At 37.5% G+C, this 52,074-nt stretch overlaps 1 protein-coding gene across 6 annotated transcripts; it reads left to right on the top strand.

The window, feature by feature from the left end:
* The first annotated feature begins 3,129 nt into the window (after window positions 1-3,129).
* LOC130880574 (cytochrome P450 2C25-like) lies at window positions 3,130-35,927 on the top strand. Of its 6 annotated transcripts, none has more exons than XM_057779681.1 (9): window positions 3,130-3,297; window positions 4,355-4,517; window positions 4,976-5,125; window positions 13,224-13,384; window positions 17,504-17,676; window positions 22,004-22,140; window positions 31,292-31,479; window positions 34,582-34,723; window positions 35,666-35,927. In XM_057779681.1, exons 1-9 carry the CDS (start codon window positions 3,130-3,132, stop codon window positions 35,845-35,847), a joined length of 1,464 nt encoding a protein of 487 aa, XP_057635664.1. In that variant the 3' UTR covers window positions 35,848-35,927. The 6 variants fall into 6 exon arrangements, with proteins under 6 accessions (XP_057635664.1, XP_057635663.1, XP_057635665.1 ...); XM_057779680.1 differs by having other exon boundaries at window positions 17,504-17,680; window positions 21,999-22,140; XM_057779682.1 differs by having other exon boundaries at window positions 4,976-5,129; window positions 13,255-13,384; window positions 17,504-17,680; window positions 21,999-22,140.
* The last annotated feature ends 16,147 nt before the right edge of the window (window positions 35,928-52,074 follow it).

Below are 52,074 nucleotides of genomic sequence, written 5' to 3'. Positions count from 1 at the left end.
CAGGGAGGTTGCTCGGGTTGGTCATGTAATATATGTCATTACCTATGTGGCTTAGGGGAAGTGAGCTGGAGACTTTGTGGTCCTCCTGATCATCAGAGGTCAGGCTCAAACCCCTCTGGTGACCTTAGTTCTTCTCAGAGTAGGGGGGCTCACTATAGGCCTTCCTGTGTTCACAGGAGCCATACACACTATTTAGATGCCCTGTCCCCGCTGCTGAGCACCTGCTGGCTCATTTAAAATTATCATCTGGAATGAGAAAGCCAGTTTTTCTTCTTATTTTCTAATCTAGTTGCATAATTAAGAATCACTGTGATTTTTTGTTTATATTTCCATACATTTGCCCTAGGAAAATTTTCTGCTGTTCAATTGATAAAATAATAATAATGAGTCCAGGTTTGTTTAATAAATGTTTTTATGTTTTAAGAAAAAAATAAGAATTTCATGTGGTGAAGAGGCTAGAATGTTACAAGTCTAGAACTAAATGACTGGAGGTCATCTCTGCTTCCTTTGTAGAAATTTTTCTCCCAAATCTTTATGTGATTATGAGGTAATCTTTTTGAATGTACATATATATATCCTGACTTTTACCAACTAAAATACTAAGAATTTTAGAAGACATCTGAGGCCTGTACCTGAGTTTTCTCCATATTTTATAATCACCTCACCTAATGCTTCCATTTGTAAATTTGACTAAGGCCTCCATTTATGGTGTTCTTTGAAATTGTTCCATGTTGGAACAAGATATTGGCAGAAAACATTATTACAGTTTTTTTTAGCCATAGTCCATCATACTTTGCTCCAGATTAAACTATTTCTTTTTATTCTTTTGAGTGAGAACTACTTTTTCAGACATGAAGAGAGACTGTTTCAGAAGAGAAAGATGACTGGAAGTCAGAATGAGGAGGAAACAACATGGTAAAGAACGGGTGCTTATAATGTCACAGTCATGACATACTTGAAAAATGACTTATAAAATATATCCAGTTGTGTGATGAATATGCATTAGTATTTTTTTATAAAAATGCATAAATATTTTTAAAAATTATGTGATGTTTCAGTGCTATTTCATTTGTATTTTGATAAATAAAGCTTCCTGAGGATCAGAGAGTAAAACAGCACTAATGGCCAGCCTTGTAGATCTAGCAGTGGTGACTCATACCGTTGATCCCAGTAGTCACATTATTTTGGTATAGAAATCTGGCAGTAGTCTTGTCCACCATTGATCTCAGCCCTAGAAAGAAGTATAAGATGGGAGGAGACATCTCTCAGATTCTGAGAAACCTGAAGGCAGGATCACCATTTTATACTGAGGAAGACGTAAGAGTCAGTGGCTGGTCGTTTTGCTTTTCTTATCTTTAGGTTGAACCCCTATATCTGTCTCTGAGTATTTATTAACTATGTTACATGATGTTGATAAAAAAACAGATAGACAAGCTGACAAACAAAATGTAATGAAAGGTCAATAAAATATTTTCCCAAGAGTCAGTTCATCTTTGCTTGAGTTACAGTAATTGGTTATACTTCATGTATCACCAACAACTCTTTTCTTAAAAAGCAAATAAAAATGTAGATCTGTTGAAAACAGAGGCCCATCTCTCTTTAAGAATTCATATATTTTTATATTCAATAAAAGTAAAAGTTTCTCCAAAGCATTGTGCTGACTTCCAAATGTGCCAGAACAAGTATCACGCTGGGCATGAAAAGAACTCTTCTAAGACTGTTTTAATCAAATCTATTCTTTGGGATTTTAGAGCAATATGATTTGGGCAACTAATTACTGCTTACTTCATTGTAAATAATGAGCATAACCATGAATTTGGGTTATTAAAGTTTATATTAGCTACCTTTGAAGCCATTTTTGTAATCTTTGAGCAAGATTACAAAACTTGATCAGACTTTTCTGACTTCTGTGTAAAAACAATGATGATATAATAATTAACTAGATTCATGTTTACTGGGAATGTTAGTGATTATGATCAGTATAGTGCCATAGTCCACAGTCAAGAAAGTATGATGACTATAATTAAACTAAATGCTTTTGTATAGGGAAGGGGACAAAAATACAGGAAGTGTGGGTTAAGTTAGAAATGCTCCCCTTAGGTTCACAGTTGAATACTTGAATACTTGATGGGGAGTTTTAGGTCATATAAAATATTGTTACTGTCTAGAAACTATTTTGCTTATATAGTTTTATATCTGCATTGGTGGTATGGGGAGAATTCCCATACCTTCCCATAAGAAAATATGGTAAAACCAGAGGAGCAACTAAGTCCACTCGATAGTTTGATTTCTAAATTCTTCCAACTCTGAGCTGTGTGACACTAGTAGTACTTTATTTCCCATTACCTTGAGGGGAAAAAAAAGATCATTCGTGGTTAGACTACACAACACTGAAAAACAAACAACTTTCTCCAGCTAAAAAGCTTAATATATATCTTCTGATTCAAGATGTGTGTTTAATAACTGTGTTTTGTTATCTTAGTTTTATAAATGACCAAAGAGTAAACTGAGGAGCTACAGCCTTATATTGCTTAATAAAATATGTCCAAATGTTTAATATAGGAAAGAAATATTTTAAAGATACATGACCATGGTGGTGCACAAATATATTTCTAGCCATTGAAAAAATATAGCAAAAGAAATGTCATTTTGAGGGCAACCTAAGCTACACAGAAAGACTGTGTTGACAAATAAATATATTTCATAGAATATGCAAATTATCCATAATGTTAAATTCCTACCTGGTACTAACCTGAGAATGTAAATGTTGAGGTGTTTTCTTCCATTTCAAAATTCATTTATTTTTTTCAAAAATAGCTATTCATTATAAATGTTTTTTAAATTTTTATTAGCACTATGAGGACAGCAATCTGTACTGTTAACCGGAAATTCAAAAGGATACCCTGTAAAGAAGGACAAGGGTAACAAACATATTATTTTTATTTCTATCAGAAAAACAAAGTCTACGAGAGAGAGAGAGAGAGACAGAGAGAGAGACAGAGAGAGAGATTAAAGGTTATCGGAAAGACCAGTCAGTGATGTTCCAAAGAAGGACATGTTGATTCACCCTGTAGTGTTATAAAAGCTCCATGCTGGCTGAGCACAGCTGTGCCAGGCAGAAGGATCTCCATGGATGCTGTTGTGGCCCTGGTGCTCAGCCTCTGCTGTCTCCTTCTCCTCTCACTCTGGAGACAGAGCTCTGAGAGAGCGAAGCTCCCTCCTGGCCCCACTCCTCTCCCAGTTCTTGGCAACTTCCTGCAAATAGATGTGAAGGACATCAGCCAATGCTTGACCAATGTAAGTATTCTTTGTGCTCCTCCAGCACCTTGACAAGGAAGATAAACTGAAAGTTGCTTTAGATGAAAATCTAATATTTGAGGCAATATTGCTATAAATAATCAAAAAGTCAAAATTCTTGCAAAGCATTGTGCACCTTATTACTTTTATAGCTGGCCAAGTATGTCTAATCTTGTTCCTCAATAGAATCATTCATGGTCACTTACAAATTTACCTTTCAAAAGTAAGTGGGTCTTACATTGCTGCTTTATTGCTGCATCATTTTGTCTATTCCATTGGTCCACTTGCCTCGTTTTTGTGAATAGCAGACAGTTTCTATTACATAGCTCTATATTATAATTTGGTATCGGTTATTGCTATATCTCAAACAGCATTTTTACTCCTTAGAAGTGCCTTGTCTATTCTTGACCCTTTTAGGTACCATATGATGTCCTCTGCTTTTTTCTAAACCTGTAAATATGGCATCAGATATCTGATGTATAGCATTAAATCTATAAATATAGTAGTTGAGTTTAGTAGTATATGTGTTTTGTTTCTTGGTTTCTGTTTCTTCTCTGGTCTTCTGACTGCAGTGGCCTGTGGTTAAGGAAATGGTCTCCACACCTGTAGGCTGGACTTCTGTACGTCATAGTGGAATGGTCTCTGTTCAAACGGTGTTTCTGCCTGAGTTGGGAAACTGGAACATTGTGGGAAAGATGGGAGGCTTGATGGTGGTTAGGGTGGGCAGGCACTGAGACAGAGGGGGCAGTCAGCAGGCATGTGTGTGTCCTATATGGAGTTCTGGTGGTCAGCGTCCTGCTGAATGTTTTGGAATGGAAATTCATTGTAATTATTGTGTAATAAGTTGTTATATGTTTCACTGTAGGTGATCAATAACTGATATTCACCCTAATATGATATAAATAGGCTTCACAACCATTTGAAAATGAGCTTTGCCTAACTAAAAATGTTAAAATACAGTGAGTGATATTATCAGTATGAATGAGGTTGACTCCATGGAGATTAAAATGACTTTTTTTTTTTTGCTAGCATTTCCATTTTTCTTTCTTGTTTTCAGTTCTCCAAAATCTATGGCCCTGTGTTCACTCTGTACTTGGGCATGCAGCCCACTGTGGTGTTACATGGGTATGAAGCAGTGAAGGAGGCTCTGATTGATCATGGGGAGGAGTTTGCTGGTAGAGGAAGCTTCCCAATATTTGAAAAAATTAGTAAGGGCCTTGGTAAGTAACTATGCATGTTCATATGAGGGGTGCAGTGTTTCTGTTGAAAGTGAAGACTGAAAGGAGGGGAGGGACTTCTTCCTTAGGTACAGGTTGGACCTCTCTGTGGTTTCCACCCATCAGATCTCTCTTTTATTCCTAGAATATTTTTCTAGTGCTTTATCATTTTTTAATTTTATTTTTTTAAAACTATCTTTTCTTGTTTTACATACCAATCCCAGTTCCCACTTCTCCCTTCCTCCTGCTCCCTCCACCTTCCCCTACATCACAACCTCCATCCACTCCTCAGAGTTTGAAGGTTTCCCATGGGGAGTCAATAAGTCTAGCACATTGCTTTGAGGCAGGACCTAGACCCTCTCCACTATATGTAGGCTGAGCACGGTATCCCTTTAAAGAGAATATATTTCTGAAAGCCAGTGCAAGCAGTAGGGAGAGACCCTGTTTTTCCATTTCTTTAGGCATTGTTTTTAGCAATGGAAACAGATGGAAAGAGATAAGGCGCTTCACTCTCACAACTCTGCGGAATTTGGGCATGGGCAAAAGGAACCTTGAGGACCGTGTTCAAGAGGAAGCACAGTGCCTTGTGGAGGAACTGAGGAAAACCAATGGTAAGTGCAGATTTAAGCATTTGCATCTTAGTCAAGGTGTGTGTGTGTTTGTGTGATGTTGATAACACCCATTCTAAATTTTCTTTTTAAATCAGAAACAATGAATATAGGTTTCATGATAATTTTGTTTTGAGTTGAACAATTGTGCATTTCCATCATTACAAGTGTATTTTGTCTTTGTGGATCATTTCACCACACAATAATTGCGATCTATAATAGTGGCAGAGCCCAATCAGAGGATATTTGTTTTCATTTTCTTGGATTACAGAGGTTTAAAAAAATTAACTAAGCAGTACAGGGATTCTTCTAGGCCAATGTTACAGTCCTAGGTAATAATGATATAATTTACACTTGTCATTTCTTAGCCTACTGTAATAGAATTTTTATCAATTATTTTTTCTACTATAGCATGATCTTAAAATTGTATTGTCTTTTTAAAAAAACTGTTTGCTACATTGAGAATTTTATGCAATGTGTTTTCATCATTTTCACCCACCCACTCTACTGCGATACACCCCAGTTTTCTATCTACCCTACTTGGTATTGTCTCTTTACTTACTATTCACCTGACATGATTCAGGCTTTACATATAAGATTTTTTGTAAGAAAAAATTTATAAAGAAGGAGACAATACCTATACTCCTCAATTATTTTGTAAAATAGAAAATGATGAAACACTTCTAAAACTCTTTGTACAAGGTTGGTATCTTTGTTGGGTGAGGTTGGCCACTTATTCTGCCACCTTTTTCTTCCTAGAAGGAAAGCAGTCTTCCTGGCCACCTGGCTAACTTACACCTGAAATAATCCCACAGAAACCATAATATTTAAATCACTGCTTAGCCCATTAGCTTTAGCTTCTTATTGACTAACTCTTCCATCCTAATTTATTCCATCTCACTTAATCTGTGTATCACCATGTGGCAGTGGCTTACCAGCAAAGTTTTGGCATGTCTGATTCTAGCAGTGGCTCTATGGCATCCCTTCAACTATGCCCTTATTTCTTCCAGCATACAGTCTAGGTTTTCCTGACTAGTTCTGTTTTTCCCTTGCCATAGGCTCAAAGCAATTCTTTATTCTTTAATCAATAAGAGCAACACACAGACTGAAGGACCTCCCACAACACTTCCCCTTTTTTGTTTAAATAAAAAGGAAGGTTTTAACATAGTAAAATTATATATAACAAAACAAGTATCAAGTAAGAATTACAGTTACAATTTTAATATCTACTTTATCTTTTGTCATAACTTAGAAAAACTATAACTATCACTCCAAATTCTTCAACTCCATCAAAGACTACAGAAGAATATGATATTACCTAAGTAAGCAAAAAGTGCATTGTAAAAAACTTCCAAATCTCTAGAAATAACAGAGATATCTTGCTGTCTGGACAGTCACCCAAACTTCTTCTGTACCATTGGGGCATCCATTTTCAGCCTACAGGCTCATAGTATCCAGCAAACTTTTCCATGAAGCAGGAAATTTCAAAGACAGTTGTGCCTATATTAGCAGTTTGCCAGTCACTTTTATTTTTGTATCCTGTAGAATGTCTAGTAGAGAATTTAATGAAGCAGGAACACTGATGTACCATCTCATCTTTAGCAAGTTCAGCATGTATTTCTCTGCTGGTCCTGTATTTCCAGTTTGACAGTCCAGGTGAGAGCAGTTTCTTGCCCAAATGGCTAGCAAACTCCATAAGAATTCTCTTTGATGCCCATCTTCCTCTTGAAGTAGCTTGTACTGTCAGGAGCAGATGTCTCTCTGTCATGAGAAGTACTAAACTTCTTAAGATATTTTAAATGCCATATTCTAAAGTCTTTGAAAGGTTTGGAGAATATCTGCCTATCTGAAATACATCTCTGTATATCTAGAAAATCTAACCAACATGACTACAATCTTGACTATTATTGATGACTCTCTCTTTGCCTATATTTTTAAATTATATATTACATTTTTAAATGAACTGCACAAACACAATAACTTAATCAATAGCAGGGATCTACATATAACGTATAGCAAAATTTACCTTATATTTGTATCAATTAATTAAAACCCATAGCAAAGCAAATTATTCATCTGTATAGCATATCCCCATTTAAATGTAAACAAATAACTATAAAAATTATTTGGGAATATGGGCATAGTTATCTCCATACTGATTTCTGCTGATTGGGGACACTGTTAATCAGGTCTTTAATGGTGTATCCTGTGTGCTAGGTTCATCTCAGTCAGCAGTTGGGTGAAGTAATTTTTTGAGGGTGTTCACAGCGACCTTTCTGGGAATAGGGCTCTATTAAACTGTATTAGCCTAGAGTGAATTCACAAGTTCTCATCCTCTGTGGAGACAAAAGAGGAACCCCTTTTCCAAAACACCATATCCTTGAACCCAAATTTGGAAGTCATGATACGTTTATAATAGACATGCTGGTTTTGCTTAGCAGCCCCTACAATGAAATGTCTCTCTGTACTTAGCTCATTCACAGTCAAAAAATTTAAAGATAACACAATAATATACATAATGCAGACCATCTGTGAATTTTCCATTTTCACATGGCTTATTTTTCTTTCTATGACTATCTTTACTCTGTCTCTTTAAAGACTTTACCATTGTTTTTAAACAATAACTTTATTTTATGGCACTCTATACTTTTTTTCCTCTCTCCCAAACCTACTTACATGTCTCCAAAACTATGACTCATCTGGATTTGTCTTTATTGCATATCTGTAATTTTTTTCTTTCCAGGACTGCTTTTTAAAATGCTAAGTACTTATAATTTAAGCTGTGCCATTACTAGGGTATATATGGTAATCACTGCTTGCCCTACCCAGTCCAGCTGGTGGAGCTGCTCACTGTTTTCCTTCCAAGAGTCACACACTGCCCCACTTCCAGGCACATAGCTGGTCCAAGTTGCCATTAAGTTTCCAAGTTGCAGCTGTTGGCTCACAAACCCCATTCAAATGCTCTGTAGCTGAATCTCCTGCCTGAGAGAGTCAGAGTTCACATTGGAGCATGACCCAGAAAGCAGGGATTTCAAGATGGCATGGATTTTTTTCTTCTGCTACAGCTGAATCAGAAAAACCTCTCTTAAGGGACTGTGGCAAGCCACCAGCTGAAAGACAAATGCTGCTAAACTTTGTTATTTTGTGTCTAGAATTTCTTTTCAAGCCCTCTCAGGTTTTATATGGATTTAGTCCACCACGTTAGCGTGCCCATTTGTAGGTATCAGGTAAAAATGGATGCTTAAAAGAAATCCCACACTAGCTAGGATTGAGACTATTAGAGAATTATTTATTCAGGGGTAGACTCACAAGTCCCAAATTATCTGCTGGAGTGGAAAAGAGCAACCGAATTCCATAGTCAGAAAAGAGGCTGGACCCTTGCTTTACATCAGCATAAATAGTATAAAAGACCATGATCAAGTGGGTGGTTAACTTAAAGGCTACTGGCTGTAGGATTTCTTACATCAGTATTTTAATAATATCAAAACAAAACAACTTTATCATTTCCTTTTACATGGCACTTTCTGTTTTGAATTACATTCTATCTAAACAAATGACAGAACAAATCTGAAAGATGCACAAAGAGAAAACAAGAAAATTATTTATTAATCAAATTATGTCTTAAACTAAACATGAACTGCTTTTGCTAACCTGCTGATTCTGTCTTTAATTCTGACAATCATTTCTGTCCATGTACACCTTTTGTTTTGTGTGTGTTTGTAGAAAATGAATCACTTTTTTTTGCTACTGCTATAAATGCTACTTACCTCAGAAGTTCCTGACCTGAAAACATAAGATTAACTATTTGATTTCTAAGGACTTAAAGTTATTTTTCCAAACAAAACAAAGACTGAAAATCAATTTAATCTGTGAATGAAATGTATACACATGAGAAAAGTTCTTTTATCCTTCACGGTTTTTGACTTAAATAAATCATTCCCTGATACTATACAATATAATCATGTTTTCATACAGTGTAGGAGCATCTTTTTTCTATGTGTTGTTTTCATTGAGTGAATAAAGAAAACTGCCTTGGCCATTTGATAGGGCAAAACTTAGATAGGCGGGAAAAAGAGAACCGGATGCTGGGAGGAAGGAGGCAGGCAGAGAGCCACCCGCCATGAAACTGCCAGGCCAGACATGTTAAATCTTTCCCAGTAAGCCACAAGATCATGGTGATACACAGGTTTAATAGAAATGGGTTGAATCAAGATTTGAGAGTCAGCCAATAAGAGGCTATAACTAATGTGCCAGGCAGTGTTTTAATTAATATAATTTGTGTGTGGTTATTTCGGGGGCAGCCAGGAGCTGGGCTGTGAGAACACAGACTGCTGTCACTGCTCCTTCATTGCAACATCATACCCTGGCACATGCACAGTAATATTAAGGAATTTCCTGTTATTCAAATGTATAATAATTTATTAAGAATACTATTTTTATGGGATACTTATTTGAGGTCTATAGATTTAAATTTTAGATCAAATTGAATGTAAAGTGTAACATGATGGGGCCTGCTTGTTGGGGTTTCTGTCCCGCCCGGTACCCCACAGCCGGCAAGCCCCAAAGAAAATCACACAGAGGACCCCATAAGATTATAAACTGATTGGCCCATTAGGTCAACCTTCTTATTAGCTCTTGTAACTTATATTAACCCATTATTCTTATCTATGTTAGCCACATAGCTCAGTACCTTTCTCAGCAGGACAGGTCACATCCTGCTTCCTTGGTGGTCTGCGCAGGACTGGGAGGAATCAACTTCCTTCTTCCCAGAATTCTGTTCTCCTTGCATCACCTCTACTTCCTGTCTGGTTTTCTCACCCATACTTCCTGCCTGTCCAATCAGTGTTTATTTAAAACATGATAGACAGAATACAGACATTCTCCCATACCACTTCTCCCTCTTAAAAAAAAAGGCAAATATCCATAGTCCATTTTTTGGGAATGTCAATGTAGTTTTCCAGACTACTTCCTGCTGGTTGAGGGTGCTGATAATATTATGGGGACCTAAAGTAAATTTAGAGTTATGATCACGTCCTGACGGAAGTATCCTGTGAGTATTGATCATCTCAGACAGTAGTCTTGAATCTGTTCTGAATGTAGAACTCAGACATCTGGGCCATCTGTTCCTGCCGGAGATTTCTCAGATGGCCTTCCTTGATCAAAGCTGAATTTCTTAACTCTGAATAAATCCAGAGCCTCTCATTTTCTGTGGAAAGAAAAAGCAAAATCTCTTCTCCAAAGTAACATACCTTTTGACTTCAATTTTGAAGTCAAGGTATTTTCAAAATACCTATCTTGGATTAATTCAGCAGCATTTATAAGCATATACCTTTTTGTAGCTGTTGTTCCTTCCTCAGCATTCATACAATTTAAAGAGAGCATAATAGTATACAGTTTATATACTGTATTTAATGTACAGTATCAAGATTCTCTGTATATTTTCCATTTTTGTGCAGCTTTATTTTAACCTCTATTTCTTTTATTTTTACTTTTAACTTTTGGCTTTTTGAGACAGGTTCTCTGTGTATCTTTGTCCTGGAATTCCCACTGTTAACCAGGCTATCCTTGAATTCACAGAGATCTGTCTGTCTCTGCTTCCTACCAGTGTGTGCCATCACAACCAGCTACTTTCTCTCTCTCTCTCTCTCTCTCTCTCTCTCTCTCTCTCTCTCTCTCTCTCTCTATTTCCTTCTTTTTTTTTACTTTGAGAACTTTAATCTTTGGCATGTATATATTTTTAGCACACTGTAAACTACTTAGAGGTTTTCTTCCTCTTTGAATCACTCTTTACTGTATATCTCTCTTTTTCTGACCATGTGGTTCTCTATTTGCTAAGGAATATGGAGAAGATTAAAATGATGGCTTTGACTACTAGATCCAGCCCATTCTTTAGCTTTATGAAATTACCCCCTCATGATGGAGGTACTAGATATAGCCATGTTTTTTGCCACAACGCTATGGAATTTTTAAGGTCTTTGCCAGGAAGCAAGCTGCAACAGTGTGCCCATAAAACAACACTCAAAAGTTGGGACCACTTGCTTAAAGAATCAGAGTTTTCCCTGGCAGGATGGCCCAGAAAACTGGCATTTAAAAACAGCGCAGGTTTTTTCCTGCTACGGCTGAAATCTGAAATGTTTTACTCTAGTCTTTCCCAAGCCTTTCCAGGCTATCTGTAGATCCAGTTATCCACATGGGGGCCATTCTGTAACATGAAGAGGCCTGCTTATTGGGGTTTTCTGTCCTGCCCAATACTCACATCTGTTTAACCCCAAAAAAAATCACAGCAAGGTCTCCATAAGTTATAAAACTGATTGGCCCATTAGCTCGGGCTTCTTATTTGCTCTTATGACTTATATTAACCCATTATTCTGATATATTTTTTCCATATGGCTTGGTACCTTTTTCAGCTGGCAGGTCCCATCATGCTTCCTTGGTGGTCTATGCAGAACTGGGAGTAATCAACTTCCTCTTTCCCAGAATACTCCTGTTCTCCTTGCATCACCTCTACTTCCTGTCTGGATTTACTGCCTATACTTCCTGCCTGGCCAATCAGTCTTTATTTAAAACATGATTGACAGAATACAGACAATTCTCCCACACCAGTAAAGTGTATTTATCATTTTTCCAAGTCAATTCACTATAGAAAAGACATCAGAAGAAACTGTTCTGAGAGCTGAAGAGACAGTTTATCACTTGAGTGAAAATTCTTCTTCAAAGAAGCAGCAATGGGTTTCAAGTGCCAGTGTAAGGCAGCTCCATGAGATCTGACATGCTCTCCTAGACTCCACAGACATAACACACACACACACACATGTACAGACATACACACACCTGTGAATTCATGCACACAAATAAAAATAAGTATAAAAAAGAAATTTCATTATGATTTTTCAAATTTTAAGCATTATATCAATTAGCAATTTAATAATGATGATTTTGTGAAATGTTTAGAAATCTAGAAACTACAGTGTTTCTCAAATATGATGTGTAGAGTTTGAACATAATCATAATTTACATCTTTTTAAAAATAAACATTATTGTTGCTAATGCTGTATATTGTGTGTGTTTCATATAGGTATTGCATAGGAATGAAACATGTTTTTCGAACACACCTTCCTACCATCACCTTTCTGGTCACCCCATTCCCACTTTTTTTTATTGTATCCTCCCCTAGGACTCTTTGTTTTAATTAAAAAGATTGTTTATTTTTATTTTATGTATATAAATGTTTGCCTGCATATACGTGTGTGTACCACTTGTGTATTTGGTGACACAGAAGTAAGAAAATTGTATCCTATTCCCCTGAAACTGGGGTTATAGAAAGTTATGAGCCACTGGAAGGCTGCTCAGAACTGAACTTTGGTCCTCTAAAACAGCAGAAATTACTTTGAATGCACAGCTCTCTATCTAGCACTGACCTTGTTATACTTTGTGTCTTCTTTTCAAGTACTACGTTTACTTCCTCTGGAGAAAATGCATTGTTTTGATTGTTGAAATGAGGAAAGGGAAGTTTCTATTACTGTCCTCATATTGTTTTCCCTCTTGGAATTTAACTGTAATAAGAAAGTTCATTTTATTTAGTAATGCAAACAAATCCACATGGAAGTGACTGTTCTTGAATTTACACATTATTCTCAAGAATTCTCCCCACAGTTTTTCTTCTAATACCAGAGCTCATCTGCAGTGAGGTTCTTCCTTCCTTGGATCAGTACTTGCTTCTTTGGTTTACTCATTGTGGCAGCAGATATTTCAGGTGTACACTCTTCTATTTGCATTTTAGTGATATAGGGTCATTAGGTATTCCAGTAAGAAACAATTCTATTCCAAATACTAAAAATTTCAGGTTTGTAAAATCTTTTGTTTTCTTTCAAGTACTAGATAGTTTAATTGCTATATCTGATATGGTCTGTTCTTCTTCAACTATCTTACCAAATTTAAGATTAAAGTGATACATTGATTCTACATATTATGACGTCTTAGATGTTAGGAAAATTATAGATAGAATATGGTTTACAAATTCTAATGACTCTTTGCCTGTTAACAAAACCAAAACTTCCTCTTTGTCCAATTTAATGTTATTTTTTTCCAATTGTTTCTTCAGGTTCACCCTGTGATCCTACATTCATCTTGAGCTGTGCTCCCTGCAATGTTATCTGCTTTACTGTTTTCCAGAATCGTTTTGATTATAAAGATCAGAATTTTCTTAACTTGATGGAAAAATTAAATGACAATGTCAGGATTCTGAGCTCCCCCTGGATGCAGGTGAAGTCAAGATCTTTTCCTCCTGCAAACATATTTTTGGTCTTTCATTCTCAAACATCAAATTTAATATGTACCGAGAAGTGAGGTGACTAGGTAACACAGTTTTGAATAACGTATTATGGAAAGAATATCTGGAAGGCAGGTCTAAATTCTTTGTTATACAAATAGCAAAACTAGATGACAGTTTCCAGATTGGTTCAAGACTGCTAGTTTCGTATCTCTTGGTTTTCCACTTGATATCCAGAGAATTCTTTATATAAAGTATTGCATTCACATCTGTAAGTGTGGCCAGTTGTTCACAGGACATTCTTCTATGCATAATTCTTATCTTTTTGACTATTAAACACATTTTATCATATTACTAGCCAGGAATATTTTAGTTTAGAAGGAATAGTCCCTTAAAGGCAAAAGAATATTTATGGCAATGAAATCTGCCAAGAAACACTGAGTAGTTTCAGTGGTTTGATATGTCTGCTGGAATCCTATTTAACAAATAGACATGTAGAAATGAAAGGATGAGTGGTTTGACGCTGTGTGGCCCACAGCCCACATACATCTCAGAGTTGTCCTAGACTGAACTGGCATCTCCTGAACTCTCCACAAGAATGGCTGTGATACAGGCTGCCCAGTAAATCAAGGCACCGGGCAATCAGGCACTACTATGGTGAGCAAATGTATGGTGTGGTATGGGAGAGACAGAAAGAACAGCTCATGTACTGTGGAGAAAGGCACATCTGAAGAGGTGAAACAGTGAGGAGTGGGCTGAGGTTGGTGACTTGGTTGCTAACCAGGGCTAAACTTGGTGTTCGCTGGAGCATGGCTACTGCCAGGGTTCATGTCTGGGTACATGGATTTGCTGCAGCCTTGATCTGTGTTGATGTGCACAGCTCCTGAAACTACGTTAGGCCAAGAAGAAAGGGCTGTACAGGGTTGATGGTGTCACTCACTGTCTGAAATCCTAGGGAGAATGGGTCCTGTTTTTCCTCGTGCCAGCACAGTGTATCAGGTCCTATTGATAGGGGCATGGGTGAGCCAGGCCTAAAAAGTTGAGCTTGGAGGATCTGCCCCTCATCTGCCCTGTGGTAGCATGGATTGGGGAGAGATGCTGCCCACTGACTCTGGCAGATGGGAGAGCTGTACAGGACGTCATAAGATCCAAAGAGTTTTCTTTGTCCCCGCCAACTGCAGAACTCAAGAGAGTTGAGCCAATATGTTGCTTGATCAATACAGTAGAGATGACATTGTTTACAGGGGTATAGGTAAGTCATCCCTGAAGTTCTGAGTGTGGGAGAGCTGGCCTCACTACTCATCTGACTGGGGGTGGTATGGTTGGAGGAGAGATGTCTCCTTTATCATTATCCTCTCACTGTTGGAGGCACATGAGTGAGCTGACCCTCCCCCTTACATGCTGTAGCACTCATTGAAGCAGGCCCTGCTTCTGTCCTGGGCAGCACTGTTGAGTGAACCCTGTTTACAGCAGCACAGGTGAGCTGGCCTTGAGGTTGTGAGAGTGGAATAGCTGGCCACACCCAATAATTTGCCATGTGGTGGTAAGGTCTAAGGAAAGATGTTCTCCTCCCCTTGCCACTGCTACCTGTGGTGTATGAGGGAGCTGATCCTCCTCCTTACCAGCTTCAGTGCCTTAGAAAGCTGTTCCTGTACCTCCATAGGTAGTAAAGCAGAGTTGACTCTATTGAACCTATCGATTGGGGTGCAGGACTGCAGGTGAACCAACCTAAATAATGTGGATATGTGAGATCTGGTCCCTCCCCTCATCTTCTTATGATGGTATGGGTGTAGGAAAGATTGCTTACCCTCCCTTGTAAACTGTGGCAGGTTGCAGGGATGATCCTAATCTCATAATATTAGGAGAGTTATCCCTGTGCTTTATCAACTGCAGCTCTTGGAAGAGTGGCCCCTGCACGTAGCCTGGGTAACACAGTTGATCTTCCCTGATGATGTAGGTATGTGAGAACCAACTCTGAGGGTATGAAAGCAGTTCCTTATTATAAAGAGTGATGATGGAGGAGGGTCATTTGTCTATGTATTACTTTCATTGGTTAATAAAGAAACTGCCTTGGCTTTTGATATAACAGCAGCTTAGATAGGCGGAGTAGACAGAACAGAATGCTGGGAGAAAGAAGGCAGTGAGCCAGCCATCATGGAGCCAGCTGCCAGGTCAGACATGCTGAATCTTTCCCAGTAAGCCACCACCTCGTGTAGTAATATGAGCAGCGGGGCTGCCCCGGCACCCAGTCGCCCACGTGGCTAGCTTATGCCCTGAAATAATTATACAGAAACTGTATTTTTTTAAGCACTGCCTGACCCATTAGTTTTAGCCTCTTATTAGCTAGCTCTTATATCCCGATCAACCCATCTTTAATAATCTGTGTAGCACCAGTCTTACCGGGAAAGATTTAAAATGTCTGACCTGGTGGCTGGCTGCATAGCGTCTGCCTCTGAGAGGAGCTGCCCTGCATCTGAGCTCACTTCCTCTTCCTCCCAGCATTCTATTTTGTTTACTCCACCCACCTAAAGGCTGGCCAATCAAATGGGCCAAGGCAGTTTCTTTATTAATTAACCAATGAAAGCAACAGATTAATACAAGACCCACCTCCATCAACCTCGTGGTGCTACACAGATTATTAGAAATGGGTTAGTCAAGATGTGAGAGTTAGCCAGTAAGTGGTTAGAGATAATGGGCCAGGCAGTGTTTAAAAGAATACAATTTGTGTGTTGTTATTTCGGGTATAAAGCTAGCCATGCGGGAGCTGGGCGGGAACACAGCCCACAACTTCTACAGAGCGAACTAGCCAGAACTATGTCAGAGAGTTCATCATTGTGAGTAGAGGGGGAGAGTTGAATAACTGTCCAACAGTGCAAATACTTAGGCTCAGATCTAGGGTTATGAGTAGATGCACCTCAACATTTACCCCACTTGTGAACTGTTGAAGCATGTGGAGGAGCTGGTCCTGCAGAACCAGGGCTTCAAGGTCTTCATGGTGCAGAGTAGTGACAGGATATCTAAGACTCCCAGTAAGGGCCCAGTATTGATAGTGTAGCAGAAACAGAGACCCTGATGCAGTCAATGACTCTTCACAATGAACGCTTGCCAAACAATGATAAATGGATAAAAGGGTGTACTGCCTGATTCACTTTGTCACACTACAGCTTCCATGATAAAACTTTTCTCTTTTCTTTTTACTCTTAAATTTTATTCTATTTTATTTTTGGGGGGGGAGGAGCTTAAGGACTGTGGGTGAATGCGTGGTGATATGAAGTTGAATGGGATGGAGATGCATGGTGTGAAGGACACAAAAGTAAATAAGAAGCAAGTAAAGAAAGAATACCTGTTATCATAGAGGAACCCCTAAAGGCTATGCCACACTTTTGCTTTCAAAGTCTTTGGAGTTCCACCCACTTCTAATGATTTATTCCACGTCATAGTCTAGTTTATAAGAGTTAAATATGCATTGCTACATTATGATATAAATCAAGTTGCCCAACTCTTTCCACTACAGCCATCAACTAAGAAGTGTAAACGACAATGATTTGCATCATGTCATACTTCAGACTTGTAGAGAATAAATGGTTTAAGCCATCAGTCAGTTTTCACAAATAATCATTATATTAAAGAAGAATTCATGAATATTGAAACTTGATCATGATCTTTCATCAATCGGGCAGGAATTCCCTCTCACCCCAGTTCTTTCTATTACCACAGAGAATTGCTATATGTATGAAATAAAACAACTCTTCCTTTTGTTGATCGCTATTTTTCCTTCATTTCTGAATCTATAAATCCATGTTGGTCTTGCTATATATTATGGATATATGTATTTCCTCATTTAAAAAGTTCTTTGGCAAGGCCTGGAGGAATGGGTCAGTGGTGAAGATTGTGTGCTGATCTTCCAAAGGACCTAAGTCCAATTTTCAACACTCATGTTAGATGGTCCAAAACCACTAGCTTCAGGTGATCTGATATTTTTGGCCTCCAATGTACCCACACATACATGGCACACACATGTATGTAAGCATGCATACCATATACACACCACATACATGACTAAAAGTAAAACAATTCATCTCAACAAAATATTTCTCTCTCTGATTTTGTAGGTCTGCAATAATTTCCCTTCACTAATTGACTATTGTCCAGGAAGTCATCACACAGCATTAAAAAATATTGAGTATATCAGAAATTACCTTTTGGAAAGAATAAAAGAGCATCAGGAATCATTGAATGTTGCAAACCCTCGGGACTTCATTGATTATTACCTGATTAAACAAAAGCAGGTAAAATATTAATATAAATTTATTTTATTGTCTGAGTGTGTTGTGGTTTGTTGAACACTGAAATGTTTGTCAGAGACGGTTTATGTCATTATCATTTGAAAAACACTTTTAGTTTTATTATGTGTTGGGATGCACAATATGGATACTGATAATATAAAGGGAATTTGTTAACTATAACACATTGTCTCTGTTCTTTAAAAATTGTAGCTGAGAACAGCAATATAAAGGGCAGGTAAGATGGGAAAAATTCTAATCAAGTAGAAAATAACCAACTATCATGGCAGTGTGAATAGTGGCACCATAAATGTGCATGTTATGTGGTTAGAATTTCTGCATGTCTAGTGAGTTAAAATAAATTTGGTCATGTTGTTATTTTAAAAGGATAAATAGAGTAGTTAGTTTCAGAAGAACTGAGTGATATACGAGAGGTATGTGGTGGGAAGAGAAGATGTATGGAAGAATGAAGCTTTGAGTACAGTTCAAGTTAATTTTCACAAAAGGGATTAAGGATTGGTATCTATTACGTATTCTGACAGCATGAACTGCATTGACATTGTGTAGTTTATTGAGAAGATAATTTTCCATTGAATTTTCTTGAAACTCAGAAAAATAAAGTTGAGTCTAGATTATTGGGTTTGGTTGTGGGCATTGATTCTACTCCACTGGTCTTATGTGTAGTAATACTTAACAACCTGGCATCTGAGTGACCCGATGTTGTTGGGTTTTTTGCCAGACTATTTTTCTATTTTTTTACCTTTTATCTGACTTTTAGAGATAGGGTTTCTCTGTGTAACAGTCCTGGCTGTCCTGGAACTTTATTTGTAGGCCAGGCTGACCTCAAACTCACTGAGATCAGCCTGTCTCTGCTTCCCAAATGCTGAGATTAAAAGCATGCACCATCGTTGCCTGGCTAGTTTGCAAGACATAGCTCACAGCATTAATCCACTGAGTGTAAAGTGGTATCTCATGACTGTAAACATGTTTCACTTACATTATGTTGGTACCATATGTGGTTACAAAGTACTGCAACTTCTGGCTCCTTTTCGTTGGAAAGTAATCCCTTACCATGATAAAACACACTACACCACTACTGATCACTCCTTTCCCTTCAGACCATCTTTAGCAGTTGGTAGTGTGGTTTCTGTATGTCCAGACTTGCCTACAATGAATGGATCATCTAAACAGACTCAGTATATGTGGCATCCAATTTCTGTTTTCTTGCATTTGCATGAAATCTTGGACATTTGTCTAAGTTCATCTTGTTTCAGTACTTCCTCCTTTTTTGTAGCAAACTTCATTTTCATGCATTAATAGCACAATGCACTTATTCTTCATTGACGGATATTTGTGTTATTTCTGCCTGAGGCTTCTCTAAGCTCTCTCTATATTAACATACGTTGACATCATTTCCTTTGACTATATCTCCAGGACTGAGATTTCTGAGTCTAATGATAATAGCTTTATGGTTTTCTTTTTTGAGAAACTGCTTAAAAATTCACATTAATATGGTATTTCATATCTATGAGATCCCCTATTTTCCAAATAGCTGACAGAAGTTGTAATTTTAAAACTTAACAATAATTAACAACAAATATTAACAATAATTCAGTAAGTATGAAGTAATACTTCAAGACTGATTAGATTTGTATCTCCTTCACAAACATTGAAAATGGACATCTCTTAATGTGCTGTTTTGCCTTTTCGTGTCTTCAGAGAATTTTTAATTCTAATATTTTTGCCCATTGGACTGTTTGCTGTGTGGAGCTATGGAATTATATATGTATCTACATGGAAGCCTGTCCACATAAATAACATGGAAACAAAGTTCCATTCTGTAGGTTGTCATTTGTACATTCTCAGTTATGTCCTGAATGCATTAGCATTTTGTTGTGGATGATGTCTGGTTTATCTGGGTTTTGATATTATGTTCTGTAATTTTGAGTACAAATCATAAGAAATGAGGCTCATCCTTGGTCCATGTTTTTTTTTTCCACTTCTAGCATCCTTCTTTCATGTAGGTATTCTGTTGTTCTGTCATCATCTGATAAAGACTCTTCCTTTAGACTTCCTTTAGTCTTGGAACTCAGTTTTAAAATATTGGCTGTAGGTGTTTAGGTTAACTCTTTGCTATCAATGCTTTATTGGTATTGATATTGATTTGTGTGTCAATACTTCATTGCTTTCAATACTGTAGTTCTGCAATAACATTTTTAAATAATTATTTTTTGTTTGATACATTTGTTTTACTTTTTGCAAAATTTTTATTAATTCTTTGAGAATTTCAGGAGATGTAATTTGAACATATTCCTCAACTTTCATTGCCCTCCTCACCATCCTCTTAACTCTTGTTACCAAACTTTGTGATTTCTTTTTTTCACTTTTTCAGCATTAAGTCCAATGTCTGTTGTTCATCTAGCCTCAGGCCTGTCATGCAATCAAGCAACAAGGAGCCATATTATTGTAGGAAATTGATTCCCCCTTGCCAGGAACTAGTCAGCTAGAATTGGGGTTTCATATTTTCTACCCCTACTTTGTGTTGTCTTTTTATTCGATGGAGTCTACACAGTTTTGGGGCAGGCTGTCACAGTCATTGTAAGTTCTCATGTTCATTTGGTTTTTTTTTGTGTGTGTGTCCAAAAACACTAATTCCTTGATGTTACTGATCACACAAGTTTCTTATATTTCCCCCGCTCTTCCACAAAGATCCTTAAACTTTCTGGGGAGGAGTATATTATGATTTAGGGGTGATCAGGACACAATGCTTCATTCTCTGTACGTTGAACAGTTGGATGTCTCTGTATTGATTTACATCTTCTACAAGGAGAAGTTTGTCTAATCAAAAATGTCAGATTTCTGTTCTATGAATACAGTAGTAAGTCATTAGCTATCATTTTAACACTTTTCCCACTAGTATATTAGAGTAATAGATCCCACCAATTCTTAGACACATAACAGTGACAGATATGGGTCTTATGTAACAAGGTGGGTCTTGGTGTGGGACAATTCTGTATTCTGTCAATTATGCTTTAAATAAACACTGATTGGCCAGTAGCCAGGCAGAAAGTATAGGTTGGACAACCAGACACTAAGTAGAGGTGGGACAATGAGAACAAGAGAATTGTGAGAAGCAGAAAGCCCATTCCTCCCAGTCCTGCCCAGACACTGAAGAAGGAGGATGTGACCTGCCCTGCCAAAAAAGGTTCCAAGCCATGTGGCTAACATAGATAAGATTAATGGGCTAACATTTGTTATAGGAGCTAATATGAAGCCTGAACTAATGGGCCAATCAGTTTATAACATATGTAGACCTCTGTGTGATTTTCTTTGGGGATAAACGGTTGTGGAAACTGGGCAGGACAGAAACCTCAGGCAACAGAACGGCATCCACATGGACAACTGCATCCACATAAAACCTGAGAGAGCTTCGCAATCTGAGCTTATATCCAAAGAATATCAGCGTATGAAAAGACACCTATACATTTGTGTTTGTTTCCTGCTGTGTTTCTCAAAATAGCTGAGATAATCAGTCTAGAACTCTTCAATGGATTGATTTGTAGGAATTGTGGGAAACACATGCAAGGATATGTTACTTTTTAAATATAAAAGAAAATTTAGTTATTAATGCATTAAGACAGAATAGGCTTATTTACCTCAAGGACAAAGAATCTTATACAGACTCATCTTTGTTTAATAGCAAATGCTCAGAGCTAGAGTCAAATGTCTTCCACTGTTCTTTATCATATCAGGAACCCAGTTCTTCAATTTTATGTATGAATCTGTATATCCCAAGATTAGATCTATCTCATATTCTTCATCTTATGGTTTTGAGAGGACAGAATACATAATGAATAAAATGTTTCATTTATGTTTTTAAGGCATTTAAGTACAAAACTGTATACATTTAAGTTCAGATAATTACATCATTGCAAAATTTAGTCTAGTTGGGAATTTAGGGTAAAATTGAAATTCATGAAAATCTGTGCCACAGTCTTTGAAATTATTTGTGAATTTCTTCTCTACTCTACATTCAAGTATCTTTTTTGGCAACAAAATAAAATAAATTTTTGTTGAAGTCTTATTATTAAAAATCTTGTACATAAATAAAACATTATGCCAAATTAACTAGACCCAAACATCTATACAACCTAATAAACTTCCATACAGTTAGAATAACCATTGCGAATGAATGTTATGGAGTTTTACTTTAAAATTTATACTTTCTGTAATAAATATATAAATTTGCATGAAACTGTAGAGTCATTTTAATCAGATGTGCTGATAAAGAATTTATCAGATTATTCCATCAAATTACTCTTAGGCAAGCCACAATCAACAATCAGAATTTACACTTGAAAATCTGGCAACGACTGTACTTGACCTGTTTGCTGCTGGGACAGAGACAACAAGCACAACACTGAGATATGCTTTACTGCTCCTGCTGAAGCACCCTGATGTCACAGGTGAGGACACAGGTGGTGACCCACAGTGTTTCTATAAGATGCTGGAAAGACTCTGCTAGTGCCCTGTGTGTTGTTTTTGTTACTGATGTCTCAGTCCTTCACATTCACTGTAATAAACAACATGACTAAGAAAAAAAAAACTTTAAGAAAAACAATCAAATTCTGGTCAGTGTCTGAGATTTCTGGAGGGTTAACTGAAATAGGCATGACCAGTATATATTGTCCTGTGGATACATGTCCTTTCATTCTCAAGTTATGTTTTTAGGTCAACTAAAACCTTTTAGTTTCCTTCCCTCATTCTGATGAATCTAACTTTGCGATGGAGAAAAGAAAACGACCTCACTTGAAGCCTAAGTAAAAGACCTAGACTTTATTGAGTCTGGTTGGGATAAAGTGCCTTCTGAGAAGATTCCGAAATATTTAGATTCTCTAGAAAGATTTTTGAATGATGTGGTAAATGTAGATTAAGAAATTTTGTCAATTCAGAAGTCCATTTTCTTAAACTATTGTTGAACAATGATCTTTTCAACTGTACTAATAGTGTTTTCTTTGGCATTGTATTTTAAAACAGATTCAGTGATTCAGCACATACAAAACATACTCTGCCTTCTGTGCCCAATCCATGATAAAAGCACAACCATGTATCATATTTTTTGGATAGGAAAAGATAACAACAAGCAGCCAAGGAGACTTAACCAAATTACTGAAACATTATTATGAGGGATAAGAAAAATGTAGAACAGGAAAGATGATGTTGAAACATTAATGTTAGATGAACATGCATTTAAGTAAGACACACAAGCTGTGACTCTGTATCTACAGACCTGTAAAGATTCTGGTTCCAAAGCAATAGCAACTTAAGAAGAGAAAAATGTTGTCTATAGGACATTGGACTTGCTGAGGTTCCCTTCCTGTTCCCCTTTAGCATGTCACAGCTCTCCAGGAAAATAAAATTCTTACAAGAAACTAAGGATAAGAAGCTCTTTACCTGATACATTGATGACTGGCAGGGAATGAGCAATGCATAGGAGTGAAAGCAGAGGCTGGCAGCATTTGAGTCCCAAAATTATAGACCTCAGGGCTCCTTCTCTGCCTTGCCCCATGTATGTGAGCAGTGGGGTCCCTCATCCAGACAAAAGGAATAAATCAATGCCCCTTATTTTACCAATATAATAGAAAATATTTTCCATATATTTACACAATAGGTTGTAAGTACCTATCTAAACACCCATGGTGTTTTCAGGACTGAGTAGAAGCATGGAACCCTTCAGGGAAATATTTGAGTCACACATAAACTTTTCTCATTGAGACTACACCAGAATTCTTCTCAAGATCAGCTGGATTCTTATGTGTTTAGAAAATAAAAGGCAGAAGGGTTAACCATTAGTTTTGTTAAATTTTCCATTTCTTCATGAAATATGAGAGATCATATTTTATCCTATTATCTGAAGTAAAGTAACAGGAAGTCATGGGAAACAGGAGTCTGAATAGCACTTGTCAGAGGGTAAGAGTATCATAGAAGTTGTTGGGTACCACCTCGGGGAATTCAGTATTTACCATGTGGGTGATGTAGGTTTGAACATAAAAAGGGAATGAAAGAGAAACAACTGTAGTGTAATGCTCCTGTTAATTGAGAATATATTCTCAGCATTTCAAATTATCTACTTAAATTTCTAATATAATTATAACTTAAAAATGTAAAATTATGAACAAATAAAGTGTATTTATTTATAAAAAGGCTGCTAATAATGCAAAATAATCATATTTTTATGATAATTAATAATATTTATGTAATTGAAATTAAGCTAACATTGAATATTGGTATCACAAAGCATTGTAATCCAAACTGCTAGTTTTTTCCTTTTAGTGAAAATGATTTTTCTAACATAATATATCATGATTATGGTTTCTTCTCCCTCTACTCCTTCCTGAAATTTCCCACCTTTTCTCACATGCAGATATCCTTATTTTCTGCTTCTCATTCGAAAACAAGCAGCTTTCTAGAGAATAATATATAAAATAATTGAATATAATAGATATAATATGACACAACAAAAATAACACATTAGAATTAGACAAAAGAAAGGGAAAGAACACAAGAGAAGGCATAGGAAACATAAACCCTTTCTTTTGCACATCAAAGAATCCTATAATAAAGTAAACCGGAAGCCATTATGTAATGCAAAGGACCTATTGCATACCTGTGCAGACCCTCTTAATGTTGCCTTGGTCTCCACAAGTTCATATATCCTTTGATTATTTTTATTTTAGAGAGATTTGTATTCTCAATACCCTCCATCCCCCTGGTTCTTGCACTCCTTCTGCTTCCTAATGCACAGCGTTCTCTGAGCCCCGAGGAGAGGAATTTGATGGAGACATTCCATTTAGGAATATGTATTCTGAGATCTTTCACTCTCTGCATAATGCCTGTTTGAGGGTCTCTGTACTTGTTGCTCTCTGTTTCAGGATGAATATTCTCCAAAGATGACTGAGCAAGACACTGATCTGATCTATGAGTATAGCAGAATGCCATCAGGAATGATTTCATTGCTTTGTTTTTATGTTTTGTTGTTTATGCTGTTTTTTAAAAAGAAGTATTTGATTCTATTATAGGTCTCAGGCCTATCTAATCTCCCATTATGGCCACCAAAGCAGTTTCAGGAATGGGTTTGATATCATGGAGTGAGTCTTAAGTCAGATAAGTTCTTGTGCCACTAGTGCCCCAGCTTTTCTTGCAGGCAAGACACCATTGTTGATCAAAGGGTTTGTGGCTGGGTTGGTGGTTTCATTTTTCTTTTGGTAGAGCATATTCATCTACCAAAGATCCTGGAACATATGGGTAAAGGCTCTCTGAGGACATTGACTTGAGTTCTCCATGTTCACAAAGTTGTGTAGGTGTTGGTTCAACAATGAGACCTTGCTGACAGTTTGTGGAGAGCAACCCATTGTCTTGACAATAGCCTGGGTTGTTTGAAGATTCCCTGGGAACTCCTTTGACCAACCACTCAATTAGAAGTAACCTGATGTTGGTATTGGAAGTTTCATTTGGTAAAAAGTGTTGTTCATTCAGCTGGGGTTCTACCTCCCCATTACTTGGCTATTTCATTAGATCACCTTTATATATGTTTCTCATATATATATGAAATTTCTGATGCATTAAGTTCTATATATTTCCAGGTTCTGGCTATTACAAATAATGCTGCTATGAACATAGTTGAACAAATGCTTTTATAGCATGATAGGGCATCTCTTGGGTATATTCCCAAGAGTGGTATTGCTGGATCCTGGTAGGGTGATCCCGAATTTCCTGAGAAACTGCCACATTGATTTCCAAAGTGGTTGCACAAGTTTGCATTCCAACCAGCAATGGATGAGTGTACCCCTTACACCACATCCCCTCCAGAAAAGGCTATCATTGGTGTTTTTGATTTTAGACAATCTGACCGGTGTAAGATGGAATCTCAAAATTGTTTTGATTTGCATTTCCCTGATTGCTCAGGAGTTTGAGCATGACCTTAAGTGTCTTTTGGCCATTTGAACTTCTTCTGTTGAGAATTCTCTGTTCAGTTCAGTGCCCCATTTTTTTTTAATTGAGTTAATCAGCATTTTAAAGTCTAGTTTCTTGAGTTCTTTATATATTTTGGAGATCAGACCTTTGTCTGTTGCAGGGTTGACGAAGATCTTCTCCCAGTCAGTAGGTTGCCTTTTTGTCTTAATGACAGAGTCCTTTGCTTTACAGAAGCTTCTCAGTTTTGGAGAACATTTATTCAATGTTACACTTATTGTCTGTGCTGCTGGGGTTATACTTAGGAAGTGGTCTCCTGTGCCCATGTGTTGTAGACTACTTTCCTGGGCTGTGCTGCCAGCAGAAACTCTGACTCTTTCAGGAGGTCTGGCTATGGAGCATTTAAATGGGGTTTGTGAACAGAAAGCTACAATTTGCTTAATGGCATCACAAGCCTACTGCAACCTGACCCTAGATGTAGGGCAGAGAGAATGGTTCTCAGAGTCAATGAATGGACCCCTGATATGTTGAACTGGGCGGAAACAAAAGCCAAGCAGCTGTTGTAATATGAGCGGCAGGGCTGTGTTCCGCCACCCGCATGGCTTTACCCGAAATAATTACACGGAAACTGTATTCTTTTAATCACTGCCTGGCCCATTAGTTCCAGTCTCTTATTGGCTAGCTCTTACATATTGATCTAACCCATTTCTAATATTCTGTGTAGCACCATGAGCTGGCTTACCAGGAAAGATCTTAACCTGCGTCTGTCTGGAGTGGGAGAATCATGGCGTCTCCTGACTCGGCTTCTTTCTCCCAGCATTCTCTTCTGTTTACTCCACCCACCTAAGGTTTGGCCTATCAAATGGGCTAAGGCAGTTTTCTTTATTAGTTAACCAATGAAAGCAACAGATAAAATACAAGAACCACCTCCATCATTTCCCCTTTTTCTGTTTAAACAAAAAAGGCTTTCATTTTAACATAGTAGGATTACATATAGCAAAACAGTTATCAAGCAAGAATTACAGTTATAATATTTATATCTATTTTATCACAACTAAGGAAAACTATAACTATCTATCCATTCTTCAACTCCATCAAAGACTCCAGAAGGATATAATATTACCTAAGCAAACAAGAGATCCAAAACTCTAGAAATGACAGAGACATCTCACTGCCTGGACAGTCACCCAAAGTTCTTTTGTACTGTTGGGGCATCCATCTTCAACCTTTAGGCCCATAGTATCCAGCAGACATTTTCATCAAGCAGGAAATTCCAAAGACAGTTCAGTCACTTTTTGCTGTGTCCTGCAGAATGTCTCGCAGACTCTTTTAGGAGTCAGGAACCCCGAAAAGCCATCTCACCTTTAGGCAAGTTCAGCAGTCCTCTTTCTGCGGGTTCTCTGTGTCCAGTTTATGCAAGAGTCCAGGCAAGAGCAGTTTCTTGCCCAAATGGCTATCAAACTCCTTAAGGAGCCTCTTCGGTGCCCATCTTCCTCTTGAAGTAGATTGGTGCTGCCAGGAGCAGACGTGTCTCATTATCATGAAAAGCCCTAAGTTATTAAAACATTAAATGCCATATTCTGCAGTCTTTGAAAGATATGAAGAATGCCTATCTAGCTGAAATATAGCTATGCACATCTAGAAAATCTAACTAACATGACTAAAAGCTTGACAATTATCGATGATTATCCATTAACAACCTATATACATTACATTTTTAAATGAACTATACAATCACAATACCTTAATCAAGATTAGAAATATGCGTATACATATAACAAAATTGACTTTCAAATCCACATCAATGTAAATTATTCATATCTATATCATATCCCCCTTTAAATGTAAAAGAACATTTATAAACAATATTTGGGAACATGGGCGCAGTTTTTTTCTCCAAACTGCTTCCTGCTGAATGGGGGCGCTGTTATTCAGGTCTTTCATGGTATAACCTGTGTGCCAGGTTCATCTCAGTGGGCAGTTGAGTGAAGCAATTTTTTGAGGGTGTTCACAGCAACCTTTCAGGAGGGCGTGGCCTATCATACCATATTGGGACAGAAGCAATTAACAGGGTCTCGTCCTCTGTGAAAACAAAAGAAGACCCTCTCCAAAGCATCATATCCTTAGATCCATATTCTGAAATCATAATACCCTTATATCCATTCTGGTTTAGCTTGGCAGCCCATATAATGAAATGTCTCTCTGCAGTTAGCTCCTTTACAGTCAAAAATTTTAAAGAAAACACAATAATACAAAAAATCCAGACTCCCTGTGAATTTTCCGTTTTTACGTGGCTTATTTTTCTTTCTTTTAATCTATAACTATCTGTACTCTCTCTCTTTAAAGACTTTATCCCCCTTTTTAAGGGCATTAACTTTATTCTCTCTCTCTATATATATTTTTTTTCTCTCTCTCAAGCCTACGTACATTCATCCAACACTGTGACCCATAGAGGTCTTTTATGTCTGAATCTGTTTTATTGTGAATCTGTAATTTTTTTTTCCAGGAGCATTTCTTAAAATGTTAAGCAGTTCTTAAAAACTTAAGTTGCACCATATAGGGGTAATACGGTAATACGGTACCACCTGTGTCCGGCTCAGTCTAAACCTTAACTGCGCTGTTATTATGGTAATTATGGTAGTTCCTGCCTGAGACCAGCACAGTTCAGCATGGCAGAGTTGAGCTGCTCCTGCCTCAGAGCCATTTGGTGCCCCTGAGCCACACACAGTTCCAGGCACACAGCAGTCCACACTGCCATCAAGCAAGCCGTAGCACTTTACTCCAAATGATCCATTCAAAGACTCTGTCTCCTGCAGGAGCCAGACAGAGATTGCGATGGCAGCACAGCCCAGAAAGCCGGCATTTTAAAACAGCCAGTTTTTTCCTGCTGCTGAGTCAGGACAATTTCTTTGCGGCATGCAACCCACAAACAGCAAAAAGCTGTCTTAAATTCTCTCTCTCTCTCCTTTTTAAGCCCTCTCAGGTTTTACGTGGAGTTCATTAGCACGTTGGGTGCCACTCTGTTGTAATAAGAGCAGCAGGGCTGTGTTCCGCCACCCGGTTAGCTTTACCCGAAATAATTACACGGAAACTGTATTCTTTTAATCACTGCCTGGCCCATTAGTTCCAGTCTCTTATTGGCTAGCTCTTACATATTGATCTAACCCATTTCTAATATTCTGTGTAGCACCATGAGCTGGCTTACCAGGAAAGATCTTAACCTGCGTCTGTCTGGTGTGGGAGAATCATGGCGTCTCCTGACTCGGCTTCTTTCTCCCAGCATTCTCTTCTGTTTACTCCACCCACCTAAGGTTTGGCCTATCAAATGGGCTAAGGCAGTTTTCTTTATTAGTTAACCAATGAAAGCAACAGATAAAATACAAGAACCACCTCCATCAAGCAGCCTTAGTCCTAATAATGTTGCTTAACATTTTAAGAGGCACTCCTTGACGGAAAAGTATATCAGATACACAGTAGGATAGACTCATACATAAAAGACATTTAAAAGGACATCTAAATAAGACACAGTGTGTTTTAAAAAATGTATGTAGACTTGGGAGAAAAGGAAAAAGAGTACAGAGAGTTATAAAAGGAAGTAAATGGTTTATAAAGAAATAAAACAATGTCTTTAAAGAGACAGAGAACAGACAATCATACATTAAAAAGTAAACATAATAAAATAAATATTAAATTTGTAGAAAAAGCAATAGAGTAAGAAAAATAAGTCATTTAGCTCAGCCAGAGACAGATGCTAGACAGAACCTTGCCGGTAAGCCACAACCATGTAGCAATACACAGATTAATAGAAATGTGTTAAATTAAGATGTAAGAGCTAGCCAATGGGAAACTAGAGCTTATAGGCCAAGCAATGATTTAATTACTACAGTTTCTGTGTGATTGTTTAGAGTCTGGGCAGCTGATAAATAAACAAGCAGCCTCCTACAACATTTGTAGGTCTGGGCTATTTTTTTTCTAGTTCCATCATTTACCTAAGAATTTTATAATTTTATTAATTTATAATGGCTGAGTAACACTCTATTATATAAATGTGAAACATTGAAAAACTATTCCTCTGTTTTTCTGCACAATTTTATTTCAACCACACATGGTTGAGCAAGGGTGTGTGTGATAGGATGACACAACTCTTAGGTGTCTGCTCAAGAGAAGTGTAGCTGTATCTTGAGGTAGATTGATTCCCTTCTTCCTCAGTTACTGTCACACTGATTATATATGTGTGTGTGTGTGTATATATATATATATATATATATATATATATATATATATATATATATATATATTTTGGCTGTATGGGTTTGCTCTCCCTCCAAAAATGCAAAAGTGTTTCTCTTTATCCATGTCTTTGCCGTCATGAGCTGTCACTTTTTCAAAAATTGATTTTCAGCGTTCTGATGTTTGTAAGCTGAAACCTCAAAGTAGTTTTGATATGCATTTCCCTGATGACTAAGGCTTTCAAACAGTTTTCTAAGCTCCTCTCAGCAATTTGAATTTTATCTTTGAGACTTCTTTGCTTAGATATGTACCCCATTTATTAACCAGGTTATTTGTTTTCTTGATATCTCATTTTTTGAATTCTTTATATATTTTGAATCTTAGCCCTCTATTGAATGTGTGGTTGCTAAAAATATTTTCCCACTCTATAGCCTGCCATTTAGTTCTAATGATGGTATTTTTTTTCCATGATGAAACTTTTTAGTTTTATGAGGTTCCAATATGCTATTGTTAATGAAGTGAGGGGAAACAAGAAGAGTGTATGTGTGGTATGTTTAGCTTGTATTTGTTTATGTAGATGATGAGATGTAGCTGAAATTTCATTTCCAATATCTGATTGTCATAATAGTTGTGTTATGTGGGCATATAAGAAATAGTATGATGTTGGATTTCCCCTCTGTATGCTGAGAATATGTTTTATTACCAAATAGGTTACTTGGCCTATGACACGACAAAATATAGCAGGAAGGAAATCCAAGTAGAGATAGAGAAAGAAAGAAGGCAGTGTCAGGCAAATGCCATAAACTCCTGAAGGAGAAAGACGCTTGAACCTTACTGGCAGGCCACAACCTGATGGTGATATGCAGATTAATAGAAGTGGGTTAATTAAGATGTAAAACCTAGCTAGGAAAAACCTAAGCGGTTGGCCAGTGTTGTAATTAATACAGTTTCTGTGTGAATATCTGAGTGTGGGAACAAACATGAAGAATCTTTCAAATTGGACACATCCAACACACACATATTCATAAATATATATACAATAGAATGTGATTGTAAGAGAATATTGTATTTAGGTACAGATTTAGCATCTGACTTCTAATGTCCTTTATCATAGATTAAAGTATTTTGAAGAATTATATTGTTTTATTTGATCTTTTTAATTACTTATGCTTTGTTTGCTATTACAGCTACTAAATAATAAAAATATCCTGATCTATCATAATATCTGCAGAGGATAATGATATAAATCCACAACACAGCATTTCTGTATAAATATATGTATAAATACTTTATCCATGAATGAAAAGTGTACATTTACACTTATTTTGGAACACCTGCATTGTGCTGTGTATGGCCTAACATTGTGCTAAAAATGTTACTTTTCTCCTATTTCCCTTTGCCACTGTGATCAAATAGCTAAAGTCCAGGAAGAGATTCACCGTGTGGTTGGCAGAAACCGCAGCCCCTGCATGCAGGACAGGAGCCACATGCCCTATACAGATGCCATGATTCATGAGGTCCAGAGATTCATCAGCCTCATCCCCATCAACCTGCCCCATGCAGTGACCTGTGACATTAAATTCAGGAACTACATCATCCCCAAGGTGAGCTTGTCTCTTCCCTGCTTCGCCTCTGTGCTCTTGATGCTCGCGGGTTCACAGTGTTGTTACAGTCCTCTGAGTTATCTGGTGCTGCTGATGGCCTATACTGCTTCAGGATGAGAGGGGCCGCTCTACTGCAGGTACAGATAGAACTGGTAATGGCACTCCCACATTTGCTCTCTCTTCCAAATACTGTTTGGCAAGGTTTAGGCATCTCTGTTTGAAGGTCCACATTTTGTCAATTTTCCAAAAGACTTTTCTGACTTTTATCATTATGAGAAAAAAAAAATCTCCAAATTGGAAAGAATTGATATGCTGGATTCTTCAACTCATCAATAAAGTTATGTCATTCAATCATTTATTTGTGATATTTATTTCTCTGCCCTGTTTCTTTTCATTGATGGAGTCTGTAAACATTTCAGAGGTCTCCTAAATGGTGAGTATCTTTCTGTCATTATCTCTCTAGTGCCGATTCTGCTTTTCTTTCCATTAGCTCAATAGAATTAATTTATGTAATCATTCTGTTGTTTGTAATCTTATCTGAACATAGGAGTTTTATTATTTCTAATAATGTGTCTGTAAATGTTTGTGAAATTGAAGGTGTTATGTGGGCTAATACTTTTCTATATACTTTTCATATTCCAGTGTTCTTAGTTTATCTTCAGTACGATGAATTGCAGGATGGTGATGAACAAAACTGTTTGCAAGGAATATTTCTTGTCTCATTTCTGATTAGAATGAAGGATAGTGACTTTAATATCTCTTTATCATTTTTGAAGTCATAGGATACACTGATAGTTGTACAGATCAGATGAAAAATTTTGATCTGATTTATTTAATGGTTTATGAGATACTTTACTGTGGAGCCAATTATGTTTGAGTATGACCCAGGAACATAGATTTTCACTTTGAGATGAATTTTATTCACAAAAGTATGTATATTATTTTTAAAATTTTTCTTTATGCCCATTTTATGGTTTTATGTATTGAATAATTTTGATCACCGAGTGTATATGGTATTAACACATATGTATAATGGATTTCTCCACTACACATTGCTTATGACTTCTAGTTTAAGAAAATTCCTTTCATAGTTTTTCTTCCTCAAATTTGTTCTACTCTATTTTTATATTAAAACCAAGTTTTTGCCTTAAAAAGGAGTTTAAATTGATTCCTCATGTTATTATGTTTGTACTTATTTCGGTGTCAAATTAGTGCTATTTTGAAGATTTATTGGAATAATTGTATTCATAAAGCATGACATTGTTCTCTACTGGGACTCTCCTTTTTGGGGTTAGGGTGGAATGGGGCAAAATGATACTGCTAAGGTTCCAGTTACTAATATCATGTGCTGATAATAGAACTTACTTCTCCAATTGGCAGTAGGTTTTCTGTATGATAACAGACTTAGTATATAGGTTAGTTTATCTGTTTGGCTAAGGGACATTCTCAAGGTAAGACTGTTGAGGTCTGTGGTTAACATACAGAACTTGGTTAAGTTTACATACTTAGAGATAACTAAATGATAAGTATAACAAAGGTCAAAATAGGAAGGACACATTTACTCATATCTTCCTTGGCTTTAAAGCCTAGTTTGAGGTGAGTGTTGTATCAGCTAAACTTATTCTCCATCATCACTCTCTTTCAGGTTCATGACATGACAGGTTTCTTTGGGGTGTAGTCAAGTAGAATATTCTATTGTTTTACTTTATAAAACAACCAAGTTGATTGTACATTCTGAGAAATAGGATAAATAATTTCTTAGATAAGAATAGAGCCACTGGCCGGGCGATGGTGGCGCACGCCTTTAATCCCAGCACTCGGGAGGCAGAGGCAGGCGGATCTCTGTGAGTTCGAGACCAGCCTGGTCTACAGAGCTAGTTCCAGGACAGGCTCCAAAACCACAGAGAAACCCTGTCTCGAAAAAAAAAAAAAACAAAACAAAAAAAAAAAGAATAGAGCCACTGATCTCATCAAAACAAATAGGATAAGAAGGAACCAATGATCTTTGCCATAATTGTTCTGGCAGATCTCAGCCTTTCTAGGCCAAGAAGATTGTGCTGCCCCTTCAGAAACTCTCACTGCAGTAGAGCAGCAGTCATGATTAACATGTAAACAAATGATTATGAATATACTATGTTCAATGCTTGTAGATACTAGAACTTAATTTTCACATAATTTACACATATCATTAATGGTCTTTTAGGCTTTAAAATTTTAGACATATTTAGATAAACTGCCTTCTAATATGTATTGGCAGCCTTGAAAAAGATTTGTTGACCACATTCCTAGAAACTTTGAAATGATATGAGGTTAGTTTTTCTACTAGTTAAAGAGAACTTGCCCGCACCAGCTCCCTGCAATTCCTGTGTCTTGAGAAGTTTTATTGATTTAGCTGTCACCAGATCATCTAACCTTCATCATACTTTGTTTTATTTTATCATCTCCCTCTTCTCCCCATCCCATTCCTTTTTTTTCTTCCAAATAGTCCTCATCTTGCATTTCTGACACACACACACACATATATATATATTTATGCATATATATGCATTTCTATATTTATGTTTGTACATTCACATAGACAGATTATATACAAGTCTGAACACATCTACTTCTGCACATAGCACTGCATTTTCTTTCTTATAATATATAAACACAAAGATAGAGTCTATAAGTTAGAGAAAAGGAGTAGTCTTTGTCTTTCTAAATCTTCCTTTTTGTACTTAATGAATGGTCTCCTATTCTGTTCAAAACATTCAATGAATTTTTCTACTTATAACCTGATTCACATGAAGGGTATGTAGACATATGTGATGAAGTAGAGCAGTCGGTGTTCAGAGAATCAAGAGTTCAATCTAAAGGAAAGGGAGAAGAGACTCAGAAGTTTTAGTCCAAGTACTCCTGTGAATGTCATTGAAGTCACATCAGCTACAACACTGTGACTGACTTCCTCCCTGCTGCTTACTGTTCTGCCTGTTGAAATGTCCCTACTGTTCTTTGTACTTCATCCCAACTATGGAGCAGAAGGTGAACTAGGTCATTTTCCTGATTTGTCTTAGCTCCTTGATTTCTTTTAACTTTATTTGTTTCTGTGTGTTGTTACAGGGAACAACGGTAATAACATCACTGACATCAGTGCTGAATGACAGCAAGGAATTCCCCAACCCAGAGATATTTGACCCTGGCCACTTTCTAGATAACAATGGAAATTTTAAGAAAAGTGACTACTTCGTGCCATTTTCAACAGGTAATAGAAATTCATTTCCATGCATGCAGGGACATGAGGATCTGTAGAGACTTATATAGTGGCTCCCTAATGGCCAACGATCAGGAGTATGACTTTCAGTGTTTATGCGTGTCATGATAAAGAGATTTCTTCTTTGTCAGGTTATGAAAGTGAGGCTTTAATTGTTAATCCACTGTTCAAAACTCAGAAAGCTGGAGTACAGTGTGTTTGTATTCTTCCTTTAGCTACATCACAGAAATACCAAAGAAAGCAAAGGCCATTTACACTCTCCTCACTGTGAAAATGGAGACGTCATAATTTACATTCAGGTCTTCTTTGCTGTGTTACTCACCTGGATGCTCAACTATGTAATTACAAGTCTCCAATAATACCAAAAATTACTGAAGCATCCCAAGTGCACTTGGTAAACACACAAATGAATAATGCTTAAATTTCAGTTAAAGCAGGCCAATGAGAAAGACTCCCAGATCTCTGGGTTATTGGGGATATCAGTACATTTATCTCTCCAACTTGATATATTAGTGCAAAAAATGGAACACCATTCTAATAAATGATTCCCTAGTTGCCTCAAAATTCATGGGTTGAGAAGAATCATAAGAAGAAATCACTTATCATTAATATAATTTCATGAATAGATCAGAGAGTTATTTGTGATAATTAACACAAAATTCCTCCTCAGTCCCCTAGGCAGCCTGATTACAGATGTGAATAACTACAGCTAGTTAAAAAGTATTTTTGAACAATGTATTTCTTAATAGTATAGGTTAACTGAGAAACAATTATGTTTCACATTTTTCTATTTGCCGAATTAATTGTTCTTTCATGCAGCCAAACATCTATCCATCCACCTAAAACTTATCGTTAATTCATAGTCTCAGTTACAAATGCAGTGATTCTCAAATTTGCAAATGAGAAAGTAATCTTTGATTTTATCCCCCCTAGGAAAACGAATTTGTGCAGGAGAGGGCCTGGCACGAATGGAGCTGTTTCTATTTCTCACCACCATTTTACAGAACTTTAAGCTGAAATCGCTGGTTAATACTAAGGATATTGATACAACCCCATTGGTCAATGGATTTGCCTCTGTACCACCCAAATTCCAGCTCTGCTTTATTCCTGTCTAAAGAGGAGCAGATTGCCTTGCCCAAGTAGTATTGTTTTCTGTAATTCTCCTCTAGACCTTCATTCACCTCCTTCCCCATCAGGGACAAGATGTCCTTCCCTCCTCTCATGTATTCCCATTCTGTCATGATCCAGGAAACCCCTGTTAACTATTTTGCAACTTGTGGAATCACAGTAGAAATATATTGCTATATTCTATTCTCTGCAACTGTGTTATTATTCATTTTGCTAATGTGTATCTGGTCTTTAACTAAAATAGAACTTCACTACAAATAATGTAATACGAGAATCCATGGTCATTTTCTTCTGTATGTTTTCAGTAATAAATAAGTTTGATTTGTGCACCTGTTCTTAGACTTGCTTACAGTTTAGGTAAGAAGTGAAATAAAATAGAGTTCCCAACACATGATGTTGGTCCACATATCATGAAGCATCGTGCATATAGGAGTGAATGCTAGAGAGATATTTCATTCACTGAAGTGCTTGCCAATGAAACCTGAAGACATATTAATGTGTTCTTGTTGTACCAACGCTGTGTAAACAGAACAAGAGATCCTGGGAGCCTGCTATACATCCAATCCAGCCTCATTAGTGAGCCTTGTTCCCAAGTGTTATACCCTGTCTCTGAAAACAAACTTGTCAGTTCCGAGAAACAACGCACAAGGTTCACTTCTGACATCCACATATGTGTATGTACAGGTATAGATATTCTCTTACATATAGGCACTTGATTATGCACACATCCACATAACCACATACATATAAAACCTACAGAGTATGAAGAAGAAGATGGTACCAAGACTCTTTAGCTGAGCATCACTTAGACTCACTAGAAGTATTTGTATTTGAAACAAATAACCAGTGTCCATGAGTAGCTCCAGTTAGAGGATAAGTCACAGGGAGGGGTGCAACTGCAGGGTCACGTCATGCCTTGCTTTGCTGATAGTGTCAATAAAAGTTAAAATTTTAAATATGCTTTTTCCTTGATGTTCTTAGGTTAGAACTGAGCATGCATTTTGTTTTCCTATTGCTAACCATAAGCTCCATGTACATCCCTTCTCTTCCCAAAAGAATAATGGTCCCTGGAGGTGTCACATTTCTATCACTTTTAGATGCATTACTTCCTTCCTACTACATTACAAGTATTCAATTGAGATGATTATCCCTTCTCTAACTTAATCTTAGAGGGTCACTTTGTCTAAGTTCCTACCTTGGGTTTTACTGCAGATTTATTTCTGTATATACATTAGTGCACAAGCACATATTCTCAATGCTATTTGATCCATAATACAAATTGTTGTGGTACAAAATGTGACTTTTTGTTAAAGTGGGTCAAAGTATTAATATTTTACACAGCTATGTATTTTCCTAATAAAGATATTCTGCACACTTTACTCCGCTATCCTCATGCCTTTAAACTTGCATTCAGACATGCCACCTGTTTTCCTGAGTATTTGTTGCAGTCAGCTTACGTAGGAAATTATCAGTTATAAGACTGTGTACCAATCGCTTTGATAAATTAACTCTCATCCATCTATTATCTATATGTCTTTCTCTGTATCATCCCCTCTCCCATATATCTATGTATTTTGTCTCTCCTTTCTTTTTTTGTTTATTTTTTGTTTTATTATTATTATTTTATTACTATAAAAATACCAATTCAAATTCCCACTCCCTCCCCTTCTCCCACTCTCTCCACATACCTTCCCAACCCTCCCCTCTCCTGTTCTAAGAGAGGACAAGGCACCCTGCCCTGTGGCAAGTCCAAGGCCCTCCCTACTACATGTAGGTTGAGCAAGGTATACATCCAAATAGAATAGGATCCCAAAAAGTCAGTAGATGCAGTAGAGACAAATCCCAGTGCTACGTTCAGTGGCCCCTCCGTCTGCCCCAACTATCATCCACATTCAGAGGGACTACTTTGATCCCATTCTCATTCACGGCCCGTCCAGTTGGAGTTGGTGTGCTCCCATTAGCCCAGGCAAACTGTCTCAGTGGGTGAACCCCTCACGGTCTTGACCTTCTTGCTCATATTCTCACTTCTTCCACTCTTCAACTGGACCTTGGGAGCTCAGTTCTGTGTTCTAGTGTGTTTCTCTGCCTCTGTTTCCATCTGTTGTTGGACAAAGGTTCTATAGTGATATTTAAGATAATAATCTGTCTAACTACAGGGCAAGGCCAGTTCAGACACCCCCTCCTCTATTGCTTAGGGTCTTAGCTGAGATCATCCTTGTGGATTCCTGGGCATTTTTCTGGAGCAAGGTTTCTTACTAACCCCATAATGCTCCCCCAATCAAGATATCTCTTTCCTTGCTCTCATATCTGTCCTTTCTCCATCTCAACAATTTCATTCCCTCAAGTTCTCCTCAACCCTCCACTTCTCCGCTTCCATCTACTCCTGCCCCCTTGCTACTAATTTTATCAGGCGATCATGTCTGTTTCCAATTCCCAGGTGGGTCTATATATGTTATTCTTTGTGTTCACCTTATTACTTAGTTTCTATAGGATCATGAACTTCTATAGGATCAATATCCTTTGTTTATGGCTAGTATCCACTTATGAGTGAGTACATACCATATTCATTTTTGTGGGTCTGGGTTACCTGACTTAGGATAGTGTTTTCTAATTCCATCCATTTACATGCAAAATTCAATATGTCATTTTTTTAAACAGCTGAGTAGAACTGTAATGTGTAAATGTGCCATGCTTTCTTCATCCACTCTTCAGTTGAGGGGTATCTAGGTTGTTTCCAGATTCTGGCTATTACAAATAATGCTTCTATGATCATAGTTGAACAAATGCTTTTGCAGTATTATTGAGCATCTTTTGGATATATTCCCAAGAGTGGTATTGCTGGATCCTAAAGTAGGTTGATTTACAATTTCCTGAGAAACCGCCACACTGATTTCCAAATTGATTGCACAAGTTTGCATTCCCATGAGCAATGGCTGAGTGTTCCCCTTACTCTGTATTCTCTCTAGCATAAGCTATCATTGGTGTTTTTGATCTTAGACATTCTGACAAGTGTAAGATAGTAGTTCAGAGTTGTTTTCATCTTCATTTCCCTGATAGCTAAGGAATTTGAACATGTCCTTAAGTATTTTTTGGCCATTTTAAATTCTTCTGTTGAGAATTCTCTGTTTTGTTCAGCACACCATTTTTAATTGGCTTATTTAGAAGTTTAATGTCTAATTTCTTGAATTCTTTATATATTTTGGAGATCATTTTTTTTTGTCTGATGAAGGGTTGGTAAAGATCTTTTCCCATTCAGTAGGCTACCTTTTTGTCTTATTGATTGTGTCCTTTGCTTTACAGAAGCTTCTCAGTCAGAAGGTCCTATTTATTTGTTGTTACTCTTATTGTCGGTGCTACTGGGTCATTTAGGAAGTGGTCTCCTATGCCCATGCATTGCAGGCTACTTCTCATTTTTTCTTCTATCAGGTTCAGTGTGATCAGATTTATATTGAGGTCTTTAATCCATTTGGACTTGAATTTTGTGCATGGCAATAGATATGGATCTATTTTCATTATTCTACAGGTTGACATCCAGTTATGCCAACATCATTTGTTGAAGATGCTTTCTTTTTCCATTTCATAATTTATCTTCTTTGTCAAAAATCAGGTGTTCATAGGTCTGTGAATTAATTTCTGGGTCTTCAATTCAATTCCACTAGTCAATGTCTCTGTTTTTATGCCAACACCATACTATTTTCATTACTGTATCTCAGTAATTGAGCTTAATGTCAGGGATGGTGATGCCTCCAGAAGTTCCTTTATTGTACAAGATTGTTTTGCTATCCTGGAATTTTTGTTTTTACATATGAAATTGATTATTGTTCTTTCAGTCACCCTCTTATACACAAAGGATATGGAAGCAGAGAGGGAAATAAGAGAATCATCACCTTTCACGATAGCCACAAACAGCATAAAATATCTTGGGGTAACTCTAACCAAGGAAGTGAAAGATCTATTTGACAAGAACTTTAAGGCATTGAAGAAAGAAATTGAAGAGGATACTAGAAGATGGAGGAATCTCCCCTGCTCTTGGATTGGGAGGATCAACATAGTAAAAATGGCAATTCTATCAAAAGCAATGTATAGATTCAATGCAATCCCCATCAAGGTCCCATCAAAATTCTTCACAGATCTTGAGAGGACAATAATCAACTTTATATGGAAAAACAAAAAACCCAGGATAGCCAAAACAATCTTATACAATAAAGGAACTTCTGGAGGCATTACCATCCCTGACTTCAAACTCTATTACAGAGCTACAGTAATGAAAACAGCGTGGTACTAGCATAAAAACAGAGAAGTTGACCAATGGAATCGTATAGAAGACCCGGATTTTAACCCACAAACCTATGAACACCTCATTTTCAATAAAGGAGCTAAAAGTATACAATGGAAGAAAGAAAGCATCTTCAACAAATGGTGCTGGCACAACTGGATGTCAACCTGTAGAAGAATGAAAATAGACCCATATCTATCACCATGCACAAAACTCAAGTCCAAATGGATCAAAGACCTCAATATCAATCTGAACACACTGAACCTGATAGAAGAGAAAATGGGAAGTACCCTACAACACATGGGCACAGGAGATCGCTTCCTATGTATAACCCCAACAGACAGACATTAAGGGTAACATTGAATAAATGGGACCTCCTGAAACTGAGAAGCTTCTGTAAAGCAAAGGACACTGTCACTAAGACAAAAAGGCAGCCTACTGACTGGGAGAAGATCTTCACCAACCCTACAACAGACAAAGGTCTGATCTCCAAAATATATAAAGAACTCAAGAAACTAGACATTAAAATGCTAAATAACCCAATTAAAAAATGGGGCACTGATTTGAACAGAGAATTCTCAATAGAAGAAGTTCAAATGGCCAAAAGATACTTAAGGTCATGCTCAACCTCCTGAGCGATCAGAGAAATGCAAATCAAAACAACTTTGTAATTCTCTTTCTTGTCTGAGTCTTTGTGCAGTTTTGCTATCAGGGTAACGGTAATCTCATAAAAAGTGTTAGACAATGACCCTTCTGTTTCTACTATGTGGAGCACTTTGAGGAGTATAGGTATTCGCTCTTCTTGAAAATTCTGGTAGAATTCTGCACTAAAACTATTTGGCCCTGGGATTTTTTTGGTTGGGAAATTTTTGATGACAGCTTCTATCTCTAGGATTATAAATTATAGGCTCAATGTCCGTTAATTATGGCTAGAATCCACTTATGAGTGAATACATACCACATTCATCTTTTTGGGTCTGGGTTACCTCACTCAGGATAGTGTTTTCTATTTCCATCCATTTGCATGCAAAATTCAAGATGCCATTGTTTTTTACCACTGAGTAGTACTCTAATGCAATCTAGGTTGTTTCCACATTCTGGCTATTACAAATAATGCTGCTATGAACATAGTTGAACAAATGCTTTTGTAGTATGATAGGGCATCTCTTGGGTATATTCCCAAGAGTGGTATTGCTGGATCCTGGGGGTAGGTTGATCCCGAATTTCCCGAGAAACCACCACACTGATTTCCAAAGTGGTTGTACAAGTTTGCATTCCCACCAGCAATAGATGAGTGTGCCCCTTACTCCGCATCCTCTCCAGAAAAGGCTATCATTGGTGTTTTTGGTTTTAGCCATTCTGACAGGTGTAAGATGGATTCTCAAAGTTGTTTTAATTTCATTTCCTTGATCGCTAAGGAGGTTGAGCATGACCTTAAGTGTCTTTTGTTTATATGGAAGCAGGAAAGTATATATCTTAATTAAGGGAGCCATTTTAGGGTTGGCAAGAGACTTGACTCTAGAGGGGTTCCCAGGTATCCAAGGAGATGTCCCCAGCTTGTTTTTTGGGCAGCTTAGGAGAGGGCATCTGAAATGGCCCTATCCTATAACCACACTGATAAATATCTTGCATATCACCATAGAACCTTCATCTGGCGATGGATGGAGATAGAGACAGAGACCCACATTGGAGCACTGGATTGAGCTCCCAAGGTCCAAAAGAGGAGCAGAAGGAAGGAGAACATGAGCAAGGAAGTCAGGACTGTGAGGGGTGCACCCACCTACTGAGATGGCGGGGCTGATCTAATGGGAGCTCACCAAGGCCAGCTGGACTGGGACTGATGGAGCATGTGATCAAACCGGACTCTCTGAATGTGGCTGACAATGAGGGCTGACTGAGAAGCCAAGGATAATGGCACTGGGTTTTGATTCTACTGCATGTACTGGCTTTATGGGAACCTAGTCTGTTTGGATGCTCACCTTCCTAGACCTGGATGGAGGGGCGAGGTCCTTGGACTTCCCACAGGCCAGGGAACCCTGACTGCTCTTTGGACTGGAAAGGGAGGGCGAGGAGGAAGGGGGGACGGGAGGGAAATGGTAAGAGGTGGAAATTTTTAATAAAAAAAGAATTATGACATATAAAAAAACCAAATAAAAAAGAAAAGTCTTCTGGGAGAGGGGAAAAAGTAAAACTTTATGTAAGGTCTGGAAAGTTTAAACAACTGAGCTTAAATTTCTTCATCTGTGAAATAAAATGATTCAAATAAAAAAAAGTTTTTTTCTTAAACTTAACCTTGTCCTCTGCTCTGCCAACACCTCATCAGACCCAAGAGACATCAGACAGTTCCACAAAGCCTGGATAACAGTGATGCAACCAGTTACTCCAGGACATATCCAGAATCCCAGCTTTCTCAGATCCCCCAAGATTTCAATGCCCACCAATCAGCAGGAAGCATTCTTGAGAACCTGACATTCTCACCCTCTTAACTTGTCACATCTAACTCTTTCCTTTTTTATGATAAGAGAAAGATGGAATGTTACCATTTTGCTGGCCTTCCCTGGTAGAAGCCTGTCCCATTAAGAGGCATGGTCTGCCCACTACCTATCTCTCCCTTTCTGCCAAGGCAAGCTTATCTCCACTATTTTCTCTTTTTTTTCTCTCTCTCCACTGTTTTTCTGAAGAGGCAGATCTCTCTCTCTCTCTCTCTCTCTCTCTCTCTCTCTCTCTCTCTCTCTTCCTTCCCCCACACGCACTTTACCATCCTATACCCTACCAATACCCACTAAATAAACTCTCCATCTCGAGTTTTCTCTGCATGGCATATCTGTCTGTCCCTTACCTGCAATGGCCCCACATCCAACATTGGACACACCAAGGTCTCTCTCACAACATAAATACTTCAACGGTGTCTGTCCTCACACTCCTGTGTGCTCTCTATATGCTCTGACTCTTAAAACTGTCCCTACTAATCTATACTTAATTCCATGTCTTTCTCAACAGGGAATAGAAACTCTCTACTATGGTTCCAGTGCCCCGAGGTTCTGTGGTGACTTACACAGTGACTCCATAGGGGTTGGTAGATTTGCAGTTTGTGTATGAACATGATCATGATTTCCAGTGCCCATGAACTATCCTTGATAAGGAGCATCCTCCTTGTCTGTCCATGGAAGTGAGACATTTGATTGTTCTATGATTATTCAAAATTGAAAAATCTATAGAGTGTAGGACATTTATTTTCTTCCTTTAGATGTATCACCAAGATACCAAAGATACCATCCTAGAAAGCAAAGTTCACTTACACTTTACTCACATACCATGAAAATGGAGATTGCTTCATGATTTAAATTCATGTCTTTTTGTTGTGTTATTCACCTCTATGCTGAACTATGAATCTATGTATCCAAAAACAAAGGAAACCTCCAAAGGGCATGAAAAACACTTGGGAAAGAAATGAGTAAATAATTCATGTTAATGCAATTAGATCAATGCAATGTAAGATCATAGCACATTCTAGGGCCAGAGGATTTTTGGGAAGAAATTCACATCTTGCTCTTTTATATGCCACATTTTGAGCACAAAATAGAGGAATATTCTCTTAAAAGACTAATTTTTTTTTGCTACTTCAAAGGATCATAGAGTATTTTCAAAAGAAAATACAGCTCATTTTACAGAAAGGCATGAATCACAGGAACAGGATCTTTCCTCTAAGTTCAGAATCTTCCATTTCCAGATCATCTTGGGATGATAGAGATGTTGTAGATATACTATGATGTCCAGCAGTTCTCACAGTCCCCCCTCCCCCAGATTCAGGGTATGAACAATGAATATTGGGCCCATACCTGCAGCATGCGTGCTATCTGCATACTGCGTTCCCTTTCTTGATTTTGTGATCTTTCTAAGATTCATAATCCCTACTCCACATCCTCCCTTGTATTTTAAATACAGGTAGGATCAAGCTCATCTAGCTGAGAAGTATTTTTGAATGATATATTCCTTAAGACCATATGTTAATTGGAAGATGCCCCCATTATCTATTTATCTAACTAGGTTTTCCTTCACTCATCCATTTATCTAACCACCCATCCAATGACTCAGTTTTTACTATTGTTCTCTTGTATATGTATCAGTACAGTGCCCCTCAGACTAATACTTGTTATGTACAAGGAATAATTACTTTCCTTGGTGTTTCTCTCTATTACACCAGAAAATCAGATGTGTGTAGGGGAGAGCCTGGCCTGCATGGAGCTGTTTCTATTCCTGACCACTGTTTTTACAGAACTTTAAGGTGAAATCTCTGGTCTACTCTAAGGACATCAATCAATATGACCACATTGACCAATAGATTTTCTTCTCTGCCACTGCAGTACCAAGTCTTCTTCATAAAGAGATCAGATGTCTGACTCCTGATGTGTTGTCTTCTGCAACCCCTCCAGGCCACTATACACTTTTTCCACATTGAGGACCCTGTGTTCTTTCTAACTTCTCATATCTTCCAAATCCTTCGAGATTCATGAAACGCACATTCTACTGTGCAGATTCTTGAGATACTGCACTTCCCTATTCTCAGAAACACTGTTCTTATCGCTTTTGCCCCTGTGTATCTAAACTTGAGTCATTTTTGTTTAACTGAAATACCAAGAAATTATTATCTTATGGTAATTTATAGTAATTCATCTTCTGTATGTCCTCAATAATAATGTCTTTTGGTTGATATGCCTTTGCTCACACATTCATTATAATTCAGACTAAACAAGAGAACATCTATTCTCAACATGTCATGCTGATGCATATAATGCGAAAAATGAACATGTTAGGAGAAATTACAGGGGAGAGGACTCAAAGTCCAGGCATGGTGGCATAGACATGTTATATCAGTGATTTTAAGGCAGAGACAGGAGGATTCCTTAGATTATCCATAGTAGCTTAAGTCAAGACTCAGGTTCTAGCATCTCTGACACTGTCTCATCAAACAAGATGAGCATTTACTCAGAAATAGTACCCAAGGTTTACCTCTACATGGATATGATTTTTCTCTCATATATTTATCTAATAATATATACCTTACCTACCTCTTCTCCAATACCAAAGAGTATATGAAGTGGAAGAGAGCAAGAAAGTTCTTTGACTGAGTTTCAACTGAAGTATCTGGTTGTATTTGTATTTAAAACAGATAAAGAGTGACCAGAAGCAGGAACACCCTGTAGAGAAATAGAGTAAGAACTTTTGGTGGAGCAGCGGGGCTCTTCCTGCCACTGGGCTAGCTTTACCCAAAATAATTACATGGAAACTGTATTCTTTTAAACACTGCCTGGCCCATTAGTTCCAGCCTCTTATGGGCTAGCTCTTACATTTTGATCTAACCCATTTCTAATATTCTGTGTAGCACCATGAGCTGGCTTACCAGGAAAGATCTTAACCTGCGTCTGTCTGGAGTGAGAGAATCATGGCGACTGCCTGACTTGGCTTCTTTCTCCCAGCATTCTGTTCTGTTTACTCTGCCTATCTTAATTCTACCCTATCAGAAGCCAAGCAGTTTCTTTATTAATTAACCAATGAAAGCAACAGATAGAAAGATGACCCTCCTCCATCAAAGAACAAGCCACAGGGAAGAAAATACACACGTTGTGGGGGTTTTGCTCTCATGAGCTGTTATGGTCCATGATGCAAAAATACTACAGATTCCAATTGGTAATTCATCTGTCAATTCACCAGGTGAATTATTCTCTAACAGAGAGAACCCAATCCAAGAAAGCCTTTTAAGACCACAGTTTCTGAAAAATTGGTTACTTCTATCTGTAGATCCACATATAAAAACATCTATGAAATTTCCCTGTTTCCATGAGTTTTCATGTAATTGGTACATGTAATCTCATGATTATATCTCAAACTTATGGACACACACATACATATATATGTATTCAGTTGTTTTTTGTTCTAGTTAGATCTCCAAGTACTGTATTGAATAAACATGGAGAGATTGGATAGTCTTGTCTTGTTTCTGACTTAGTGGAATTGGTTTCAGTTTTTCTTCATTTAATTTGATGTTGACTGGAAGCTTTTTGTAAATTGCCTTTATTATTATGTTTAGGTCTGTTCCTTTTAACCCTAGTCTCTCCAATTTTTATTGATTATTTGGAAATTTCACTGAATGTACCCCATCACCCTTACTTCTTTATCTCCAAAGGTCCACCCTCTTCTTTTGTGACTTCTTCCCAGAAAAGAGCATGGTCAAACTCTTTTTGGTCAGACACTTAAAAAGTGACTCCTTCTCTACCCTGTTTCTATAAAACAGTATTCATCTGTTTTTGAAGAGGTATGGTTTATCAATCTTGTCAAAATTTTTATGAGTTCTTTTAGGTGGCTTCTCTAGGTTTGTACCTTTTTGATGTTGGGGGTAGGGATTTTCACAAAATTTTCCTATGTCTCTCTTTTTTTCTCTGTGAGTCTTCAGTCATTGTTACCACTGCAGAAGCTTACTTGTCCTTCATAGTCAGCAGGAACACAGATCATGGACTTCCACATGGTATCTGCTCATAAATTGGGCTTCTATTGTTTAATATCAACTGTAAGTCTTGGAGTAGAGAAAGAAGCTCACCAAGAGGTGAAGCCTTAATTATCTGAAGGAGTAGAGTGGTTCAGCCTTCTTGGAAATGACTGACACCTGATGTGGGTTTCCTTCTGTATGCTATGAATATGTTTTGTTACCATTGGTGTGTAAGAAATATTTAGAGTATATTAGCAGTTATAAGCTATTACAATGGACCTGGGTTCGTTTCTCAGCACTCTTACAATAGTCTATAACTCCAATTGCAAAACAATGTACACCCTCTTCTGGCCTCTGATGGTATTAAATGAATGTAGTGAACACACAGACAACCAAGCATACACATAAATAAAATTAAAAAGTTAAAATATCCATCCCCAAAATTAAGCATTTATTTACATTGAAAGAGTGAAAAATGTTCTTCCTGTTTTGTAATTATACAGCACACTTAATCACAAATATTTGAAAACCTTTCATTCAGATCTAATCATCAACCTTTTCCAGAGCTCTCTCTCCTCTCAATTTTCTCAAAATTCAATTAACTATCCTTTTACTTTAAATTTCTATTAACATTGACTTAAAAATATCTTTCTATTTATTGAATTAAGAATATAATTCCATCTTTTTTTTCTTCATTTCCCCTTCACAAACCCTTCCATGTATGTCCTTGCCTGCTTACTCTTGTTCATCTTTAAACTTTGCATTCCTCAGGAGACTAAGTATGGAACTTGTCTTTCAGCATCTTACTTCTTTCTTTCAGCACAATAATTTTCATTGCTATGGCAAGAGAGAGATTACATTTGAATGGCAGCAAAGCACTCTATCATAAGGATATACCATAATTGCTTTGTCTGGCAGGAGTAGATGCACACCTAAGTGTTTTGGGTTTTTGCTTTATAACAAAAAGCTGTCACAATACACAAAAGAGTCAAGAGTATTTTCTGTATGCTTTTTTTCTATTGTTTGTGGGTACATAAAAACCTTAGAACTGCTTATAATATAGTAGTTCTGATTTTTAAGTTTTGAGGTATTTCCAGGCTGCTTTCCATTGTGAGAGTGATAGTTAACACTGTTCCAATAGTGCTTATATCCTTATTATATATTTTTTATATCCTCCAAAATCCATATTCTCCATATTCTCACCAGTGCTTGCTTTCTATAAACATTTTAATAGCAGAGAACAGTACTATAGTGAGGTGATATCTCACTGTGTTTTTGATTATCTTTTCCAGAAGACTTTCATCACCTACTATTTCACAACTACATGTTACAAGTTTTGTCCATATTTCCTGACAGTCTTGTATTGTGTGCCTTTGCTATTTTACCAGTAAAAAATGATCCAAGTCCAGGTTTGTCTAAATCCATAGGCATTGTGTGTCTGAAAGAGTATATGCAGGGAGTGGTTTGTCTCTGGGGTTGTGGCAGTCCCACACACCTTTTCTACAGCCACCAGCCTGTGGTCAGGACTTAAAGATCCTGCCTGGCTTTTGGAGGAATAACTGTCAGGAATTTGTAATACAACCGGTTATCACCTGCTGTATTTTCCCCCACAAAGCATATTTGTGTTAAATTTTGCTTCCTGGCTTTGGATCCTGGATGGTGACGGAAGTCCTAGGGAAAGTCTGTTCTCTACCAAAATACTGTTCAGACATATTGTAATTTTGTAGCCATAAAAAGCTGTCAGGTGCTGGGGAATATGATATTAAGGTTTGTTGCTTTTGCTTATGTTGCATTTCTTTAACTCCATGAAGCTGTGATACTTTGCCAGTCTAGAAAACCTGATGGTCTAATAAAGATCTGAATGGTTAATAGCAAGACAGGAAAAAAAATAGGCAGGGCTTTTAGGTAGAGCAAATATATAGAAGAAGAAATCTTGGAGAAAGGAAGGAGAGAAAGTCATCAGGGGGCAGCCATCCAGCTACACAAAAATCCACAGGGTAAGAGTGAAAGTAAGATTTACAGAAGTAAGAGAATAGAGAAAGTCCAGAGACAAAAGGTAGAGAGGATAATATAAGTTAAGAAAAGCTGGTAAGAAACATGTCAAGCTAAGGCTGGATATTTGTAACTAAGTGTAAGCCTCCATGTGATTTAGGAGCTGGTTGGCAGACACCCCAAAAGAGTCAAAAGTTTGAAACATTGAAGTACAGTCAGTGATGTAAGGCATGTCTATCCATGGCTGCACAGGTACCCACAGGACTCTATGGCAAGTCCAGAAGCTCCATCTGTAAGCTCTGACCTTAGCATAGGGACATGAGTCCCTGCCTGTCATATCTCACTGAATTGCAGCAAACACTGAAACCAATGCAAGAGTCTCTGGTAGCTCCACCCACCATGTCTCTCTTCAGGTCACAGGCAGTGGGGATTTGGGGAGGGTGGTGGTGACAGTTCATGGCTGGCAGGTCAGTGTTGTTCCAGAAAGTCAATATGCAGACACGCAAAGGGAGTGGAGCAATGAAGTGTGATCACGATTGGTTCAGAACTGGTTTAGAGTCGTAGGAAATGATCTTCGTCTTCCAAATGTATCCACTGCTCCTAGCTAAACAATAGGGAAGTAGATATGACAGAGACAAGTCTTGATTCATATGTTCTTGAATGTAATTTTTCTTTTCATTATACCTAGGCTGAGCATTATAGAGTCTCACTTGGTTTCTTAGTTCTTAGTGCTCTAAGACTACCTAATTGAATAGTGTGTCTGTGGGAATATGAGCACTGGAGAACCTTATTTATTACTCTTTGATAATTTGTCCGAATAAATCACAAGAATAGAAAACCACAGTAACACAGATTTATAAAATGATAAAAGTATTACTTACAAATACAAAAACCCACCCAAGTCAGAACATACTTATGAAATATTCAATCAAGTCTTTGCATTCCTTCTACTCTTTCTTCTTCTTTTCATTTTCAAAATGTTGGATTTAAATTTTTATAAGGGTCAAGGCAAGGTAGATACTTAAGACAATGTCAATTCAATACTTTTCCTTATTTTACTTGTCAGAGCCCACCATGTCAGAAAGTTATCTTTGTAGAGGAATCCACTTGTGAATACTACTTCTCTAAAGGTAGAAGGAAACATGAAGGTAAACTGAGTGGATAGAACTGACATGCTACCATACAATCTGCTTTGCAATCCTCACAGCCTTGAATTCCTCTACACACTGTCATTTCAGGGTTGCAGAGAGGTTTGCTCTGGTTGATCATGTAATATACAACACTACCTATGTGACTTAGGGAAAGCGAGCAGGAGGCTTTGCAGCTCTCCTAGTCCTCAGAGGTCAGGCTTAAACCCCTTTAGCCTCCTTAGTTCTTCCCATTGTGGGGAGACTCACTCTAGGGCTTCCTGTGGTAACAGGTGTCGTATACACTATGCAGATGCTCTTCCCCCACTGCTGAGTACCTGCTGGCTCACTTGAAATTATCATGTGCAATACAAAAGCCTGTCTTTTTTTTTTTAATTATTATTATTTTTTTTATTCTTTTTTACTTAAAATTTCCAACTGCTCCCCGTTTCCCATTTCCCTCCCCCTCCTCCCACATATTGCCCCCTCCCCCCGCTCCCCTCCCCCTATCCCCACTCCACTTCTCCTCCCCCTAGTCCACTCCCCCTCCCTCTCAATACTGAGGAGCAGTCCAAATTCCCTGCTCTACATGAAGACCAAGGTCCTCCCACTTCTATCTAGGTCCAGGAAGGTGAGCATCCAAACAGGCTACACTCCCACAAAGCCAGTTCATGTATTAGGATCGAAACCTAGTGCCATTGTCCTTGACTTCTCATCAGCCTTCATTGTCCGCCTTGTTCAGAGAGTCCAGTTTCAACCCATGCTTATTCAGTCCCAGTCCAGCTGGCCTTGGAGAGCTCCCAATAGATCAGTTCCACTGTCACAGTGGGTGGGTGCACCCCTCGTGGTCCTGATTTCCTTGCTCATGTTCTCCCTCCTTCTGCTCCTCATTTGGACCTTAAGAGCTCAGACGGTTGATCCAAGCCTGTCTTTTTAAATTTTCCAATCCTGTTTTACAAGTAAAAAAAATTACTGTGATTTTTGTTTATATGTCCATATAGTTTTATGGAGTGCTTTTTTTTTTTTTTGAGTTTTATGAAGTTTGTTTTTTGTTTTTGTTGCCCTAGGAAAAAATTTTCTGTTGTCTAGTTGATAAAATAATAATATTGAATCCTGGTTTGTTTAATAAATGTTTGTATTTTTTTATAAAAAGTAAGAACTTTAGTGTTGTGAAGAGGTTAGAAAGTTACAAGTCCAGAACCAAGTGATCTCAGGCCGTCTCAGCTTGCTTTCTGGCAATTTGTAGCAAATTTTTCCAAAATCCTTACCTATTATCTATATGACTATTAGGCACTCATTTTGAATATATAAATTGGTTCCTGGCTTCCACCAACCAAAATGATAAGAACGTCCGAAAGTATTTGAGGCCTGTACCTGAGTTTTCTCTCCATTTTATAATCAATTTACCTAATGCGTCCACTGATTAAGTTTTCATGTTTTTCTTTGAAATTGTTCCCATTTTGGAACAAGATATTGGGGAAAATATTGTTCCATTTTCTCTGCCATATATATTTCAGTTCAGAATAAATTATGTCCTTTAATTCTTTTGAGTGAGAGCTATTTCCTAGACACGGAAGAGGGCCTATTTCAGATGAGAAAGATGACTGGGAGTCAGAATGAGGGAAACCAAGAGGATAAAGAAAGGGTATTTACAATGTCACAATCATGATATACTTGAATAAAAGTGACATCATGGGAGCTATCCAATTTTGTGATTATTATGCACTAGTAATTTTTTCATAAAAATGTCAGAATAGTTTTTAAAATTATGTGATGTTGATGAAAGAAGAGGCAAGCTAAGAAACAAAATGTAATGAAGGGTCAATAAAATATTTTCTCAAGAGTCAATTCATCTTTGTATGAGTTACAGTAATTGGTTATACTTCATGCATCATCAGTAGCTCTTTTCTTATAAAAACAAAGAAAATGCAGACCAGCTGAGTGCAGAGGTCCATCTTTCTTTCAGTGTTCTATGATTCTTATATTCTATAAAAGGAAAAGTTGGTCCAAAGCATTGCACTGACTTACAAATGTGCCAGAACAAGTATCACTCTGGGCATGAAAATAAATCTACTAACACTGTTTTATTTAAATTTATTCTTTTGGATTTTAGAGCAATGTGATTTGGGCAACTAATTCCTGCTTACTTCATGGTAAATAATAAGCGTAACCATGACTTTGGGAAATTGAAGCTTATCTTAGCTCCCTTTGTAGAGAGTTTTGTAATCTTTAAACAAGATTACAAAACTTGTTCAAACATTTCTGACCTCTACGTAAAAACAACAATGACATAATTATTAACTAGATTCATGTTTACTGTGAATGTTAGTGACTA

This window comes from Chionomys nivalis, chromosome 8, assembly GCF_950005125.1.
Source record: "Chionomys nivalis chromosome 8, mChiNiv1.1, whole genome shotgun sequence".
Taxonomy (NCBI): Eukaryota; Metazoa; Chordata; class Mammalia; order Rodentia; family Cricetidae; genus Chionomys; species Chionomys nivalis.
The sequence above is the reverse complement of the archived record's forward strand: the minus strand, read 5'-3'. Positions and strand labels throughout refer to the sequence as shown.

Excerpts from the sequence above, each read along its gene's own strand:
- LOC130880574 (XM_057779680.1), top strand. The coding sequence starts at position 3,130 with ATGGATGCTGTTGTGGCCCTGGTGCTCAGCCTCTGCTGTCTCCTTCTC. Across the intron at positions 3,298-4,354 it reads TCAGCCAATGCTTGACCAAT|TTCTCCAAAATCTATGGCCC; the intron begins GTAAGTATTCTT and ends TCTTGTTTTCAG. Across the intron at positions 4,518-4,975 it reads AAAAATTAGTAAGGGCCTTG|GCATTGTTTTTAGCAATGGA; the intron begins GTAAGTAACTAT and ends CCATTTCTTTAG.